Genomic DNA, 63,555 nt, shown 5'->3' with positions numbered 1-63,555 from the left:
AACCTCCTCACTTGGTTGCAAAACACCGTCAATATAGAAAGGATTCAAAGTGTTTGTTCAGTATCTGCTCACCCTAAGTGTTCTGCTGGGTCTGGGGACTCATTGACATGTGGTCTGGTCCTGGAACAAGAGGAAGAGGCAGCATATATACACATAGTCAGGGAGGGCTTTGGTGGACAAGGTTTAAATATGAGTCTTTCCAGTGATAAGACCACCAAATAAAGTGATGGTGGGCTGCTTGAAGTCTCCTGTCCACACAAAGCATAGATTCCTCTTGCCCTGTGGTGATGCACTCTTGTTTTCACTGAATGTTACAGATAAGAAAGCATATTCAATAGAGGGGTCCATAGGGGTTGGCGGGGGGGACTGTGAAACCAAGTCCCAGAGGAAGAACTGTCCTCACAGAACTGCCTAAGGCCGATCTGAGCTGCCTCTGCCTCATCTTTGAACTTAGGAGCTTGCCAAGTCTTGGGCACATGGTAAGCACCTCAAATACATGTTGATTGAGTGACTGAGTTTCTTAATGAGTTGCTTATTTCAGGAGGTATAAGAGCAGAGAATGGAGATTTTAACATTGACTAAAGCCTCTGATAGAGGATTAGGCCAGATAGTTTTTCAAGAACTGGTGATTTTATGGTTTTCTGGGATGGAGAGGTGAGGAGGGAACAGTGGGGTTGGGCAGCCTGGAAATTAGGTGGGTTTGGAGTCAGTGTTTCTCTGTGTTCTAGGTAATTTTGATCCTGTCAATCCAGAACCCCCTCATCCAGTTCAGCTCTCCAAATATCTGCGCTGCTACCGATGCCTCTTGGAGACCAAGGAGCTGGGATGCCTTCTGGGATCTGACATCTGCCTCGCCCCACCTGGCAGCAGCTGCATGACTCTCCTCATAAAGAACAGTGAGCTGCTTGCCATTGGCCCAGCCCATTCCCGAACTGCCTCTCTCAGCTGCACGCCATGTCTGCTTCCTACAAGCCCTAGAGGGTACTCTGGCATGGCCTCTCTTTCCTTACCTTCAGAGCCATTCTCTGTCTCCACTTCCACCCTCCTGTTCCCTCCGCCAGTGGGGACTGACTGGCTTCCACCTTTCTTACAGCACCCGGCCTTGTGAGGGACCCTTGTGATCACCAGATCCTCCTGCTTCTCCTCCGGCTGCCTTCTGTCTGTTCAGGGAGACCTCTAATGGTTCATGTTCACCAAAATTTGGCCATGAGCTCTTTTCCACTTCACTCTTCTCAGAGGATTTGTTCTGCTTCCTCCTGAATCTGACTTTTAGGACAAATTGTCATGTCAAATTTGCCCTCTGGACAGCTCCACTTTAGTTTCAACTTCCCGAAATTATATTCCCCATTTCTCATGCTTGCTCTTCCACACAATCCCTCACTTATCCCCACCCCCAGCTTTTTTAGTAGGCTCACTGCCCAACGTGAGGCTTGAACTCACAACTGCTAGATCAAGGAGTCACATGCTCTACTGACTGAGCAGCTGGGTGCACCTCCTTCACTCCTAACAAACACAAAACACATTCTGTTCCAGCACTGTTCTAAGCACTTACAACCCTCTGAGACAGGTTTTATTATTCTTATTCCCATTTTATGCATGAGGAAACAGAAGCACAGAAAGGTCAAAACTTTGCCCAAGTCTCCTGGAAGCTGAACCACAATTTGTGGTGATTCCAGAGATGGTGCTCTTAAAAATCACAGCACAAACTTGCCTTCACATTAAAATTCAAATCCTTTTATTATACTTTTTAAGCACAAATATGGTTCAGTATTGGAGTACTCAACCGCATCAAAGAGAAGTCTCCCTCCCACTCCTGACACAGTCCGCCCAGTTCTCATGCACAGACAACACAAAACCAATCTCCATGGTCTTTTTTTTTTTCTCCCAAAGATTTTTTTTCATTTTTACAACCCTGAGGTTAAGAGTCACATGCTCTACTGACTGAGCCAGCCAGATGTCCCAAATCTTTCTACTTTCTTGATTATCCTTTCTGTAATCTTTTGTGTACATCTCACCCTATGCAAATACACTGTTTACTCCTTTTTCACCCTTTTCTCTCCTCCATAAACAGTAGCATACTGCTGTAAACACTGTCCTTCACTTGTTTTATACATTTTCATTTATATTTTAAAATTTATTTAAATATTTATTTTTGAGAGAGGCAGACAGAGAGAGAGACAGAGGGAGGGAGGGAGAGAGAGAGAGAGAGAGCGAATCCAAAGCAGGCTCCAGGTTCTGAGCTGTCATCACAGAGCCTGATGCAGGGCTAAACCCACGAACCGTTGAGATCATGACCTGAGCTGAAGTTGGATGCCTAACTGACTGAGCCACCCAGGTGCCCCTAAACTTTTTTTTTAATGTTTATTTTTGAGAGGGGGGCGCAGAGAGAGAGGAAGACACAGCATCTGAAGCAGGCTCCAGGCTCTGAGCTGTCAACACAGAGCCCAATGCAGGGCTTGAACTCACAAACCATGAGATCATGACCTGAGCCTGAGTCAGATGCTTAGCTGAGTCACCCAGGTGCTCTGCATTTTGAATAGCTCTGTCCCACCAACTTTTCATGGAATCCATCGCTGGTGATTCCCTGGCATTCCCTGCCCCTGCCCAGTTCTAGGAATCTTGGCATTTGAGGGGTCCAGGGAAGGGTGTGGGGTTGGTGATGGTAAGTCCATGTGGAGGGAGGGGATGGAAGGGTCTGGGGCTGTGCCTGGGACCTGGGATGTCTGTATCACTGGTGGCTGCCATCCTTCCCCCAGGCAGTGGTTCTGACATCATGGTGAGTGACTGCCGCCGCAAGGAGCAGATGAGGGACTGTTCGTATACCCGCTCTTCTCCTGTGTTCGGCTTCTGGATATTTTCTCGATGCTGCTTCCGGGAGTTCTGCAATAATCCTCAGAACAGAGTGTTCTATATTCCTTAGGACTTCTGCGGAGACTTTTAGAATAAAACCCTGCCAGTTGCCATCCATCTTCCTGATTTCCACCTGGGTGGCAGAGCCAGAACAACTTCCAGTCCCTTTTACCAGCCCTCCCTGCCTTCCTCAAGTTACCAGACTCCAGCTCTATCTGCCTCTTAGTTGACACCCAGCATCCCTCTTTCCCACTCAGCCTCTCCCCCAGGCCCCTTCTCCAGAATTCTCTTGAGTTTTCCCTTCAAATCCTCAGTTTGACAGCTTTACTCCTCTCTCCTCCCTCTCGGCTCCTCCTTGGCCTTGCTTTGGGGCTTCTTCCACCATGGGCCTCTCTAGCCTCAAGTCCCCAGGTGTTCCTCCCAAATAAATCGGTGTACATACTGGATGGCTCATCTATCTCTGCTGGTAGTGGTGGAGGCTGAAGTAGGTTGAAGTCCCGCCTGATTGCCCCACCGCAGGACAGGTAAGGGGCTCCCAGCTCTATTGGGCTCTGTTCCTGCCTGACCTCCAGGTCTTGGATTCAGCTCCAGACAAAAAAAGGTGAAGAACTGTAAGCCATTCTGCGGTGAAAGCCAAAAGGGCACTGGGCACCCTTGGCAGTGCTGTGTGGGGACTGGAGGGAGGTCCACAGCGTGGGAGGCAGGGGCTGTCAGGACTGGGGCTGTGAGAGGCCTGGGCCCAGGCCCAGGGAGAGGGTGGGGGAGGCATCCTGTGTGGAAGAGCTGCTAGATCTAGCAGAGACCCTGTGGGAAGTTACTGCCGAATCTTGGGCTTGGGTTCCTCAGCCTCTGAGACCATCCTCTAGCTTGACTTGCCAGAGCTGTATAAAGCTAGACTTTTACACTTGAGTCTGAGGTGATGGAGTAAAGCGGGCCTAGACAAAGGGGGCATGCCGAAGGTTTGTACCAACTACTTCCTGACCTACCAATTAATATTGGTTTTTCCTGTCAGAGCACAGGCTATTAAAGGGGCCACAGATCTCTGTTACCATATGTGCAAAATGTTGTCTAAGAGTCTATGCTATATGATGCCACTTGTACCAAGCACACAGACAAAATTCCTCTAAGCATCTACAACTCAGGACAGTGGCTACCCCTGAGTTGGGAGAAGTGCGTGAGAGGGTGAATGAAGGTCACTTTGGGTGCGGATACAGGCTTTTATAGTGACTTGAGGACTGGTAACACAGGTGTGCGGTTCAGAAAAACCCGTGTTATGTATGTGTAAGCTTCAGTTTTGCCAGAGGCCTAAAAATAGGCCACAGGGGCGCCTGGCTGGCTCAGTTGGTAGAGCGTATGACTCTTGATCTCGGGGTAGTGAGTCAAGCCCCACATTGGGGATAGAGATTACTTTAAAAAGTAGTGGGGCACCTAGGTGGCTCAGTTGATGAAGCGTCTGACTCCTGGTCTGGCTTAGGTCATGATCTTATGGTGTGAGTTTGAGCCCTGCCATTGGGCTCTGTACTGGCAGTGTCAGGCCTGCTTGGGATTCTCCCTCTCAAAATAAATAAACCTTTCATTTATTTTTTTAAGTTTATGGTTTGAGAAGTGAGAGGAGAGAATGAGTGGGGGATGGGCAGAGAGAGACACAGAGAATCTCAAAGGGCTCCGTGCTGTTAGTAGAGACCAACATGGGGCTCAATCTCATGAACTGTGAGATCACGACCTGAGCTAAAACCAAGAGTCAGATGTTTAACCAACTGAGTCATCCATTAAAAAGAAAATGCTTATCCAAAATAAGCATTTTCTTTTTAAAAAGAAGTAATAATACATACATACATAAGTGCTACAATCTGTATGTACCTTGGTCCCATGTGTCTATTTTTGAGGTTTTAATTTTCACCTGTGCACACACTTACATGCATTCTCTCAATCCTAGGAGGCACTATCCCTCCTTGACAGGTGATCAAACTGAGGCAGAAACCAACTTATCCAAGTGGCAGAGGAGCTGGGATTGCCCCCCGGCCCCCGCCAACCACAAAGTGCACTGCTTTTCAGAAAAAGGTTTCAGAACCCCAGCACTGGGTTGTGAGATTCAGAAGGGTAGGCACCTGGTCGTACTCATTAACACCAAGCCCAGAGCAGTGTTTAACTGCATGTATGGAAAGTTGTATTATTGGTTTCTGTAGGCTAGTAGTTTTCCAAAAATAAAATACTAAAATGAAAGACCTAAACTGCAGCCTCAACCTGTATGATCTCTGAACATCCTTGACCCCTGAACCTAGCTCCAAAGAGAGGGGGTCCTGGGTGCCAGGATCCTAAAAAGAACAAGGCAAGAGCCCAGGTTCCTCAGCACCTGGGGTCTCTCAGATACAGGCCTGGGCCCTTTGGTTTGCTCCTGAGTTTTCATAGTTTAAAGGAGAGTTTTTCCTCCTCTGTTAGATAGAAAAGCCAATGGAACCAGAGTTTAATTCTCTCGGTTTTGTAGGGCAAAGTTTTTTGTTTTTGTTTTGTTCAAGATTTTATTTGTAAGTAACCTCTACACCCAATGTGGGATTCAAACTCACAACCCCAAGACTGAGTCACATGCTCTGCTGACTGTGCCAGTCAGGTGTCCCTGTGGGGTAAAACGTTTACCCCACATAATCCTCATGGCTGAACAGATCCCTAGCTAAGCAGAAGGTGGACGGATGCAAGCCCTTTGTGGGCAGGCCATGAGAAAGCCACAAAGGCCAAGTGGAGTCGGCCAGGCTGCAAACTGTTTGATCCCCATGCCCAATTAACTTGACCAGGTCTACACTTGCCCACACCTGAGCCTCACCCCATCAACAGTGTGACACAGACTTATCCCAGTCCATTTATTGTGGAAGTTGTGATGAACAAGAGGGAGATGGTGGTGCAGAGCGACCCTCGCCTTTCCTCTTCGCTGGCACCTATGAAAGTGGGTGTCAGGACTCAGTGATGTGAAGTGGGGCTGAGGAGGCCAGACACAGTGACAAAAGAAGTGGGAAACGAGGGCAGAAGTAGAGGTGGAGGCAGTGAGGCAATGACAACAGAGTGCCTAGTCAGGCAATCTGCACAGATGTCTACCCTTCATTCTTCTTGCTACAAATTCAGTCATCTGGGTCTTAAGACAGGCATGGGCTGCAATCTACAACCAGACCTGAATGGAGGTAGCAGGTGAGCAGACTGACAGGGGACGGGAAGATGAGGTGGATGATGGACTCAAAAGATGGGAAAGGCATGAGGAAACCAGTGCCTTCCCTAGGTCAACCTGGGCAGAAAGTGAACTTAGCATTTTCTAGGAGAAAGAGGAGCACTGGGTGCAGTGCCACAGCAGTTTCTGGGAAGGAAATTAAACCAAAGCCAGAAAGGTGCTAGAAGTACAGAGGAAGGCAGGCCTGAAAAATCAGAGACCAGACAATGTGGATGTTCTAGGAGGGCAGCACTAGGTGCTGGGGTAAGGGAGAGATGCCAGAAGAGTAAAATCCAAGAAGGATAAGGTGTCAGGGCCCAGCCCAGGGAAGAACAAGAAGTCCCGAGCTGTTAAGAGACAAGTATATGTGGCGCAGGTCAGCAATGGAAAAGCTCAGGTTCAGGGACAGAGTGGTCAGGGGGTCAAGGCCTTCAGGTTCCTTCCCAGCATGGAAGTTGGGCAGGGGCAGTGAGAGGTTCAGGGCCTTGTAGAACCACTGGATCTGGGACTCCGACAGGGGCAGGGCCAAGGCTCCAGTAGGGGGATCAGGCAGGGAGCTCTGGAGCTGGGGGCTGGACCACGAGTTGCAGTAATCGTACTGGCAGCACTGGGCCTGGTACCAGTACTCCGAGAAGTAGGTATTGCGTTTTTCCTGGCAGTGGTAAGAATTGTACTGTCCACATCCTCGGATGAAGAAACGAATCTTGGTATCTGGAGAAGAGGGAATAGCTAATAACCCCTGGTGCCTCCCATGGTCCCCAAACCTGGTATTCTTACCTAGACGCTCCCCATCCCTCACCCAGACCTAACTTCCATCCCAGACTCCTTCAGAAGGGGCCAGAAAAATTGGCTTAGCTGATGCCCCCAAGCCCCAGACTACTCCAACCCCAGATTCCTCTTTCCAGGATTTTCCTGTCTTCTTGCACCCCAGGCCCCAAGCAGCCCTCATCTATGAGGAGAGGAGACCAAGCCATGGACTATCCCACCAGCAGCCCCATCTTGGAACTTGACTCACCATAATAGATGGTGATCACCATGCATGGTGACGAGCTGCTGATGGTACACTTCTCTGAGCCTGAAATGCACCCTACAGAAGGGTCTTCCAAGAGGCAGAGGTGACAGGTCCGGACTTCAGGAACAGGAGCTGGGGAAGAAGACAGGAAGGATTGGAATGTTGGCTCATTCCAAGTTCTCTGCTTTGCAGGGAGCCTGTGAACTGAGGGCTACAACACCCTCCCCCCCTTCCTGGACTCAGTCACCCCTCCCTCCTTGTCCTTGGTCCCCACTTACCCTTTCCCACGGCGAAGCCCACCATGACCAGCGCACCTACAAGTACATGGGGCTTCATGATGGAAATCTGGGGAGAAGGGCAGTCCCTGAGGGGTATCCCGAAATCCCACCTTCCTGTGACCATGCTCCTTGTAGACTGATTTTGACAGTTTGAGCAAGAGCTGCTGTAGACGCAGAGCTATATTCCTTGGCTAAGGAAGGAAGTTATTAACTCGACTGGAGGAACGGTATGTCCTCACCCACAAGGTCGGGTTCCTAGATGTGGGAGCAGTGGCCTACACAAGAACACCTGGGCATTTATCCAGCTGTCTTTCTCTCTCATCCCTGAAAAGATTTATACCCACACCTCAAGGGTCTATGGACCAGCGTCTGTCTTTTGTACCATGTGCTGTCCTCCCAACACAGCAGAGCCAGTCCCTACTGAGCTGGGAAACACTTTGGCCAGGCACCCAGGGTCCCCATCCTTCTGAAATGAGCATGTCTCAGCTTCCCCAGCAGGGGGAGCACAGACACCACCCCGCAGCAACTCTGGACCTTGTCCCTCTCTCCACCCCATACAGTTATTTCAGGACCACTTTTCCTGTAAAATCAAAACCGAAATATTTTGTTGATTATACTCCTTACAGTATAAATATACAGCTGTAGGTAGCCAAAAAAGGACAAAGTATGTCTCCAGTCTTTGAAATCGGGATTTTCCCCTGGGTCTTTTCCATGTGACCTTGTGCATCTCCACATCCACTACTACAAATTCTGCTCGGCTGCTAAAAACATCACCCAAATCCACTGGGCACAAATCTGTGCTGGTTTTCAACTTGAAGAGAGTGGGCTGGGCCATGAGGGCCCCTGGGATCAAACACAGCACTACCCTCCCTTCCCCCAACCCCAAGCACCAGCAGACCAGCTCATGGCCTTTTCTTCCACTTTATTTCATATTCCCACCACAATAATGACTCCTTTAATTTAAACTAAAAACCATAGAGGGTTCCTGAAAGGGTGGCAGCAAAGGAATAGAGGTGTTAAAGGCAGAGGGACAGGTTGGGTGGGGAATCAGCGAATCGTCTTGACTGGGCTCTTGAAGTTGCTGGCGGCTTGGAGCTGCAGCTGGTAGGCCATTGGATGGATCTTGAAACCGTAGAGCCTGGGCCAGGGCACAGATCAGAGGCAGGAAGGTGAGCCCCACTCTGGCCCTGCCAGTGGCCTGCACTTCCCCCTCCCCAACCCAGCCTCTCCATGGGTCTGCTAAGTACTTGAGGACAGTGGTTCCCAAACATCTTCCCTTCAGAATACTGCAAAATATACCTTTAACAGCAGTCAAAAATCTTATTCTAGGATATATGTAAACACACACACACACAGAGGAATGTGACTGGGTGTTTCTGTGTGCGCATATCAGTACTGTTTCAACAGAACACCAAACTGTTTTTCCCAGTACACATGATGTTCCAGGAAGATAAACCACACTTTCTCCTGGCAAAAGGTTGAGCACCTGAGATGATGATAAAAATAGTTATCATTTAAATGGTACTTCCAGTGCCAAACGTTATTCAGAGCAACTCACTATTTAAATGTACTCTGTCAGGCAGGTACTGTTATCATCCCCATTTCATGGATAAGGGAACTGAGGCACAGGCAGTCAAATACCTTCCCCAAGGTCACTTGCTGTGGGAGAAGCAAACCTCAAGAAAGGGCCATGCCCTGTCCTCCCTTCTCTCTGGGGAACCCGAACCCTTCCTTTGACCCGTGGTGACTCTATCCCTGCTTCCCACCTGGGCACAAACTGGTTGGCGGGCCGTTTCGGCCGGTACTCAGGGTGCACCATGAAGAGCATGTGAGGGAAACCGGTGCCGAAGTAGGCGCCGTCCGTGTGATGGTGTCTCGATGACTTGGGTGTGTACACATCCATGCACTTGGGGCAGTAGAGCTTCACCATGGCCTCACCTGGGATGTCCGAAAGGCCTGGGAGACAGCCAGACTCAGCAGGCTGGGCAGCCCCAACCCTGCCCAACCTCCCTCCCACACTGAGGCCCCAATTCGCTGAACCCCAACTCCTTCCCAGAGGACCTGCCATTTGATGTGGCCTCCTTTCCCTTCTCTAACACTCACCGATGGGAAGCATTGGCTGGTTCTCACAGTACACACGGGGACAGTAGCCAAAGTCTCCTTGCTGGTACTTTTCCAACTGAGGTGAATAAAATGAAAGGGGTTGGTGGGTAGGTCTGAAGAGAAGAGACAACCCCCTTCTCAGCCCAAGTCACATCACTCTGTTCCCAACTCCTGCCTCTTTCTGAGACCCCTTCTAAGCAGGCCTAGACAGGCCCTCATACTCCCCCGCTTCCTTTCCTCCTGTTAGACAGGTTACAGACCAGAGTCATTGGCTGTTTGTTCCCTGAGGAAAAGGCAGACTGCAACAACTGCCTGTCCAAGGTCATGTCACCCTCCTTGAAAACACCTCAGTCAGCACAAACCCCAATTAGGATTTAATTCCCAGGCCCAGGTTGTAGGGTTCTTCCCCTCTTCTCAGCTATATTCCTTGATAAGGTTGAAATGTGTGACTCCTTGTTACAAGAACCTGTTTCTCTTATTGTCTCAGTGGAGTCAAATAGGAGCAGAGAGGCCTCACCATCTGGGCGATGCCACGGTTGGTGAGGATATAGCGGGCGTGGATCAATCCATAAAGCATCTCAGCTGCCTGCTCAATCAGGTCACTCTGGTTGGGGTTGTCTTCCAGCTCTTCATCTGAAACATGGCCCGGGCCAATTGCAAGCACTTGTCTTACAGCTTTCTTAGATGCCCCACCCACCGTCAGGGGCTGCTGGCTACTCAGTGTGCCCAGCACCCATCTTTAAGCCACCCATCACCTGAGCATTTGACCCAGAAACTTGAGCCTCTGACCCTTCCACCAATCCAAGGCAGCTCTGCCTTCTCTCCACACCTCTTCAGCCTCTGCTCTCTCCCTCCCAACTCTCTCCTCAAAACATAAATGCCAAGCTGTCAATGCAGAAGATGAAACTGAAAGGTGCAAGCCAAGAGAAAGAAGTAGGAAAGGAGGCCGGAGGTGAAACTAGCATTAGGAGAGAGAGCCAAGTTATAGGACCAGAGTGTGGGAATAGGGGTGTAAGTCACAAAAATGGGCAAGAGTCAGATGGGCGACCAAAATGAAACAGGGGACTTTGGATAAAGAGAGTCAGGGAACCAAAAGTAAATTTGGAAATTCGAGAAGCAGATAAACAGGAATATAAGCAAAAACAAAAACACAAAAAACAAAACCACAAACATATACACACTAAACAACCCTAAGGGTGCCTCACCAGGCTCCAGGTCCAAGATCATGTCTAGAGCTTGTCTATAGTGAGGCACCTGCTCATTGAGTCCAGTGAGATTGAATTTGTCCTGGATGTAGTCTTCATCCACCTGTCAGGATGTGAAAGTTAAGAACAAACCCATAGCAGAATCCTCAGCTCTGACCTGAGAACATTGCTCTAACTGGTGCCTTATTCTTAACAGAACTATTTCGGTTTTCCCTTGTTTCTCAACCCAAACTCAGAAGTACTTGAGTCTCTCTCCCTTGTACAGATACATATCCTTCCCATAAAAGCTTTGGCTTTTCTTTTCTAAAGATAAGCAGCTACAACAATCTTCTTAAAGAAACATTCCTTTCAAAATCCCTGTTCCTATTCCTGGCCCCATCTCTAGGAACCAATTCTGTCCTCTCCTTAGGGGCACCTAGATTTCTAACAAAAGTGGAGATCAAAAGTTTGAGTCCTGGGGACAGTTACGATCCTTTATATTATTAGCACACAACTTCACACGTTACAAAGCATTTCCCCATATGACATTTTAATTCTAACAGACACCAAAGGCAAGCACTCCCTGTACCATAATAATAACTTTAATAAAAACAATAAAAGTGTTAACTTGTCCCACATTATACTGTTGGAGGGTAACAGGCTTGGGACCTGGGCAGTCTTGCCACTTCACAAGTTAGTGAAGCCTGTAAGAGAAGTGTGTGCAAGCTAAATATGCGGGAAAATATACAGTCAAACTTTGTGTGGAGATGGCTGGGAGACTGAGAACTCACTTCACAGAAGAATTCATTGCCACGGAGCCCACAGAACCAGGAAATCCAGGACACTTCCTCTGAGCTGCTCATCTTCACCTCAGCTGGGAAAAAAGAGAGTGTTAAGTCCAAGCTCTCCCACCCTGCCTCTGGTATCCTCCCTCCTCCCACACTTAGCTCTCTAACCATGGAAGAATTTGGAGCAACCTTTTCTTAAAGGATCCCAGGCCCTGGAGCACTTCTCTCCCGCTCTTCTTATTCACATCTCGGCCCCTTTTCTCTGAGATCAGAGATTCTTTGGAGACCTATGGCTTTCAAGAAACCTACAGGTCTTGACCCACCAGTCCTACCCACATCCTATCGCTCCAGAAGACCAGCCCACTCTCCCCATCCTGTCAACTCCGGCAGGGCCCTCGGCTCGAGCTCCCTCCCCCGAAGGTCTCTGGATGTCCCTGGCGCCTTTCCCAAGGGTTCTGAAGTTATCCTTTACAAGCAAGAGCTGGGACCCTTTTTCTCTCATGGCCTGGGGGTGGCCGTGAAGTCTCTTTCACAGAAGTCCCCACAGGCCGCCTCTGCCCCTCAGGCCAGCCCTCCCTCTCCCGGTGCCGGACCGGGTCACTTCCTTTCCCACCCCCACATCAAGCCGCGGAGACCCCATGTGTCGCGCCTAAGGACAGGGGGACTCAGCGCGGCGACTACCTCAGACTCACCGGCTGGACGGGGACCGGGACCAGGGTGGGGGAGGGGAGTCGCCGCTTCCAAGAAACCGCGACGGCTACAGCGCAGGCCACGGACCCAACCGCGGCAGGCGAAGTGGGGCGGGGGGAGTGGAAATTGGGGAGGGTGGGGAGAGGGCAACGCGCAAGCGCCAAAGGTCGGGCACCGCAGCGAACGCCGGGAGATGGAGTCCCGGGTAAAAAGAAACTGGCTAAGCGAGGGAGAAGCGAACTACGAATCCCAGGATGACCCACGCACGACCCTGTGTCGTGAGGTCCCAGAACAGCCGCTGGGGACGGGGGGAGGGGGGAGAGGGAAGGGGCGCAGCGGGGTGCCACCGGAAGCGGAAGCTCAGTACTCGTTTTGAGTCGGCAGCTTGGGAAATACAGTTGTAGGATCCCGCGACTGAGGGGCCGAGAGGGGGCGGGGAAAGGAATGAGGCTGGCTGGCTGGTTTCCTGCAGCTACCCTCTGCAGCGAGGTTCTGTCCCAGGCGTCCGCCTCCTGCCCAGGGGACTGACTTCATCCCCGGCTAACCCACCGGGTCTTTATTGCCCGTCGAGCCCCTCGCCCGAGTCAGGCCCGCCACTGGGGACCCGGGGGGGGGGGGCCTGTATCACCCCGGGGTCTGGTCTCGGGCGGGAGGTGAGGCCGGGCTTCCCGCTGAGGGACGTCGGTAGGGTGGGCTCGGTAGGGTGGGCTGAGGTGAACGATGTGAGAACCGGGACGGCCCCGGACGCTAACCTGAGGTGTTGCTCATCCCCTTGCACTTCTCCATTTCTTCTTAGAGCTTGAGGGGCCTTCTGTTGTGGGCACTAAGTGTGACCTTCGAACCCTGGTCAGAATAATGGTGAGGAGCAGGGTGACGTTATTTCATTTAACAGCGTCTGGGCATTCCACAGGTTTCCTTCTGCCTCTTCAGAGCCTTAACTCAGAGAGTGGTTTCCTAGCTCCAAAAAGTGAGCTCGGAGTGGGGGGGGGGCACGTTCAGGGAGACGAAGGGCATTGTGGGGTGTTATGTGAAAGTAGGACCCAACCGACAGACCCCCTGTCCTCGTGCTACTTAGGCACGTGGCATTTTGAGCGTATACTCTGGAAAAGGCCCCAGGGTGGGGAAGCTGAACCTGGCGCTTTGCACAGGTTTGCATTCTCAAGTAATGTCTTGTGCTGTGTTGTTTTTCAAGTCACGCATGCGTGTTAGGGGTCATGTGGCTAATGTCGGCTCCTTTGCTTAAAGTAGTGCCATTTTGCCATACAGAGACTGCAAAGCTATTGAGACTGGAGCTTCTCCCCTAAACCATCTTCTTGCTTTCATAGAAGTGTCAAAGTCTGTTCTTGTTCAAGAGGATGATACCCCGACCCTATCAAGAAAGAGTTAAAGGGCCAGACTGATTGTTTTCTTAATGGTATGTCTTAACTGGTGGTCAAGTGGTTTTAGAGAGAAGCTGATTTTATTTATTGTCGGTGAGGATGGGGTTGGAGGCAGAACTCTCACTGAGTCTTATTTGTGAAATTAACCTTTAGTAAGGGGCATGGGCTGTTATTGTAGGGTTCCGTTTTTCCACATGATCTATGGTTCTTAGGCCCTGCTCTCCTAGATTTTGGGGTCACTTAGGGAATGAGAGGGATTTTTTGACCTTAAAGCTACTTTTCCTCGTCCCAGCAGGTCTCTGGAGGTGGCTCTGGTCAATGCAGAGCTAGCAAGAGATTGGCTGGCTTGTCTCAACCTCCCTTTGTCTAGTCTCATCATCTCAGTTTGCCCAAAAGCTATGTCCAGGCCCTCCCTCATCACCTTCACCCCAGCCACCAGTCCCAGTGACCTCTGGAAAGATGGACAACAGCAGTCACAGCCTGAAGAGCTGGAGCCCACCCTGGATGGGGCTGCAGCCCGGGCTTTCTATGAGGCCCTGATTGGGGATGAAAGCAATGCCCCTGAATCCCAGACATCTCACCCCGAACCTTCCAGTAAGAGAAAGAGGAAGAAGAGAAGAATAATGAGGGAAGCTGCTGCAGGAGCCTCAGGAGGACATGGACCAAGGAGATCCCTTGAGGCAGAGGACAAGATGACCCAGTGGATACTGAGGGCAGCCCAAGAGGGTGACCTGGCAGAACTAAGAAGGCTGTTGGAGCCCCGTGAGGCAGGGGGAGCTGGGGGCAATATCAATGCTCGCGATGCCTTCTGGTGGACCCCCCTAATGTGTGCTGCTCGAGCAGGCCAGGGGGCTGCTGTGCGCTATCTCCTGGGCCGTGGAGCTGCCTGGGTAGGGGTCTGTGAGCTGGGTGGCAAGGATGCTGCTCAGCTGGCCGAAGAAGCAGGCTTCCCTGAGGTGGCCCGCATGGTCAGAGAGAGCCATGGAGAGACAAGGAGTCCAGAAAACCGGTGAGGGGGAAGCCTTAGCTCATGCCTCTCTTTCAGCGTGTTCTGTCCTTCCTAGCCACTCCATACCAGGGGCTCCAGAACACAGCTGAAGGGTTCTCTCCCCGATCCCCCAGTGTAGGCTGCTAAGGCAGTGTAGTAGAGTGGTAGTGAATATGAGCTATCTGGGTCCAAATCCTGACTACTTACTTGGGCAAATAACATAGTTTTTATGTCCCTCATTTTCTTTATCTGAGAAATGGGGGCAATAAGAGCACTTTTGTGGTAGGGTTGTTAGGATTTAATGGGCCAATATATGTAAAGTAATAGACGATGCTTCCTATATAGAAAGTGCTATATAAATACTAACTGTAGTCATTTTTCTTATGCCTTGCCCAAGAGCTTGTGAAACCTGTTGCCATTTCTTCTCCCAGCTGTTCCCCTCTGGGTCCCTCATTGCTAAGTGGATTGGAAGGCAGCTTGTTTTTAACAGAAAGACTGGAAGGACTTCCCACCTTGCCAGCACCCACCCCCTTATTCCTCAACTCTTCCCCTGTCCTCAACTCTTTCTCTTTTTTTCTCTACAGGTCCCAGTCACCCTCCCCCCGGTACTGTGAGACCTGCAATGCGCACTTCCAAGACTCTAACCATTGTACATCAACTGCTCACCTGCTGTCACTGTCCCGTGATCTCAGGTCCCCCAGCCTGCCCCTTGGGGTGCCCACGACCAGCCCAGGCTTCAGGCTGCTGCTGAGGGGAGGCTGGGAGCCTGGAATGGGGCTGGGACCCCGGGGTGAGGGCCGCACCAACCCCATCCCTACTGTCCTCAAGAGGGACCAGGAAGGGTTAGGTTACAGATCAGTGCCCCAACCCCGAATCACACATTTCCTGGCTCGGGATACTCGGGCTGTGGCTGGGAGAGAGAGAACCCCTCAGGTGACCACACTGAGCCGGAGGGAGGAAAGAAAGCAGGAGGAGAAGGACAGGGCCTGGGAGCGGGATCTGAGGACATACATGAACCTTGAGTTCTAACCCTGGTAAGGTCTGATCATGGTCTGTTGCTAAGTCTGAACTCGGATGTAGGCACTTTGGCTTTTACTTCCTGGGGTCTGATCAAGTTCCTTGATCCTCAGGTTTTGGTCAGTGGGCTCTGCCTTTGGAAGTGGGGGGGATGAGCTTTGAAAAATAAATCAACTTTCTCCCACTTTTGTGTTTTATTTGTTTTTCTGGAAGATATTGTGGGAAAACTAGAGTCTAGGGGCCACATGCAAGTCCCAACTGAGCCAGGTGGCATAATAGGGTCACTTCCTTGCCAGTCTGGTTCATGTCCAGGTCCTAGCTCCTGCCTGGAATGGCCCATCCATTCTCTGAATCCCCTGAACCAGGAATTGCCCAAGCTCTATGCAAGTCTCACCTACACCAGGAAGGATCCCCTGACTACCCCAGCTAATTCAATCACTTTTTACTCAATTACTGATTTTAAACAAGTTTGTGTACTATGTGCTAAGGAGAGGAATAAGAGATACTCCCTTCTAATTGCTCACAGCTAGAGGAGGTGGCTGTGTGATCAATATAAAATACATGGTGTTAGGGGAAGCCTGGGAAGACTGACAGAGGTCACGACAGTAGGGTTTTGCAGAAAGAGACCAATGGGTCGGAGGACCTAGGAATGCCCAGCCTCTACGATGTTAGCTAACAGAGCCAGAACTCGCCTCCCAAATGTAACCACTAAATCAAGGTTCTTCATTTTAGTATCTGAAAACTCCCGAGGGCAAGCAGCACATTGCATTGGTCTACATTTGTCTTTCCCTCCCTCTCCCCTTCCTCCTCCTCGCTGCTCATACCAGGTGCCAGGGGGCACACGGAGAGCTCAGTTGTCAGATACAGGAAGGAAAATCTGCGTGGAACGGCAGGGAAAAGCTACACAAGTCCCAGAAAAGCAGCTTGCTTTTTCTGAAAACCTTTCCATGAAGTCCTGGACATGAGAAGGAGGGGTGGCGGTGGCGGTGGGTGTTTCAGGGAAGAACCAAACAGCGGAGGGCTAAAGGGAGCGAGCGAGTTTAGGGGAGCACCTGTGGGCGATGAAAATGGAGGCTTAGGTTTACACTCAGTCCCCGGCCCTGCCATATCTCCACTAGCACCCTGCGCTGTGGCGCGTACTAAAGGCGCGGGGGCGCGGGGGGCGGTGGATCTGCAGGGTCCGCCCCGCGAGCTGCGGGCTCCGCCCCCGTCTGTCCCTCCAGCCCCGGTGCAGCTGCTTCCGGGCTCTGCGGCTCCGGGAGGCTTGGTGAGGCCGCGGACCCGACGCTGGGCCCTGGAGGGGTCGCAGCGCACAGCGCCCGGACGCTTGAATCCACAGGCAGGGCCGCGCTTGGCCTCGCGACGAGGATCTCCCAGGACATTTCTGGCCTGACCTTGGCGGAGGCTGCGCCTTGGCTGAGTGCTCCGGGACCGGTCGGACCGCTTTGTAGAACTCATGGTTCTCTAAATCAAAGGACGAACGCTGCTGAGTGGAGTTTGCTGAACATCTCTTTCCTAACCCCCCCCACCCCCACCCCAGTAGGAGTCTGCCTATTCTTGAGCTCCCTTAGGTCAGCAATTCAGGACTCTCCAGATTGGGAACAGCTGAGAACCCAGGGCCACCTTCCTTCCTCCCTTCTTGGATGGAGCACCGCCTCCCCAGTTTCTGGGGCACCTTGGGGCGTGGCCTTGGTGAGTGAAACTTGGGGTGCTGCCTGCAGGAAAGGAAACCCTGGAAAGGCAGGGAGGGCACCGTGGGGGGTGACCCAGGCCTTGTCAGATCCTGAGATTCTTGTTCTGAATATTGTGTGTGTGGGTGGGTGTGGGTGGTGGGGGTGGTAGAGGTGGTGGTGATGAATGAATTTGGATATGCCTCCCTTTACCTCAGAACTGAAAAGAAAACAAGCTGCTTGCCACACTTGAAGCTGCACGACCGTTCAGGGAAGTGTGGAGACACTTCTGATTTCAGAGTAGGAATCACCAAAAAGATAACGTTCTTCTAAGATTGAACAGACCCTGGCTTTTGAGGAGACACTCAGCCCCTAAACCTGAGAATCTAAGCAGTGCCAGGAAGCAGTCCCAGAATTTGGGGGCTCATTACACATCTCAGCCATGTTCCTGCGACGGCTTGGTGGCTGGCTGCCTCGCCCCTGGGGCCGCAGGAAACCAACGAAATCTGACATGCCTGCCCCAGAACCCAGACAAGTGGACAGCTCCTCTGAGAATTCAGGGAGTGACTGGGATAGTGCCCCAGAAACCATGGGAGATGTGGGGCCTCCCAAGGCCAAGGACCCAGGGGCACGGAGGAGCTGTGGGGCTGCTCCAGAGCCAAGCAGGGAGTCCCAAGATGAGCAACTGGGGAGCAAAAGAATGGATTCCCTCAAGTTGGACAAGACTGTCTCTAACACTCAAGAGTCTGGTAGACTGGAGACTGGAGGGATCATTCCCAAACTTGGATGGGATCCTGTGGACTCAAGTGGCACCAGGAGACCTGGAGTGTCCTCTGAAGGGGGACTGAACCCCACTGGGCCTGAAGCCCCGGCGGAGAAGCCAGGGCGGCGTCAGAAGCTGCTGGGCTGGCTACGGGGGGATCCAGGTGGGGGAGCAGGGGCTCCCTTGCAATACCTGGGGGGCCCGGAGGAGTGTCTGCAGATCTCAACCAACTTGACTCTGCACCTGCTGGAGCTGCTGGCCTCAGCACTCCTGGGGCTGTGCTCACGGCCTCTGAGGGCAGCTTTGGATGCGTTGGGCCTGCGCGGACCACTGGGCCTCTGGCTACATGGGCTGCTGTCCTTCCTGGCTGCCCTGCATGGGCTCCATGCTGTGTTGAGCCTACTTACTGCTCACCCCCTGCACTTTGCCTGCCTCTTTGGTCTCCTACAGGCCCTAGTGCTGGCTGTCAGCCTCCGGAAGCCCAGTGGGGATGAGGAGGTCACTGACTTGGAGGGCGAGAAGTTGGAGAGGGAGGGTGAGGATTGGAGGGGAGACCCAGGAAAGGGGCTGTGACTGAGGGATAGGGTGTGATCCTAGTGCCCCCACCCTAAGTGGGGTGGGAGCAAAGGTGAAGATAGTGTGGCCTTTAGGAGGAGAGTGGGGGCCATGACCCAGATTGTAAGCACAGGGACCTCAGGGATGGGGAAGAAACCCCAGAGTATGAGGACATAGGGCCCCCCCTTCACACACACGGGAGAATAGAGCTGTTTAGGGTATATGTTTATGGACAATGGGGATATCGCCCTTGACTTCACCAGCTGTTGTTACTTTTTGCTTTTACATTTCCCCCACTTTTGTTTTTTGTTTTTCCAGCTCTACTTTTTAAAAGAAAAAAAAAAGTGTGGTGGTGAAAAATAAAGACGAAAGGGTCCTCTTTACCTTTCAAAACTACCCAGGGGTGGAGGAGACCAGAGGTGGGACAGACAGACCTCTGATTAGGGTTAGTGGGTGGTTGGAGACCCAAGGGATCCCCTTAGGTCCTGGGATCTGAGCCATCTAGAGGAGAATGGGACTGTTCTATGGGTGGATTAGAGGGTGTGGATAGGAGCCCCAGGGGACAGGGAGCCTGCAGGGAGGGTCTGGGTGTTCCCAGGAGCCAGGGGAAGTGGGAATGGGGCAGGCAGTATGGGAAGGAGGGCCAGTTCAGAGGGGCTGGCAGCCCAGAGAGGCAGTATGGGGAAGCACGGGAGCTTGCAGTCCCCACTCTGGGTTAGGGGTTTGCACACTCAGCAATAAATCACTGTGTCACACGAAATCTTAAATATATCACTACAGAGTGAGACATACCACCACTCAGTGTCCTTCCTGACGCCGTCAGTTGGGGGTTTAGGTGGCAGAAGACCCAGGGGGAGTATAGAAATGGAAGTAGTGGGACTGATGTCTAGAGACAAACCCAAAATGAGATGAGGATTGAAAAACCATCTTTATTACTCTCGAAACGGAGTTGGGAGTCTCCAGCTTCTCCTCCCTGCAACACAATGGCAGCTCCTATCATATCCATCTGGGGCACAGATGAAGCCACAGGTCAGTTACTGTATAACTCGCAGGCCTCTGGTGGGAGGAGGGAGAAAAGAGTATGGAAAGAAGGGAAATCCAGGAAGAAAGGCAGCATTGATGGTAGTGGGGCAGAAGATAATGCATTCCCGCCTTTCCTTGCATCTAAGAAGGAGTCTCTGTGGCCTTTTCTCCTACATCTCTGCCCCTTTTATACACCACAAACTCTGAAACCTCTCTTTTGAGTAGCCCAGAGCCCATCCTGGCTCCCTTGGGTGACATCACAGCCCTTGGCCACATCCTTCTGATGTCATCACAGCCTGTGACACAAACGGAGGTGTCAACACAGCCATTCTAGTGATGTCAGCCTTTGGCCATGCCCTCTGGTGATATCACTTGAGTCCCTATCATCTGGCATAGAAGACTTGGTGAGTCCTAGTCCTCTTCTGTGGGACTTTACCCCCTCACCTTGATTCCTGGGAGTCAGTAAGAAGGCCTTGGAGTCCAGACAGGAGGTCAGGGACTGGAATTCCTCCACACACTTCTCAGGAGGGTGTGGTGAGCGATCTGGAAGAGCAAGGAACCAGGCCTATCAAAGTCCCTGCTTCTTAGCACCACCCTGTGAGGACCTCATGGAAGCACCCAGCCCTTCCTGGGATGATATCATAGGGCCCAGAGTGAGAGGCTCTCCTGCCTTCCGAGTGTTTCCTCCAACCCTTCCTGCCTGGTGTCTCTACTCACTATAGAGGAGGAAGCGCTGATAGCCTTGGCCTGACTCTTTCAGCATGATTCCACCTGGGCATGAGCTGGAGAAGAGCTTGGTCTTCATGTCTGGGCGCCCTGTTGCGAGCGGGGAGGTGGGGAGAGTGTCAAGGCAGAGATGCAAAACCAAGCAAGCCCAGGGGGTGTGGGGAGCGTGAGGGGTGAAGAGAGCTAACCTTCAGTTCTGAGATCTGTGCTCTCCTCGGTCAGGTGGTAGATCCATTTCCGGGGCACACACAGCCCATTTTTCCTGCAAAAGTGGTGGCAAGGAGGAAGGGCTGAATGGAACCCTAACCACACAATACCAACCTCTATTTATCTTATTTTTTTTTGAAGCTCAATCCCCTTAGATTTCAAGCTACCAAGGTATGGTTAGGCTCATCCCTCTTCAGAAGGAAACTAATAGAACTGTTGACTCCATGGGCCAAGAATAGCAGATATCCCAAAGAGCCCAGTTCTTTGTGGATGGGTGCTCATATTTTGAACAGAGACTGCACCCACTGGTGCCTCTGCCTCCTCACCACTCACGTGCGGATGGTAGCACGAAGCTGGAGCTGGTTGGGGGCAGAGCCTGTAGCCATGTTGAAAACAATGTTGTCCACAGGGTCAAAAGTCGCCAGTTCCTCCTTGGTGGGAGCTGCCCCTGCGATAAAGTACCACCGGCCCAGGTGTGGCTCTGGAAACTGCAGAGAATGAGGGGAGATCAGAAGAGCGTAGGTCCCCACCACAGGATCCATTCAACCTCTTCATCATCACTCTTAAAACAGCAAGACTTAGGAGTGGAGTGGTAGCTGTTTTCTTCCAACTATGGTTGGGTTCTGACAGGGAGTCACTAAGCGACCTTTCGTTTGTCTCCCCTCAATCACCTTGAGTAACCACCCACCCCCAATTCTACCATATCTCCACATTGATGGCCGCAGTACTAACATATTTTTTTACTTGTTCTTGCATTCATTGTCACAAACACACACGTCCTTTCTCCCTTTCCCAGTGTGACTCCTGGTCATTCAAGGCCACCCACTCAAATCCTTCAGAGCCCCCACCATAAACACCCCCCCCCCATTCTCAGTCCATACCTCTTTCCCATCCACTCCCTGAGTTGTCAGTTGACTGAACTCAGGGCATTGGTAGATGGAATTGAGAATACCATAGAGGTAGAGTAGAGTTGCCCATATTTGGTAGAACATCTTCAGGCAGGAGGAAGCTGGTGTTCTTCGTGAAGTGGCTGGTACCTTAACCGCTCTCTCCCCCTGCTAGTTACTCAGTCTGCTCTGCTTCCAGCCCCCTTGCCTCGACCCTTGACCCTTTCACCTGCTAATGAGTAACTTCAGCCTTGTTTTCCAACCCCAGCCTAGATTACTTACCATGTTTGGGCCTTCCTCCCCCTCTTCTAGATGCCATACACTCTGGCATGTCCAAGAGTCTCTCAGGAATTAGGAGAGCTGAGCCCTGTAAGTAGAAGCCTGTGGCTTTCAAAGCTATACCTGAGCTAGGTTTCTGCTGTGTTGTGCAGCACTGAAGAGAGGTAGACTGATTCATTCATTCACTTAGCAAAACTGTCTTGAGTCCCAGCTGTTTGCCAGCAAAGCCCTAGTGACATAAAAATGAATGACATAGTCTCTGGCCTTGAAGCAGTAAAAGGAAAACTAGCTATGTAAATGAAACAAATCATGGTGGCACAATCTGGTAAGTTCTTTAGAACAGGTATGAACCAGGTGCTAGGGCCTGGCGATGGAAGGCTTTCCCTCTGAAGTTTATAATTGGGGAAACAATATGTACACCCCTGAGAAAGTTCGCTGACATGAGTTTATTCACTCAACATTTATTACAAGTAAGAGGCTACATCATTTGATGGTTAGAGGATAGATACTGGTGTTAGGCAGAGAGGGTGCAAACCCTAACTCCACTATTTGTTAGATCTTGAACAGTTTTATGAATCTGTTTTTCATTTGTAGAATGAGCAAATCATCACTCTCATAGGATTAAAAGAGATAATGCATGTAAAGCCCTTAGCAAAGACCTGCACATGGTTAAGTACAAAGTAAATATTAGTTATAACTAATGTTTGTAGAAGCACTTATTTACTGTTTCTGGTAGGTTTTAGATTCTCAAATAATAGTAAGGAGAGAATTATCTAGAGGATAGTGGGTGGAGCAGTTAATGCAATGAAAGATGGGGCTTCCTTAACAGATTATGTATAACCCACAGACTGCCAAAAATTTTGTTCTGAGAGGTGAGATTGCTATGGGCTTGCGATTTAATTAAAATAACAAAATTTGGGTGATGGGTATATGAGAGCTCATTATTATTATTTAGGGATGTTTGCCACTCTTTATCATAAAAAGCAAGTACATATAAAACACAACAATTTAGTGGTAGATGTGTTCGACCCGGGGTCTGGTAGGCCTGGACTTGTCAGTTCTGCCACTTCTTTCGCCTAGGTGTAATGCATGTAATAACTATCCCAGGTGTTGAAAGGATTTTAAGTAGGACAGTACACAAAACCCTTAGCAAAGTGGCTGATACAAACCAAGAGCTCTCTAAACAGGTGTTTATTAGAACTCTAAACTGAAACGGTCCTGGGGCCTGGGTAGAAACTACGAATCCCAGAAAGGTTGTGGACACCGGAAGCAGGGACGCCGGCAGCAACCGGGCTGGCTGGAGAAGTTACAGCGCCAGGGGGCCAAGGCCCTGGCCCAAGCGGATAGGTAGAGGGCTTAAGCGGCCAACACCGTCCCGCCTGTCCGCGGACCCGGGTCCCGGGGAAGCCCTTTGGTGGCCCCTTCAATACCCCAGGGTCTGATTCTTGTGTTTCGGTCCATTAGGAGTCCATTTCCTCCTATTTCCCAAACGTTGAGGCGCCGTTTTTGACGGAAGTCCTGAAAGGCAGTAAATTCTAGTTTAGCCAGAACAGGGCGCGCCCCCTCGGCCGTCCACCGCCGGCGAGAAACATGGCGCTCACAGCCCGCCAATCGCCCACCGAGCAGAACCGAGGTCAGCCCCAACGACGGAACGGCACGCCTAGGGAGCTCGCGAACCACCTCCAACGGCCTAAGGAAATGATGACTTCCGGAAGCGCCGAAGGAGTAGAGCCGCGAGGGCCAGAGTGACAGGATAGAATTTTAGGAGGCCAGGACAGTGCCGCCTCACGTTCTCTGTCAGCCACGACTTTAACATAGATTAGTGAGGCACAATCCCCAGTCCCCAAACTCCAAGATGCATACAACTGTCCAAAGCCTCTCAAAGCGTAGAGGCTCATGTGGTAATTTTTTTCAGGCATTTATAGTAGCCACCTCAACCTCCCACAGCTCTAGCGCGTGCACCGAAGAAGTGAACAGCATCAGCGGGGGTGGGCGGTGTCTAAGAGTGTACGCATGCGTAGTACGACGCACGCAGGCGCAGTAGGGCCCCCGGGCGACGGTGGCCGCGGCTCCTCAGGGTGCTCGGCTCCCTTCCATCCAGGCCGGCCCCGGTCCGTCTCGCCCCAAGAAACTCACTGTTTGGGGCCGCGAACTTCCTCATCGTGCCCCACAAAAGTAAAGCTTGGGGACCTGGGGGGAGCCGGAAGTACCGCCTTGCGATCCCCAAATACTATCGGGGAAACGGAAGTGGCCATCGGTGGCAAGTTGGGGGAGACCGGAAGTGACGGTACCTTGGGGAAGTCGGGGGCGGAGCCCGGGGTGGTGGTGGTGGTGTGTGTGGGTGTGTGTGTGTTTGGTGTGTGTTGGTTGCGCCGCTCTGCTGGAGTGTCGAGGGAAGGCGGAAGAGGGGGGGCAGTCAGCTAGCCAGTCTGGCTCCCCGTGAGTGTCGGTCATCTCCGGTCTGTCGTGACTTAGGCGGGTTCGATGGGCGTGGCGCGCGTGCGCGCAACCACTGTCTCCGCAAGTCTGGCGCGACCCCCCACCCCCGCTCTCGCTTGCCCCCCAGGGTTTGCCAAACTTTGGGGCCTTTGTCATATCGCGATTGATGATGACATTGGTCTCTTCCTTTCTTTCCTGGTTCCTAGCCTGAGTGGCCCTCCTTTATTGTGATTGGCACTGTGGAGCCCCTCCCATCTCCCGATTTTCCAGCTCCCTGTGCCGTCGATCTCCTGCCCTTTGTGTTTCTCTCCCCGTGCCCCGGAATCAGAAGGGGGATGGAGGCGGGTGTGAGTGTGTGTGCTTGTGTGGGAGAAACTCTTTAGGTATTAGGGCGGAGACTCAGGCCGGGAGGCTTCCGGGTATATAAAATCTGCTTCGGGCGACAGCAGGCCTCCCTCCCTCCATTCTTCCTTAGAGAGCTGTCGACCATGGAGCCCAGTGATACTACCAATACCACTACCAGTATGGAGGAGCCTGACAGCCTGGAGGTGCTGGTGAAGACCTTGGACTCTCAGACTCGGACCTTTATTGTGGGGGCCCAGGTGAGACCCCAGCTCTTCTGGAAACCCCCATTAACTCTTATTATAGTCCCCCATTCTAAAGCCTGGGTTTTGTTTTTGGTTTTTTTTGGTCCTCAAATCATCTTCAGTCGGTTCCTTTGTTCATGTTCCATACAGGACGTTTTCTGGTGTTTCTTGTTGAGTGAGAAGGTATGGATGAGGCAGATTTCATTCTGCCCTTTTCCACCTTGATGGAACAACGTGCAGAGGGAAATATGGAGGGAGGGGGAAATTTATGCCATCATCATGAGTGAACCCCAGCCCGAAGGGACAGACATAGCTCTTGCCTTTGGGAGGGGACACAGAATGGATATCCAAAACACAAGTCTTAAAAGCAAAAATTGGTTAAGTCTGTAGTGTGTTTTTAAAGGCTAGAAATCAGACTTCATAGCGCAGGTAGAGCCCTAATCGTCTATTGAATGGATTTACTAGTATTTGTGGCATGATTTAAATCTTGATTTTAACACCACAGACACAGCTGTTTATGCCATTGATTCCTCTAATATTTGGAGACAAAATCATAAGGTCTGTAGTTTTTAAAACATGTACAAGAAGGCCACGTAGGCTTTTGTGATTAAATGTATGTAAACATTCTGGTACTTCCCAAGCATACGTTGTGCAGTTAGGAAAGTGTTTGCCCTTTTCTCTCTACTTAGTTGAGTGTTTTGCCTTGATTTTCTATCCCATTTTCCTTGTCATTGCGTTTATTTTGGAGATTGCAGAGTTGTATCATTTTGTGTTTGGGGGAGGGGTCACTGGTATCTTTAGACACACATTCTTTTGGGAGCCAAGGAGAGACATGAATGTCCGATTGCTTATCTGTTTCCAGCCATGTGATTTTCTTTTGCGTATGTAACCTGAACTTTGTTAATGTTTATTGTCCGTTTTAACAGGTGTTAACATGTCTTAGTTTTGGGCCTTGCAAAATAATTACCTCACAATCGAGGCAAATGGGTAGTGATTTTATGATTGGGTGATTTTTACCCGTCACTCCCAAAAATCAGTTGTCCCTCTTCTGATAGTTCTTTATTTCTTCTACCTTGTAGATGAACGTAAAGGAGTTTAAGGAGCACATTGCTGCGTCTGTCAGCATTCCCTCTGAGAAACAACGGCTCATCTATCAGGGACGAGTTCTACAGGATGATAAGAAGCTCCAGGAATACAGTAAGAATTCGGGGGAGGCAGTTTCGAGGTTGCGGCAGCTGTCTAGAAGGATGAGCTGAGGCCTTGAACTTACTTGATCGTATAATGCTTTTGTGTGTATCTTTTTTTTTTTTTTGGCAGATGTTGGGGGAAAGGTTATTCACCTGGTGGAACGGGCTCCTCCTCAGACTCAGCTCCCTTCTGGAGCATCTTCTGGGATAGGGTCTGCCTCAGCCACCCATGGTGGAGGACCCCCGCCTGGTACTCGGGGGCCTGGAGCCTCTGTTCATGACCGGAATGCCAACAGCTATGTCATGGTTGGAACCTTCAATCTTCCTGTAAGCCTGTGTTCCACATAGGACGGCTCTTGTGGGGAAGGGTGGTTTGGTTGTGGTAATAGCAGAGAGCTTATAAGACAAGTGTCTTGGTCTTTAGATTAAGTTTTGAGGGCCCTTAGGTCAGATATGGCCTTAGTCTTGTGAAAAAAGGGTGGGGCTTTCAGAGAATGAGTTGGAGGTGTGGGGGCCTTAGTATTTGGCTTCTCCCAGAGCAACTTCCCTTACCCTTTTCTCAGAGTGACGGCTCTGCTGTGGATGTTCACATCAACATGGAACAGGCCCCGATTCAGGTATCACGGGCCTGGGAGGGTCAGGGAAGGGGATCTGGGAGAAGGAGGCCATGAGGTCGGGGGGTAGACCTGGCCGAGGAGATGGCTGGGACCTGGTTCAGTGGGTGGTAGAGTTCATGGCTTCATCTCAGATGTACTCTGATTTTTCCCTCTTACTGTAGAGCGAGCCCCGAGTAAGGCTGGTGATGGCTCAGCACATGATCAGAGATATACAGACCTTACTTTCCCGGATGGAGGTCAGTGGACCAGGCTGGCTAGAGTCTGTCTGTCTCTCTTCATTCTCCCGTAGTCCTCTTTCCTTTGCCTGGCGATGAAGCATGACTGGCCGTTCAGCTGGATTGTTCCTGCCTAATCTGGTCTCTTCTTTGCAATCTTAAGTCTTTGGGGCAGGAAAAAGTATCTTTGTCAGGCTCTCTTGCCCCTGCCAATTCTCCGGGTGCCTGGCATCTGGGAAGTTTGTTTCGAACTTGTCAGATAACTCTCATGGCATCTTTTTTCCATTACAGAAGCAATCTGTGCTTTTTTCGTTTTTAAATTGCTGTAGCTAATGCTGAGATGTTCTGTTTCCATTAGTTTGTGTGTGACTGTAGCCTGTGACCTTTCTTTCTCTTCTTGTGGGGGTTTAGGATATTTTAATTCTTGTATTTTATTAGTAATTCATAAGTACAACAGCTGTATGTTATGTGACTTGTTTTAAGTTTTATGTTGGTGGCTGGGGAATCAAAGAGGCCGATGCAAAGCCCTGCCATCAAGGAGCCCAGTTAGAGCTCCTTCTCCACTCATTCTCCTTTGTCCTGAGTAGTTCTCTGCAGCAGTCTCATCCTGCCTTTGGTATCCCAATTCCGTTCCCTTTAGTGTCGAGGAGGACCCCAAGCACAGCACAGTCAGCCGCCCCCCCAGACGCCAGCCGTGGCCTCGGAGCCTGTAGCCTTGAGTTCTCAAACATCAGAACCAGTCGAAAATGAAGCGCCTCCTCGAGAGCCCATGGAGGCCGAAGAAGTGGAGGAGCGTGCCCCAGCCCAGAGCCCGGAGCTCACCCCTTCCGGCCCAGCTCCAGTGGGCCCAACACCTGCCCCAGAGACCAGTGCACCCAAGTGAGAAACAGAGGGACCCTTTGGGAGGGGGGTTGGGGATCGCAGATGAAGTGTGAGAGCCAGGAAGGTTATGAAGGGAGAAGACGGCTGCTTGACAGTCTTACTGGTAGGGCTAGTGCAAAGGGGCAGGGAGAGGCTCTGGACCAGCTGATGAGGATGGAGGTGGCAGCTGAGCCGGAAGTACTGCTGTCCCTGGGACAAGGAAGTCCAGATGGTGTTTTTTGAGCCTGATCAAGATTCTCTCCGGAGTTGTCACAGGTCGCACCTCTTTCTTCACAGTTAGTTTCTCACCATCACAGGTATAGGATCGTGTGGTGGGGAAGGCAGAAGCAATATATTTTCTCCTTTTCGTCTTCCTGTGGGCACATAAATGCTCTGCTAGTCCCAGAGGGGATTGGGCCAGGGGTGTGGGAGGCTGTGGAAAGACAGGGCAGGTGTAGTCTATATGGGGGTCTGAGGGGAGCCTTGGCTCACTGCTTCTCGGGGTTGCCCACAGCCATCCTTCCCCTGCGGAGTATGTTGAAGTGCTCCAGGAGCTACAGAGGCTTGAGAGCCGCCTCCAGCCCTTCCTGCAGCGCTACTATGAGGTTCTGGGCGCTGCCGCCACCACGGACTACAACAACAATGTGAGCCCCGCCTACCCCCTCACCCCCATTTGTCCTGAATGGAGCAGGCCGAAATACAGCTAAGCCTTTCCCCCAGAAAAAGACCTTGTCTGCAACAGAATGATCTCTCTGTTGACTTGTAAGTGATGTTTTCCTTCCTTACAGGGAAGGTCATCGTCTTTGTGATACTTACTTACCTTTTCAACCCTTGAGCTACTTAGGAAGCTTATGCAGAGTAAGGGAACTTAGCAGGTGATGCCATACTCATTTGCCATAGGGTTTGTTGTAATACGGAATTTTCTGTGTACAGGAAGTAGAATTTATTCATAAAGGTTGGATCTACTTGGGAGCTTCCAAGGCCGTGCCTGGAGGTGTAGAGAGCCTGGTGTCATTCAAAGATCTTACTGGTTTTGTTATCGAGGTTTGTCCCAGCCTAACATTTTTGGCCTTTCTGTGCTTGGCCCTGGGGTATAGCAAGAGGGCCGTGAGGAGGACCAGCGCTTGATCAACTTGGTGGGGGAGAGCCTGCGGCTACTGGGCAACACTTTTGTGGCACTATCTGACCTGCGCTGCAATCTGGCCTGTGCGCCCCCTCGACACCTGCATGTGGTCCGGCCCATGTCTCACTATACCACCCCCATGGTGCTCCAGCAGGCAGCCATTCCCATCCAGGTGGGTCAGAGGAGCCTGGCATGAGGGAGCATGCACAGCTATTGGTGGAATGACCCAGGGTAGCTATCGAGTTTGAGGGTAGTGAGAAGGGGTAGGGACTTCGGAAATACATGGTGATGGAGAATTGGGGAGACTTTGAAGTATACCATGGGGTGCTGTGGGTTAGGTTCTTGTTTTACTCATTCCGTCTTGTTCATCTGTTTCTTACAGATCAATGTGGGAACCACTGTGACCATGACGGGGAATGGAACTCGGCCCCCCCCGACTTCTAATGTGGAGGCACCTCCCCCTGGTCCTGGGCAGGCCTCATCCCTGGCTCCCACTTCTACCACTGTTGAGTCCTCAGCCGAGGGGGTTCCCCCACCAGGGCCGGCTCCTCCCCCGACCACCAGCCACCCGAGGGTCATCCGGATTTCCCACCAGAGCGTGGAACCCGTGGTTATGATGCACATGAACATCCAAGGTAAGTTAGGATTGGTTGTTGGTAGAGAAAAGCAACATGATTTGAGGGGGGGGTAGGTACCGAGGTGTGAGAGAGGGAGGGTGGGGAAGGGAAAAGCCAAGGCTGAATGAGGTAGCAGAGGAACCAGACTAGAAGCTTTTAGTTGGCATGCGTGGGGAGGGGCAGGAGTGACTGCTTATCCTTGCAGATTTGCGTGGTGAAGGGAGTGCTACCTTCCTGTCTAGATGGAGGGAGAGGCAGCTTATTTGTGAGGGGAGTACAGCCTGAAGGATGCCAGTCTCAGGAGGATACAGTTAGGTCTTGGCCCTGCCTGTCTCAGGGCCACTCTCTCTGTCTCCCTGCCCAGATTCTGGCACACAGCCTGGTGGAGTTCCGAGTGCTCCCACTGGCCCCCTAGGACCCCCTGGTCATGGCCAGACCCTGGGTAAGAGTGAGGGCATCAGAGCAGGCTGAGCTCTGGTAGAGAAGGGGTAGGGCCGAGTGGGTGGGCTGAAGGGGGACCAGGTTCAAGGTTACATCAGACCCGCCCCCCAGGCTCCACCCTCATCCAGCTGCCCTCCCTGCCCCCTGAGTTCATGCACGCCGTCGCCCACCAGATCACTCATCAGGCCATGGTGGCAGCAGTTGCCTCCGCGGCCGCAGGTAATGACCTGGAAGGGGAAGTTTGGGAGGTGGGGCACGGTCCACGGTGGTGGGTGCTGTTGGCTGGCGGGCAAGGGCCCACCCTTCAGCCCTCTCCGGTCTCTCCCCTCTGCCACCCACAGGACAGCAGGTGCCAGGTTTCCCGACAGCTCCGACTCGGGTGGTGATTGCCCGGCCCACCCCTCCGCAGGCTCGGCCTTCCCATCCTGGGGGGCCCCCAATCTCGGGTACTCTAGTGAGTAAGGGTGGGGGAGTTCTGGTGGGGAAGTTGGGGGAGAGAATCCTGTGGTGGGGAATGAAAAAGGCAGGACTGAAAGTCCCCCCACTCTTCCTTCAGCAGGGCACCGGACTGGGCACGAATGCCTCTTTGGCCCAGATGGTGAGCGGCCTTGTGGGGCAGCTTCTTATGCAGCCTGTTCTCGTGGGTGAGTCGTCGTTCTTCCCTGCCTCCAGATGTGGCCATTCCCATGGGCCTGAAGGCTGATGCTCCTTAACCTCCTTGCTGGTGCTTTCCAGTTCTCTCCATTGGTCCTTCGTTCTTGCTTTCCTGCTGGGAAGACCAGAATGGAAATGCTGTGGGGTCTCGTTTCTCTCGTTTCAGTTTCTTTTCTTTTGGTCTTTGTAGCTCAGGGGACCCCAGGAATGGCTCCACCTCCAGCCCCTGCCACAGCTTCAGCCAGTGCAGGCACCACCAATACAGCAACCACAGCTGGTCCTGCCCCTGGGGGGCCTGCCCAGCCTCTACCCCCTCAACCCTCAGCGGCTGATCTTCAGTTCTCTCAGCTCCTGGGGAACCTGCTGGGTCCTGCAGGGCCAGGGACCGGAGGGCCTGGCATGGCTTCTCCTACCATCACCGTAGCGATGCCTGGTGTCCCTGCCTTTCTCCAGGGCATGACCGACTTTCTGCAAGTGAGTGCCTAGCTTGCTTATACCTCACCCTTCCTTTCCTGCGGCTCGGCCAGGCGCTGGTGCCTTGTTGTTGTGGTATTCCTGCTGGGCTATGGCCTCTGATGACATGTTGGTGGGAGGGAGGCTTGGGAATTCGTGGACTCTGATTCCCACCCGCCCCCACCCTGATTTGGAGATGAAGAAAATGAAGCTGTGGAAGTAAAGTAATTGGTGTTGCTGCTTTGTAACCTAACCCATCGAGAGGGAGAGAAGGTTGGTGCTCTGCTCCATTCTGCCGTTGCAGAACTGCGCGCGCACTTTGTATTTCAGGGAGTAAAGATCAGAGTGCAGCTCTCCGTCCTCCATGGCCCTCTTGGTTTGTGCCTTTCTGGTGTCATTTTACATTCTTATCTCCGCACTCATCTTGTTTTCTGTTTGTTCTTTCTCTTTGCCAGGCGACACAGACGGCCCCTCCGCCCCCTCCGCCGCCCCCACCCCCGCCCCCGGCCCCAGAGCAGCAGACCATGCCCCCACCAGGGTCCCCTTCTGGTGGTGCAGGGAGCCCTGGAGGCCTGGGTCTTGAGAGCCTTTCACCGGAGTTTTTTACCTCCGTGGTGCAGGGCGTGCTGAACTCCCTCCTGGGCTCCCTGGGGGCTCGGGCTGGCAGCAGTGAGAGTATCGCTGCTTTCATACAGCGCCTCAGTGGATCCAGCAACATCTTTGAGCCTGGGGCTGATGGGGCCCTCGGTAAGCAAGTTGGGGGATCCTTGGTCTTCTCCAGGGAGGGACAGGTCAATGGCCTCTGCTGAGGGGTATTGCTGAGGTGGGATGAGGCCAATGGGCTTGTGGTGGGTGGGCAGGCCAGGTGGTAGAGGCCACTGCTGACCTCTGTCCTTGTCCCTAGGATTCTTTGGGGCCCTACTCTCTCTTCTGTGCCAGAACTTTTCCATGGTGGATGTGGTGATGCTTCTTCATGGGCATTTCCAGCCACTGCAGCGGCTCCAGCCCCAACTGCGATCCTTTTTCCACCAGCACTACCTGGGTGGCCAAGAGCCCACGCCTGTCAACATACGGGTAAATAAAGGTCTTGGACCCTAGCGCTCCCCTTTTCATTACCTTCATTTCTTTATACCTGATTCAATTTATCTATCATCTAAAGCTACAATTGCTCCAGCCCAAGCCCTGGACTTACTGGAGGTAGAGGGGAGGGCAGTGTCTTGAGGGCTGGGGCTTGGATCTAAACTTGAGCTGTTTCCCCCATAGACGGCAACCCACACGTTGATCACAGGGCTGGAAGAATATGTGCGGGAGAGTTTTGTGAGTACCCCTTCCACGTTCTCTTTTCTCCCGGGTCCGGTCAGGATAGGTGCTGTTCTTACTGCCTCCTTGGTTCCTGGCCTCCCAGGGTTCCTGATTTGGGGGTCTTTGTGGGTCTTGTTTCTCAGTCTTTGGTGCAGGTTCAGCCAGGTGTGGACATCATCCGGACAAACCTGGAATTTCTCCAAGAGCAGTTCAATAGCATCGCTGCTCATGTGCTGCACTGCACAGGTCAGGGGCGGGCAGGGCCGGGGGGCCGAGGAGTAGTGGTGGGGGTGTTAGATGTGCAGGGCTGCTGGGTGCCAGCATCCTCTCCTTGTGTCTTGCCCACAGACAGTGGATTTGGGGCCCGCCTGCTGGAGTTGTGTAACCAGGGCCTGTTTGAATGCCTGGCCCTCAACCTGCACTGCTTGGGGGGACAGCAGATGGAGCTTGCTGCAGTCATCAATGGCCGAATTGTAAGCACCACCCCACCCCAGATCTCCAGCCTTCTGTTTCCTTAGGTTTCCATTCTCTCTGGTATCCTGTGGTTTTCATTTTTCTTCACCCAACTGCCATCCTTTTTTATTTGACACTTCTCAAAAGCTGGTTGAAGATTGTGTGTTTTAAGACTGCGTTCTGCCCTCAGCGTCGCATGTCTCGTGGGGTGAACCCATCCTTGGTGAGCTGGCTGACTACTATGATGGGACTGAGGCTTCAGGTGGTTCTGGAGCACATGCCCGTTGGCCCCGATGCCATCCTCAGATACGTTCGCAGGGTTGGTGATCCCCCCCAGGTAAGGGACCCAGATGGGCTCTGGGATCAGGGGACTTGAAGGAACTGGAGAAGGTCTGAGAAGACTTTCTGTTTTGTCCTTCTCTGTCCAATTTCATAGCCACTTCCTGAGGAGCCAATGGAAGTTCAGGGATCAGAGAGAACTTCCCCTGAGCCTCAGGTACCAGGGGGAGTTGAGAGGTCAGGTGATGTGGAGTGGGGGACTGGGGGCAGAAGGGCTGGAGCTGGGCGCGCTGAAGCCTGTGTCCTTTCGCTGTCTGGCTCCCAGCGGGAGAATGCTTCCCCAGCCCCTGGAACAACAGCAGAAGAGGCCATGTCCCGAGGTCCACCTCCTGCTCCTGAGAGTGGCGGCTCCCATGATGAACAGGATGGAGCTTCAGCTGAGACAGAACCTTGGGCGGCTGCAGTCCCCCCAGTAAGTGTTGGGAGGTGGGCTGGCAAGCCAAGGCAGCTGAGGTTGTGCCAATTACTCCTCCCCTTTTCATCCCCAGGAGTGGGTTCCGATTATCCAGCAGGACATTCAGAGCCAGCGGAAGGTAAAGCCGCAGCCCCCCCTGAGCGACGCCTACCTCAGTGGTATGCCTGCCAAGAGACGCAAGGTTGGTCTACTTCTTCCCTGAGGATCTCTCTGTATCCAACTTCCCTGGTCGTGCTTAGAATCCAACTATTTAGAGCTGGGAGGAATTCTTCCTAGTTTAGTCCCATCATTTAATGGGTAAGGAAATGTTCCCAGGGATTGACTTGCTGACAGTCGCTGCAGCACACCTTCACGTTAGCGTTTGCCAGCAGTCCTGTCCTCCCTCAGCTGCCTGGTGACTAGGCCTGTGGGCTTCCTCTTGTGGACTAGTCAGCTCAGAGTGCTGACTGGCCTGACTCATCCTGCCCCTCTTGTTTTGAAGAATAAGTGCAGCACAGTCAAATGCTGTGTTTTGGCCAGAGCCAAATAAAATTAGGAAAGCATCTCTGCTGTCAAAGCCTGTGGACTATTCCCCTTCTCTCCACTAGCATAGGAATTCAGTGGTTGACTCCTGGAAAGGGTGAGCTGGGTGGTGGCACTGGATCTGACGTTGATCCTCTTTTCCCTCCCGACCCCCTGTCCCCCAGACGATGCAGGGTGAGGGCCCCCAGCTGCTTCTCTCAGAGGCCGTGAGCCGGGCAGCTAAGGCAGCCGGAGCTCGGCCCCTGACGAGCCCTGAGAGCCTGAGCCGGGACCTGGAGGCACCAGAGGTTCAGGAGAGCTACAGGCAGCAGGTGCCCCCACCTTGAAGCAGAATAGGGATGGTTTAGTGGGAGGGGTTGGGCTAGGGCCCCTCTTTTCTGATCCTTTCAGAGATGAACTGGTCAGTTTGGGGCTACCACTTGACCTTTTTAAAGAGTTTCTCTAGTGGTGTCTGGGAAGGCTGAGCGAAGCCATATTGGGCTATTGACAGTGTGGCTGGTGGGGAAGTGTTAGTTCCTAAGGGATGGCCTTGCGTGCTTGCTGGGGTCCTAGGGGCCTGGCTGCTGCCCCTCTCCAACCTGCTTGCTTTCTCTCTCTAGCTCCGGGCTGATATACAAAAGCGACTGCAGGAAGACCCCAACTACAGCCCCCAGCGCTTCCCTAATGCCCACCGGGCCTTTGCTGATGATCCCTAGCTCTTATGGCCCTCCCTCATCAGGGGACCATAGCCCCCCATCTTCCTTCACAGTATTTAAGAAATAAAAGTCAGATTTTCCTGGCTCTTTGGTCTCTAAATTGTCTTCCTTAAGTAGCCTAAGTATTTCAAGGGCGCTTGGGTGGCTCAGTTGATTGGGCGTCCGATTCCGGCTCTGATCATGATCTCAGGATTTAGGAGTTTGAGCCCTGTCTGGCTCTCTGCTGTCAGCCCAGAGCCTGCTTCAGAAACTTCCCCAGCCCACCCCCCTCCCCTCCCCACATTCCCTCTAAAAAATTAAAAGTACATGGTCTTCCCTGAACTTGCTTAAAATCAAGAATTCCTAGGAACCTAGCAACATAATACCACTTTTAACCTTTCCGTGGGAGATGTGGATTACCATGGTTTACTGCGTATGTAGCACAACACTAAAATGTAGGAGCCTGTTGACAGGGACAGCCGTTTTCAGGGAACATTTTCACGCAGAAGCATTTTTTTCTTATCTTTTTTAAATTGAGAGTGTCTGTGGGAGTGGGGGATGGACAGAGGGGTAGAGAGAATCCCAAGCAGGTTCCTGACTATCCTTGCCAGAGCCCCCAATTTGAGGCTTGATCTCAAACCATGAGATCATGACCTGTAACCACCTGAGTCACCCAGGCACCCCAAAACCATTTTACATGTGAATAAAAAGAACAGAGTTCAGAGAGGACAAAACTTATTCTAGTCTAGGATAGGGCTGTCAATTATCCAGTAAAAAGCCTCTTAATTTCCAAGCAGTTGCAGACCTAGTCTTCGAATTACTAGCAGTTTGACAGTGGTGGAACTCCTCTACCTGGTTCACGGAGCCTACTGTTCAATCCTGAACAGAGTCCATGTCTTTAACGGCAAGTCCATGTCTTTCTCTCAAGTTTGTAGCCAGGACCGAAAGAACACAAGGCTGCAAATTCTCTGCTACTCTCCTTGAGATGCAGTTGTAGTCCCCTCCCTGTTTGCTGGCTTCCAATAGGATGTGGCAGGATAGACCTGCTAAGGCCAGTTCCTACACTTTACAGCATCCACCCTGGATCTCTTACAACACTAGCTCAGGGACATAATTGGCCTGATGACTCGAAGATCTTGCTGGAAAAGCCATAGAGACACTGGTTGACAGTCCAGTGGGATTCTACCTTCCAGATGTGCTACCACCAAAGCCCCAGATACCTGAGGGTAGCCCTATGGGACCAGCCCAGCCATCAAGTGCAGACTGGTAACCAACCAACAGACCTCACTCACTGGCACAAGAAACAAATCACCCAGTGGAAGCCAGCTCTAATTCCCAGTCCGTAAGACTTCAATATATAATAAAATGGTCAAATTTTGAGATAGCTCGTTAAAACAGATCACTGGGGTAAGTAAATTCCCTGACTAAAACCACCTTACAGATCACTGGGCACTGTACTGTGGTACAAGGAGGTTGCAAACAACCAACCCATCCCCAAAATCAGTTCAGAAAAAATTTTTAATTCTTTTATTATTCTTTTTTAACAAACGGCCCCAGGGATAGGGGACCAGGGGAGGGGGGTGGAGGGGAAGCAAGGCACCAGCCCCACAACCCCTCCCCACCCACCCCTTTCCCGCTTATATATTTATAATCTATATACAAGCCCCGGGGGGAGGGGGGCAAGGGGAACTCCCTCAGTGGGGCGGGGGCAACCCAGGCTCCTTGTCCCCTTGGGACCCAGGCTCCTCTGTCCGTCGGGAAGGCCCCTCTCGAGAAGGTGGCCCTGTCCGCTCCCAAGGCTTCGGCATCCAGCGCAGGGCATCCGGTGGGGAGGCCTGGGGGATAGGTATGTAGGTCATACTGGGAAGTCAGGGATAGAAAAGACAGGAATTCAGATGGTAACTCTTGGGACTCAGACTTGGGGCCACTGGGGTCTCCCCTTCACCTGCTGGTAGAGGTCGATGCGCTGGGTGCGGAAGACTCCACTGTAGGTAGAAGGTGGGGCCTTGAGACGGGAATTGAGGCCAGAGAAAGACCTAAAGGAGGAAGAGTGTTTAAGGCAAGTCTGACACCTGTTCCCTGGCCCCTTAGTAAGAAAGCCCTTAAATTAAGGGTGAGCAGTCCCCACTCCCTCTTCTTGCCTTCCAGCTGGGGGAGTATGTGATGACCCAGGTCCCCCAAGGTTGCTGCTCAGTTTCCGATAATCCTGGAAGGGCTTTAGTTCCACTGGGTGCAGCTGAAGGAAAAAAATTCATGAGCCTCCTGCCTCCTAACCCAATTCACCTGGAGATTATGAATCCCTACCCCTAGCTCTTGGGAGTTCCCTCACGCTTCAGTTACTGTACCTTACCTCTGCTCGCCCCAAGCTAGGGGGGAAGGGTCTGGCAGGTGAAGGCAGCACCCGAGTAGCAGGAGCAGGTGAGGGCCGCACAGCCAGGCTAGGGGGCTGCAGAGCAGGGCCCACAGGTAACAGAGAAAGGGGTGGTGGGGCAGGAGGTGGCGCTGGTGGCAGGGAGCCAAAGTTCACCACAGGCAGCTGCGAGTCCACCATGGGTAGAAGCATCTGTAGTTAAATAATATCGGGAGAAAGTATTGAGGGCAAGGAGGGATGTCATAAAACCAGAAACAGTCAGACAAAAAAGCTAGAGATGGGGTAGAGAAACAATGAAGGGCAAATGACATGACAAAAGGTACCTGCTGGGCAGGGGCCCCTGAGGGGAGGAAGCCACTTTGGCCACCAGGTTGTAGAGTAGAATAAAAATCTGAGGGGGACGGCAGATCCTGGCGCACCTGTTGGGAACAATAGGGAGAAATGCCAACTCCCAAAAGCATTCTCCCCCATCCCTAACTCTAGCCCAGCACCTGCCCACCTCTCACCTGAAGCAAAGGTGGGTCAGGCAAAGGGCTGGGGCAGAAAGCTGGAGAGTAGAGGAAGGAAGGTGGAGGGTAGAGGATTCCCCCAGCTGGCAGCTTCCCCAGCTCTGTTGCTTGCAATGCAGAGAAATCCAAAAACTGGCCCTTGACAGCTACCCCAGAAAGCAGTGCTGAGGGGGGTGCTGGGCCGGGAGGAAGGTACAGGGGCTGTGACCTGGGGTTGGGAAACAAGTCAGGAAATCAGAATCATTTGTTCCTAGTTAAGTCTGCTAGCATTTCATACCCAAGAAACACGTCTTCCCCTTCCCTCCCACTGAAACAGCTGTGTCCTTCTGAGATCAACAGGCATCAAGTCTCACCTGTAAGAGTGAAGTGAGGGTGTCCCAGGGCGGAAGCCTCCGTTGTTGGGATGTAACTGAGAGTCTATGGCTCCCCCTGAGACCTGAGGGAGAGCAAGGCTGAAATAGCTCGTTTTTCTGATCACGAAAAAATTTCCCACCCCACCTACTACACTAAAAGGAAAAAAAATAACAAAATGGCATTTTACGACTACACAAATCAGAAAGACAGACTATGAGGGACAGCAAGCAGAAAGGGATCATGGGACAGGAAACAGGACCTACCTGAGAACTGGGAGGCCCAGGGCTGCCATAGAAGACCTCAGGGTACAAATGCTGGCCTGAGGAGGTGGGCTCTGGGCCACAATGCCCAGAGCCCAGGTTCTTGGATTGTGGCTCAGCCGAGGAAGAAGCACTGGGGAGTAACTCCCAGTCTCGGGATATAGGGATGGACTGTGAGGAAAAAACCTGGTCAGGAGCAATGTCTCGGTTTCCTGGATGTCCAGGTCATACCCAGCCATTTTCTCCAGAAACCGAAGGCCTTTCCACCAAACTCTCATTCTCCCACTCACCTCAGTGACTGATGCTAACTCCTTCTCTGCTTTTAAACTGTCTCCTACCACTAGGCGCAAGTCCGAGTCCTGTGGTAGTGATGCAAGGGAAATTGTCCCATGACTCAACACATACACGTACCCTCCACCTCCCACCTCCAGTCCTTCCCCTCTCCCCTGAGCCCAAGATACTCTGATTCTGCCCACGCAGACCTGGTCACTGGTGCCAAACTGGACTGGGGGCCCAGATCGATGGGATGGCCGGAGGGAGCCGGGGTCTGAGCCTCTGTCCGAACGCTGCAACCGTTCTGTGCCAATGGGGCCAGGGGGAAGAGGCTGCTCCCGGGGCAGCTCCTGCTTAGGGAAGTAAAGAAGTCAAGTCAGGTCTCCCAAATGAAAGAATCCCTCGAACACAGAAACACAGAGGTGACAAATGTAGGGCAAAAGTCAGCAGCCCAGAAACTTTCCCATTCTTTTGGCCTTTTACCTTTCTGTCCCCATCAAGGGAAGTAGCAGGTGGCCGTCTTATAGGAGGTTCAGAGGGTTCAGAGCCAGGTGAACCCTCACCAGAAACAGCATTCAGGGGGGAGGGGCCTCCAGGCCGCTTGGGAGGGCCCTCTGCTGCCCCCTTGAGTCCTCCATCAGGGGAACTTCGCTGGCTGCAGGGACCTGATGACACCTGAGAATCCCCACTCAGGTCCACCCCACTGTCAGACTGACTCATCTGAGAGGAGTAGAGAAGTCAGTTAAGTCAAGGTAAGTCAACTCATCAGTCAACACCTGACTGATGTTTACGAACACACAAACTGAAGAAAAGGGAAAAATTATGTGAGCAAATAGCCCTGGACAACCCAGACCAGGTGGGGGAATCACTACCAGTGCTCAACAGAATCCCAGCTCAGTCACTCCCTTCCCATCACTTACCTCTGTTCCAGCCACATCCTCAAAAGGACTCAGGGGTTCCATCCAGGGCTCCATGGAGCTAGGCCGGTAACTCTTACGGCTAGTGGCTGGGTAGACAGAACACCAGATAGCAGAGATGAAAAGCAATGCAGAGGCCACCTTGCCCTCTTGGTCCTCAGACATAGCCCTTTCCAACTCATGGCTCAGTTTTACTCACCAGTATGTAAACGGTTCCAGATGTGAGGGGTCAGGGCCTCTGTCCCTGGCTCTCTGCACTCTCCCTGAGGACTTGGGCCCTCAGGCTTGGGGCCCAAGAATCCAGAACTATGAGAAGGTGGCAAAGATTCCTAAAGACGAGAAATGCCAGAAGCAAAACATAAATGAGGTGGGAACTGGGTAGTGGAAGTGGCTGGGCCACAGTGAGGTGTGGGGCAAAAAGGGACACAAGAAGTGACTAATATGAAAAATTTGGGGGTAAGGACACAGTGTTAAGAACAGGGAAAAGTGGAGAAAACAAATGAGTGAGAACCATCAGGAGTAAGAACAGGGAAGCACAATCTCAAGCTCCATTCCTCACCTCCTGCAGCAGCTCCGGTTTTCTGGGAGGCCGTTCCCGCCGTTTTGGGGGGAAGGGATTAACCCCGGCAGAGTCCCGGGGAGTTTCCCCCACCCCCCTCACCATCAGCCCTGGCTCCTCGAAGTGGGGGTCTGGAGAAACAGGGAAATCGTCAGCATTTGCCTTGATCTACATCTGATCCTAGTTTTTCTTGTTAGCCCCCTCCCAAGCCTTCCGCCTTTGTTCAGTGCAGATTTTCAAGCATCAACGTCCCCCAGGCAGACTCTGCCCCCTTTAGCAGATGACCTTTTCTGGGGACAAAGACATTCCCACCCTTAGCACCTCCAGCTTACCTGAACCAATGCTGTTGTTGGCCCTCTGAGGGTCATATCGAGTTGGGGGCCGAGGGGAGGGGCCTTGAGGGGTTTGGGGAGGCCCAGGCTTGGGCCTTGGGTGCCCGCCTGGTGCAGCTGCACTCCCTTGGCGGCTGCTGAGTTGGGCCAGAGCCTGTTGGATGCCAGCAGGGTTGCTGTGGATAACTTGGTCCAGGCGGAAGACAGCAGAGCTGCTAGGGGGCGGGGGAGGCAGAGGAAGCCCTGGGGGCCGCTCCTCAGGTCGGCTGATGAGAACAAAGCATCAACTCTAATATTCATGGGATTGTTAACTCTTTCCCTACCAGTCAAGTCTTCCAACCTCCCCCACCTCCCTGTTAAAATCCAGGCGTTTCTGAGCATGTCTAATGAATTGTGTGTATGGCATGAATCTATAAAATGGAGTGCAAATAACAGAGAATACACACACGCTCCTGACCCAATCAACTGCTTTCCATCCAATTATTTTCCCTACACGTGGGTGTTCCAGAGCCCAGCAGCACGTGCCCTTAGATCTCAGTCTATGGCGCCCAACTTCCTTTTCCCTCAGATTCTCTCTCCTCCCCCACTGCTAGACTTAGGAATAAACTTGACAGCTTATTCCTACCCACCTTCGGTTCTTGGGAGAGGGCCAGCTCCTCTTGTCCCCTCGCCCTGGGCCGGTCCTCCCTCCAGGTCCCCCACCACCTCCTCCACTGCTGCTGCCACCACTGCCAGCCTTGCTGCCGGGGCCTGGGCGCCGGTTCTGCCTTTCCATGCCTGGTCGCTGACTTGAGAAGCTCCGCTTGCTCAAATCCTTGGCTCTCTGGCTTAAATCTCCACGGGATATGGTTGAAATGCCCGGTCCAGTTCCACCTCCACTGCCCCCAGGAGTTCCCACAGCTTTGGGAGCCAGCAGTGCAGGTGGGGGAGCCTCCTTGTCCCCCCGGCGCTCACTGGCAAAGTCGCTGCTCTCTGACGCAGTCTCCCACTCCTCATTGGCTTGATCAGAGTTCTGGTTTGACAGATCCGGAGACTTGGCGGCTGCCCGGCGCGGGGGTGGGGGCACGGACACTGTAGTGAGAGTCTCCTCTGCTCCAGAGGCAGAGGCTGGAAGGGCTAAAGAGGGCTTGCCCTCAGTCCCTCTGGCAGCATTCTCCCGTTCCTGTTTCAGCCTCCGGAACCGAGGGGGTTTGTCCTGCTGCTGAGCCCTCCCGTGCCTCCTCCGTCGGGGCCGCTCCCCATCTTCCACACCCATGCCCATGTTGCTGCCTCCACTGCTGCCTCCCCGGGCCACGGGGGACAGAGGCCCTGTGATCAGCTTCTCTTTCAAAGGCTCCTTGCTGGGTGGCAAAGGAGCTGTTGGAGGCTTCTTGGGACCGAGGGACTTGGTTGGAGGGCTCCAGCCTGGACAAATGGGTTGAGGGGGCCGACCCCCTCCTCGACCCCGGCGGGATGGCACTCCTCTCGGAGTGAAGACGCGCCCCCCTCGGGCAGTGGAAAATCGGGCTGGGGCTGGTGAAGTGGGGGCTCCTGACGGTGGAGGAGCAAGAGGAACCTGGGTGAGCACTCCTTCCTTGGGCGGAGGGGCCTCCTTGTCTGAGGGGGCCAGGTCGCTCTCATGGGTCTCACTGCCTGTTTCTGAGCCCCGCTGCCGGCGCCGTTTGGGGATTTCTTCATACTCTGAACCCTCGCTTCGTGTCTCACTGGCAGTGCGGCCTCGGGGAGCAGGGGGATGGCTGGGTCCGCCTGCACCACCTCCACGCCCATCATCTCCTCGGAACTCTCGGTAACTGCGGAACTCTCGGCTTCGGGCTCCCCGCCCCCGGCCCCCATAGGTGCCCCGAAAACCCCTCCCTCTGGCAAAATACTCGCCGCGGCCCCGGCCCCGGCAAGAGGTAGAACCCACTCTTTCATAGGAGTAGTCCCTCCGAAGCCTTGGGGCAGGGGAAAGATTCCCACTGGGTGGGGTCTCCTTGGGGACCCCTATCTTCCCCTTTGCCATCTTGAGGAGGTCTGGCTTCAGAACCTTGGGACTTTCATCGCTCTGTTCGAGGGGTTTGGGAGGCAGCTCTTCGGCTTTCGTAGGTGGCAAGGGTTTCTTTATAGGCCCAGCACGGCGGGGAAGGGCCCCTGGTTCCTCTGGAGGGATACCACGACGACTACTGCCTGGGCGAGGGCCCCAGCGGGTCTCAGTGCGGCTTTCTCTGCGAGGTGGAGGGGGGCCTTGGCCTCCAACACCACGGGTAGGCTTTCGACTGGCTTCTGGACCCGTCAGTTGTGGAGTCTCCTCCCTGGGGGTTTCCTTCTTCGGTGGGGGAGCTTGTATTTTGGTGGTTTCGTCATTGCCTGGGGGCCAAGGGAGTGGACGGGGCCCTGTGGGAGCTGGTTCATCCAGAGGGAAGCGAGGGATTGGGGGCCCAGTGGCTCCATTCTCAGGAAAGCCTGGATAACTGGCCAAATAGGGTGGTGGAGGAGGTACAGGAGGGGTCTCGCTCCTAAAAAGGGAAAAAGAAAAAATTGGAAATTAGAATGAAAAAAACTGTAAGAAAGAGAACACTTTATTACCACCCCGACGGTCCTCTCACATTTACTCCTGTCACTGCACCAATCCAAAGGACCTTTTCTCCTAGCCCAAATTCTTTCAGTGATGACAATCCACTCACTTCACTCACTACTCAGACTTACCTCATCCCCTTGTCATCCTCATCAGCCGCCTGGCGCAGAGGGGAGGTAAGTGGGCGGGGATCAGTGGGTGTGGTGGTGAAGACATCTCCTACCCAGGCCAACTTTGGATCCACTGGTGGGGTGCCCCGATCACGCAACAGGGGAGGTGCATGGCGCTCGAATGGCTCTGAGCTTGAACCCCCACTGTCTGAGCGCTCCCGGGGAACTAAGCCTAAGAAAATAAGAGATGAGAAAGCTAACCCTCTGACAGGCCCTCCAGCTCAAAAAGCATCTCCCCAGTCTACTTCTGTCAATCATATTAATGTCAACTTCTCAGTCTTTTATCCCTGTCAAGCCTGGGCCTGATGCACACTCCTGAAAGAGTTATCCTATCCACTCAGCTTCCCGAAAATGAATCAATAAATACCCCAAATAAGTCCTGGCCGATGAAAGACCACTGTTTCTTTCCCAAAGCCATTCCTGAAACAAAGAGCCATCTCAACAATACTAACCACATATTTGCCCCACCCTCCTTCACTGGTGGCCCTTCATCTCCACAGCAAGATGCTGTTACCCACTTCCTGGGACTAAAGTATCCCATACCCACTTCCATGCAAGGGCCCTTACCAGTGGGATGCACACCAGGAGGGTAGAAGTCCAGTGGGGGCCGGCCCTGGAGGAGCCGGGGGTCCACATAAGGAGGAATCATCATCCAGCGGGGATCAAAGTTCATTGGGGGCATGGGTGGGGGCCGGCCCAGAGCACCTGGGTACAGGGCCTTGGGGGGTGGGGGCGGAGCCTGTGGAGCTGGCACAGCCCCCATGGTCACAGGCTGGGGTGGTGAAGGTGGTACCGGGGCAGGTGGGGCGGAACCCTGTTGATGCTGCTGCCACTGCTGCTGTTGCTGTTGCTTCAAAAGTTGCTCCTGGGAAAGCATAGAAGAGGGGAAAAGAGAGACCTCAAACCCCCCCGCCCCACCCACAACAGAAAAAGAGAAACATGCAATGAAGCAAAGTTAATACACGAATGTGATAAACATGAACTAAACAGAAACCAGGGAAACACAACAAACAAGAGATAGTAGAGGGACCTGGAAGGCAACTTATGAACAGGATAAACACTGAAGCCAGGGAGAAACAGCTTTTGATTGGGAAATAACTTGATCTCACCTGCTGCTGTCGCTGGAAACGAGGTGGCAATGACTTCTGATATTTAGGGTAACCCAAGCCCTGGCTGGGGGGCTGCCGGCTGGGACCAACCCCATCACCCCTGGGCTCCACCTTCGGGGCAGGGGTTGTGGCAGGAGAAGGAACCTCTTCTGGTTGTTCAGAACCCTCTTTTGAGGACAGCTGGGGTTCCACTGCATTGATAAAGGAAGATAATCATCAGTGGCCTGGTACACCAACAGGTATGTCACGAACACCCTCCCCCGCCCCCCCCGCACCTCAGCTCTCATCTCCAACACCCTTTCTAAAGATAAGCGCTTACTTTCAACAACAACAGTGGCAATAAATTCCCAATAAAACGCCAAACAACCCTTTCTTCCATCTTGCTCCAGGCTGAGTTTATACAAAGTGGTCTTAGATCATTATATACCCAGAAATTCAAATATCGACAAGAGCAGAGACCTTTTTTCCTCTGCCATGGACAATCCAATAAACAAACTTCATTTCCTCCCATCTGTACTACCTGCACCCTCAGCCCAAACACAGAGAGCTGTGACACCTGGTAGTACCCTATCCCCATCTCCATACCTGGGCTGGCTTCGAAGCTGCCACTGCTGGTGCTACTGGTACTGCCACCACCACTCACCAGGGTGGGAGCTGGGGCCACACCTGCAGTGGGGGAGGACTGGGCAGGAGGGGCCTGTGCCTGCTCTTCCGGTTCTTTTTCTGGTGTTGAGGCTGGTGCTGGTGGAGGAACTGAAGGCGCAGAGAGTTCTTTGGGGACTGCAGGTGGTGGAGCTGGGGTAGGAGGGGCAGCAGGTGGAGCAGGAGGCTCGGCTTTGAGCCGCTTGTCGGGTGCCCCAAACTTCTCGTCAAGTCGTTTGAGCTTTTCGGCACAGGCTGCCCGGCGTTCTTCCTGCATGCGGCGCTCTTCCTCTTCTCGGCGTCGCCGGGCCCGCTCCACAGCCAAGGAGATCTCAGAAGAAGATTGTTTTCGCCGCTGCCGCCAGGCCTCATCCTCGTCTTCGGGTGCTGGAGGCTTGCAGGGAGGGCCCCCCCGATCCTGTCAATGGGCAGACCCGGCAGGGCCAGACGTGTCAGTTGTCAGGTTTCTGATCTTTTGCACAGACTGATCAACTGTCTGTAGCAGCGGGTGCAGGCACCGGCCTTGGGTTGGTGGCCTCTCTGGGTAGGGGCAAATTAGTCCTAGTCTTGTTTCCTCTCTTTCAGAGACCCAAACACCCAGGCCTCCTTGTTCTTCCTCACTAGTATCCCAGTTTCTTTTTAACCCAGACTCCCTTAACACCAAAGATGTTCCAGACCTTTTCAGAGATACTCACCCGCTCTACACTTCCTGTAGCCTGGTCCTGGCCCTCCCTCCCTCCCGTTACCCCTATTACTACTGCTTCAACTTCTCAGCCAACACTCATCTCCCACAACTGACCCTTCTTGACCCCTCATTGTAGACACTCACTGGGTAGTCCCCAGGGGGGCCCCAGTTCCCGGCGGGGCCCCGGTGAGGTGGGGGTGGGGGAGGCTTTGGGGCAGGAGGCCCCGGCTCTGTCTCTGGAGGCCGAGAGGTCTCTGCCCAGGCCGTCTTGGGAGGGGGCGGTTCGCTGCCGGGGGAGTTGCCCTTTTTGCCATCTGCTTCAGGGGGCCGTTCCTCACCAGCAGCTGACTGGGACTCCTTGCTGTGAGCAGACCAACAGTGGAATTAAAATCAGCTGTAAACCAGCTCGTTTAAGAGTATATTACTGCAAGAGAAACTGAGCCCCTGAACTCACTGGCCCTCAGCTCCCTCCTCATCGGACTCTCGCCCGTCTTCCTCATCGCTGAACTTGAGCTTTTCAGTGTAGTCAACCTCTTCATGGGCCCCTGAGGGAAAAAGTGAAAAGCAATAACCCAAGTGTTCTGCTCTCCAATCTCAGGTAACTTTTGGGGGTCTGCAACCATGTAGCAGGATGCACTATTGGAAATGCCAACCACCCTCTGCATGAAGTCAGCCACTGTGAGTCTTGGCATTCCCACATCTCCCAGTTCTTTACCAGGACTTGGCTTTCCCCAATGTGTCTGCCCTACACTTTGGTGTCTCCTTTCCTCCCACACAACCTCCTATTTATTCAGGAGATTTTGCTTTTTAACACCAAAACATTTCATCCTTCATATCCACTAACCTGCCCAACCATCATCATTCTCCTGGTCCAACTGGTCAAACTCTTTGAGATTATCCTCTTTAAGAATCGAAGGCCGACCCACAGGCTCTACAAGGCGCATCGGCGGCCCTGAACCCCGAGGGCCCGACACACGTGGAAAACGGCTGTGTATGAAAAGGCAAATGGAAAAGAGAGTGTACAAGATGACATGTTATAGAACCACATACAAGGGGTGCCTGGGTGGTTCAGTTGGTTAGGCATCCAACTCTTGATTTTACTCAAGATCTCATGGCTTGTGAGTTTGAGCCCCACATCAGGCTCTGCACTGACAGTGTGGAGCCTGCTTGAGATTCTCTGTCTCCCTCTCTCTGGGCCCCTTGCCCACTTGCTCCCTCTCTCTCTAAACAAATATATAAACTCTAGAAACAAACAAACAACACCACATAGAAGACTCTAGGTCTTGAAAATCATCTCCCTTCCTAGTAGGCTTCCCGTCCCCAGCCACAAACCCAGAGCTGGATTACTCACCTGGGCCCATCAGGAGTAGGGTATCGGTAAGGCCCCTGGGGTCCATAGGGCGGAGGGAATGGGAGATATGGGGGATACATCTGCAAAATGGCCCAACAGCAGCTGCTTAGAGGGATAAAGAACCACCAACTCCCTAAACCTATTGTCCTCCCCTGTCATAGGCCCCTGCTTTCTGTCTCCTCAAAAAAGTAAGTGCTAACTGCTAACTCTCTAGCTTCAAGCACAACCACTCCAAAACTAGATGTGCAAACTCACAAAGGGCGGCATCATTCCGCGGTAGGGAGGGAACTGGGGTGGGCCCGAAGGCTGTAGCGCCCCCCGGGGATCATGGCTGTGATGAAGTTTGGAGTCTGGGCCCTCCAGCTCATCAGGGCCACGCCCACCTCCATCCCTCCAAGTTGTAGAATCTGTATTTTGGAAAAGGCAAAGAAGGGACAGAGCTTTAAAATGGAGAAGGTGAATAAGTCAACACTTAGCTCTGAGATAGAATAAGGTATTGCTCTGGGCAAAAAATAACCAACCACTCACCTACCCACTCAACACACAAATGGCAACCACTCACTTTGGGGGCGGAGGCTTGGTCCGGGCCCAGACGACTGTTCGGTAGACTCCCTTTCCTTGGCAGCCTTGTCCTGGTCGCCAGCCGCCTGAAGGGTCGGAAATTCCTCTCGAGAGAATCGTGACAGTAGGCTTGATGCCCTTCCACCTGTTGGGGTAGGAGTGCAGAGTAGCAGACAGAAGTGTACTTACTGAGAATGTACCATGAAATTAGAAGGCTCTGATAGATACCAGGTCATCAAGTTCTGGTTTTAAAACTCAACCCCTATTACTGCATACTCATTGCCCATGAAACAAGGTCAGTTCTGGAACACCACTTCACCCTCAAGTAAGGCAGATGAATTTGCTTACGTGGCCCATGAAATTGAATATGGGCCCCAAAAGTTAGCCAGAGGACTGAGAACATTTTGCCAAAAGTATAGTGCAGAGCTGCTACCTACCACAGTGCACAGAGCAAGCTCCCCAAGCAGCCCTGCACTCACCATCTCCATGTGCTCCATGGGTGACGCTGGCTTGTGCCCAGGACTTTACCCCGCTTGGAACCGAAGGAGTGTTCTGGGGAAGCAGAAAAATAAATCGTGATGTGGGTGGTGGAGCTACAAACCATTCTTCCCTCCAGTCCTTCAATAACATCTAGTTCTTCACATACCTCGGGGACTGCTGGGGGTCGTTTCTGTTGGTTGGAGGCAGGCGTCTGTGAAGCCGGCAGTGGCTGCGATTCCGGCGGCTGAGCGATTGAGGCATCGGAACTAAAAGGATGGTAAGACAGAAAGGTTATCCAGGATCTGAGATGCCCTCCCCTATTTCTCCAATTCATGGAGGATAAGTGAACCCAGGCCCACTTGCTACTGTTCACAAATATTTATATGATAAAATACTATAATCTCGTCACCCTGTGTAGGCCGTTTGTTGATGCCTTCCTGCCATCTGAAAAAAAGCTAAAAGTGTCATTCCTTAGTCCTCTAACAGGAGCCCAGGAATAGCCAAGAAAGGGGCTTCCCTCTGTCTCTGGATCTTATGTGGCTGTGCTAGACCAAGGTCCAATTCATCATGAAGTTCAAAGTTAAAATACTCATCACTCTAGAACCCCCAGGCCTCTGTCTACCTCTTGGGGTCGGACTGCTCCTGTTTGCTTGCCCATCCTGTTCCGTCTTTCGGCACTAGTGAGACGTTGGGATCATTGCCTTTGTTCTCGGCTTTCAGGCTTGGAAGGTTGGCTGGGGGTGGCATACGCCGGGCAATGGCAACTTTCCCGAGACTCTGCAGGCCATGGCGAGGGGCAACTGGAGAAAAGATGAGAGGGTAAAAAATGCCCCACATGGGTGATCTGACAGCTTTCTCCCCTAAGCCCCATTTATACACACTCAATGTTTTATTACCAAAGTTTTTTTTAGAAACCACTGCTTTCTTTGCCTTCAGCAATCTATGAAATCCCACTGGAAAAACTAAGATGCATTACACTTGATGCTTCTCTGTTGGATGGTTGGTCTTGAGCCTGCAGGGAGCAAGCTGGCCCCAGACTTCTCCAAATCCACGTTTCTTTTCCTCCAATTCTTACGTGTCCAAAGACAGGGAACTACAGACACGCCTTTGTAGGAGGGTAACTGGTGTTCATTCAATAACCAATATTCCCTATGGGACCCAAAGTAAAACTGGAAAGTCTCTAGATGTTCTAGATGGTCTTTTGATATTTGCGCTATAACCATTTCCCTTTAAAGAGCTTTAAAATGTATGCCCCATTTATGCCCAGCCTCTAGGAATTAGGAACATCTTTGAGGACCCTCACCAGCGGGTTTCTGGATCTCTAAGGACTTGCCCTTATACGTATCAAACAGGTTGAGCGAGGAATACTTCTTTCCATCCTTCCCCTTGGCAGTCGGCCCCGAGCGATCGGACATTGCGCTGGAAGCTCATTGAGTACGTTGGGTCCTGCAGGCACCTCCCCCAAAACGTGCCGGAGCCTGTGAACCAGACACAAAATGTTTCAGTCTCTGCTGCCTTTACGGACTCCTAAAGAAACCTAGATGCTCCTTTTTGTTCTCATTAGGAATCCAGATATGTGGCCCTCTGGGGTCTTGCCTCCAGCCTATTCAAAATCCCTAGTCCTTTTAAGCAACTCCCACAGAGCCCAAATGCCATGGTGCCTCTTTCCCCCAGACACCTCTTGCCAAGGAAATCCAAATAAAAAATCTAGTCTCCTCCTAGTAGTAAACACACTCTTCTTTTTATGCCAAGCTATAAAGGGTAGCAGCTACTTCATTAACTCTCATCTCCGTCCACAGAAATCATTCCAGAGATGTACAATAAAACATGGCAAGTCCCAGCCTCAGACTAATTCAGAAAAAGGCATAAAGCTCCATCCTGCAAGTAACAGAACTTCAGATCCCTCACTTATTAGACATCAACTCCCTAACTGCACCCCAGGTTCCTTTCCCAGAAGCCTCACTTCCATGTGAGGTTTGCAGGAAGGTATGCTGGGAGTTTTAAAGATTTTACGAGCTTGCTCAGCCAGACTGGGGGCTGGTGCCAGATAATTCCTCATGGAACAACTGGGGCTCTACATACTCCCAAGCTACAGAAGAACCCCAAGTATTTGGAACATTCAACCCCATTATTTCCTACACTTCTCCCATTCCAGCTCCTGGGAAAAAAACCTTGTCTCCAGATGATATTAACCTTGCTGGGCTCTGGCTTACCCTATGCAGATGTGACAAAACCAAACCTTATGGAGCTACCTCAAGCACACTCTGTAATCATGGGGTCAAAAACCAGAACCAACTTCATTTTCCTACCCTCAGTAAGAATGTCCATCAGCAGTCATTTCTTTCCCCAGTATCCCTTCCTCCCCAAGCAGGCCAAACTCTGCATCATCAGTCGGTTCCCGAGTGACCAGGCCATTCATTTATAGGAAGGAATGGCGTATGGGGAAAGAGATGGAAGGTGGTGGGAAATCCAAGCAAACACAGGGTAAAAACTGGGTAAAATTAGGATGAAAATCAGGGAGAACTTTAAGACCGGTAAGATGAGGGAAGTGGGACTGCTCTGTAGGTGTTTAAAGACTCAATGTATAAAAAAATAAATATGTGAAAGAAAAGGGCATAGAATAGTGGAATAACACTAATAAAGGATCAACACGAAAGCAGGTGAAAAATAATATACTTAGGCAGAAATGGTAAAGACACAGCGCAAAATAAAATGGCAATGTCAAAACACCCAAGAAAAGGGGGGCGAGGTTGAGGTACAGAAGGGAAAAGACATAGGGAAAAACTAAGACGCAAAGGAAGAGTGAGGAACATAAAAACCAAGGATGTAGGATAAAAACAGGACTCCAGGGTGGGAGTGACTCGACGCGAATGGGGGGTCAAGAATGGGGAACCCAAGCACTGGCTGATGGTGGGGGGGACCAATATGGAGGAAAGGAGACTCTCTGAGGATCGTCGGGCGCGGCCCACCCCAGAGTGGTGGCAGCAAAGGGGACCCCAGATTGGGGTGAAGAGGCCAAGAGCGCAACGGATGGTGGGGAGTTACAGGCCCATGAAAGGGGGTCACCCCAAGAAACCAGGACGGTGGGTGATTAGGCGCAGGGCATACACTCTGTGTGAGGGGTTGGAGGTGCGGGTACCAAGGTGGGGGTATCAGAGGGGGAGGGGCAGGCAGGCCCCAGCAGCAGGAGGACAAAATGGCGGCGGCTAATGGCAGCTTCTCCTCCCCCCGGCCCGCCACTGCCGCCGCCGCCGCCGTCGCCACCACCGCTCCCGCGCCGGAAAAGGGCGTTAGCACTCGGCTCCCCAGACTCACCTGGCCGGGTGCGCGGGGGTCCGGGACCGGGGCCTAGGGGTTCCCCGAGATGGGATGGAGGTGGGGCGGGGGCGGATGGCGGCGGATGGCGCCGGGTTCGGCTCCTCCCGTCTCCCTCGCTCACTCCGCGGCTGGGCTCCGACTAACGGCCCATCCGGGCAACCGCCGCCCCCGGGAGCACCCCCCACCTCCCGCCTCCCTCAGCACACGACACGCCCCCTAATTTGCATAAAGGGCGGGGCACTTTCCACCCTATCCCTCTTTACTTCGAGGGCCGTCCCTATTTAAAAAAAAAAGTAGGGCGTGCGGAGCAGGCACAGGTTATTTGCATAAAGAGGAGGGACTTACAGGCGCTAGGAAGTCGGTTGGCTAAAGAGACGCACCCCCGGCGTCGGCCGTTAAGTCGCGTTAGAGGGCGGCAATGAAGCGTCCGTCTGCAGGACAGTTGGGGCGCAGAATTTGCACGATGAGTAGGGGCGGGGGCGGGGGGAGAGGAGAGGCGGAGCGTGCGTCCTGCGTTCGTGGAAAGATGGGAGTGGAGAGACGTAGGGATGCGGACAGTGTAAGGAAACGATGCGAGACTGAATAGTGCTTTCAGTGGAGGAGACCGAGCGAGCGCACGGGGCGAAGGGATTAGTTGCCGGAGGGTGGAACCTGGTGACTAGAGAAGAGTCACCGACTCACGCGTCTATTCGTAAGAGGCGAAAGCTCTAGAGGGGTGGGGCCTTCTAGTTATTAAATCATGCAAATGAGGTGGTTAGATAGGCCAATCCTGAGGTCCAGGGGAGTGTATCGTAGGCATCCAGCACTGTAGGCATTCTTTGAATAGTTCTGTTTATTTGCATAATACATGCAAATCATTTGAACAAAGATAGGGTGGGAATGACCTCTTCATTTAACATATCAGCAACCAATGACTAAGACATTAAATTTTATAACAAGTTTCATGAATGTATTTGCAATATCTGATTATTGGCAGTTTGTATTCTCTTCACAATGGGTTTCATTCACGAAATGCGGTACTAATTTCCCTCTTTGTCTTCTATTACTGTGCTCCAGTCGGACCTACTTCCCGTTCAGCAAATCCTTCGACAACTGTTTTGAAGGCGCCGGAGACATCCACAATACATTCTGGAAGTAGAGAAATAAAATCAGATCCTGCCTGGGGAGGTTCAGAAATGCTTTCAGAAAAACGTGACTCTTACGTTAGAATGTGAAGAACTAGTTAGGATTTAGACAAGTTTGAGGAGAGGGTGCACAGTTAAGGCCCAGTGAACTGATGAGCAGAGACATGGTTTTAGGCATCTGTGCCTAGGCTGATGTGACTAAATTAAAGACTGCCTCTCCATTATGGAAAATGAGAGCAGAAAAATTAGCAAGAATCAGGTAAAAATTTTATCCTGAGGCTCATTAAGATAGTTGAGATTATTCAATTCTTAAACATTCAAATGATTATCTTGTTCCCTCTCCCAGGTCCTCTACCACAGCAAAATTTCTTGGAAGAGTTATCCATATTTACAGTCACAAATTTCCTTCCTGCCATTCATTCTTTTTCTTTCTTTTTGAGAGAGAGAGAGGGAAAGGGAGAGTGCGCAAGTGGGCAAAGGGCAGAGGGGCAGAGAGAGAGAAGCAGGGCTTACCCTAAGTGGGGTTCATGTTCACCTGAAATGGGATTCGAGCTCATGAATCGTGAGATCATGACCTGAACAGAAGTCAGATGCTTAACAGACTAAGCCACCCAGGGCCCCTCCTGTCATTCATTCTTAAACTGACTCCAGTCAAGCCTTCACCCCAACCGGGTGTGTCAAAAACATCAATCTCCTGATTGAAATAGCATTTTTGTGGTGATGACTCCCAAATGCATATCTTCATTGCAGACCTCCTCCCAAACTCCAGACTTGATACTATGTATTTTATATTTTCTCTTGGGTATCTAATCACTTCTTTCTGTTTTTTTTTTATAAGTGTTTTATTTTTTTATTTTTGAGAGAGAGAGAGAGAGACTGACCAAGCATGGGGGAGGGGCAGAGAGAATCCAAAGCAGGCTCCAGGTTCTGAGCTGTCAGCACAGAGTGCGATGTGGGGCTCAAGCTCACAAGCCGTGAGATCATGAGCTGAGCTGACATCAGAAACTTGACTGACTGAGCCACCCAGGTGCCTCTCTTATAGATCATTTTGAAGTCGGTAGATCCAACACTGAACATTTGATCTCTATAATCTCAAAACCTGTCTCTCCACAGCCTTCATCATGTCAGCTGATGGCAATTTAAAAATTACAGTTAAGCCAAAAACCCTGGAATCCTCTATGACTTCCCTCTTTATTTCACTCCCCACTTTCAGGCAGACAGGAACTCCTGTCTTGAGAAAATACCCAGAATCCAACCTCTTCAGATACACTGCTTCTGCTTTGATCTGAGCCACTCTCATCTTTGATCTGGGATACAGCATCAGCCTTCTAACTTGCCATCTTTAGTCTACCCCTGCCCCTACAGTCTGTCCTCTACACTGCCACCAGGGTGGGCCTTTCTTAAAAAGGAGGCCTCAAAGAACTCCCTTACTCAAAGTCCTGTAATGACTCTGTTTCTCTCAAAGTCTTTAGAGTGGCCCACAAGACCCTAAATGACTTGGCCCCAGATTTTATTATTCTCCCTACTTCTCCAAGGCATGTCTCATGTTGGGGCCCTAGTTCTTCTCTTTCCTCGGCCAAGGTGATTCTTCCCCCACATATCTCACTCCTTTACCTCCATGAGGTCTTTGTTCAGTGTAAGTCATCTTCTCAGTGAGGCCTACCCTGATCACCCATTCAACATTTTCATCTTCCCTGACCATCCTGGTACCTCAATCCCCTTTAACCTGATCTACTTTTTTTTCTAACATCATATAAATTTTAAATTATGTTGATTGTTTATTGTCTGTCCTCCTCCCACACCACTTTCCACAATAGAATGTAAACTACACAGGGCAAGGATCTTTGGTTGACTTTATATCCCAAGCACCTAGAATAGGAAATGGCATATAGTTGATACTCAATAAATGATTTTTAAAGTCTTTTTACCAAAGTGTGAGTGTGTGTGTGTGTGTGTGTGTGTGTGTGTTATTTTTGATGAATTTTCACAAACAAAATGAGCAGAACATATAGCCAAAAACAGAACCTTAACTAGGACCTTGGAAGCCACCAGAAGGCCCCTTCTAGTCACTGCCCTCCCCAAGGCTAACCACTATCCTGATTTATAACATATATTAATTTTCCTATGACATATATTAGTTTTACCCGTTTTTGTACTATATACAAATGGAATTGTACAGCAAGGGTTCTTTTGCATCTGTCTTCCTTTGCTCAACATTATGTTAATAAAGTTCCTCCACATTGTTGCATGTAGTTGTACATGTGTTTGTTCATTCTCATTCCTGCATAATAATAGTCCAAGGTATGAATATAACCCAATTTATCCTGGGTGAATGAATTATTTAAGCTCTAGATTCTTTGTATCCTCCCTAGCGTCACCAGGGTTGTTGCAAAGATTAAGAGAATTAATGGAAAGCATTTAGGCTAGTATCTCATTATATAGTAGGTGCTCAATAAAACTTAGCTATTGATTTCATTATGTTCAGATATTTTATTAAACCTGAAATGACATCTTCCTCATCTGAAGTCCTGTACAGTTAGTGTAGCGCTCTTTAGAAGGCTAATCTGGCTTCACCATTGGGAAGAGCCAACGATCTGTTCTCAATACATGAAACAAGCTGGGCTAATGGGATTACCTCTTCCCAGAAAGTCAGGAAATCAGAAGCCAGTGGCCAAGTAACTGGGGGTTGCTAGAGTTAACTCATCAGGACCCATTGGAGGAAAGGTCCAGTAATAGCCTCAATGAAGACTTGGGGACTCTGAGGTTCCTGCCTTTCCTGGGCCTGGCTTTTTAACCCTTTCTGCCACCCAGGGATTCAGTATCCCCAGTATCTGTTCTCAATATCCTCCTAATAGAAGCCCCCTTCCCCTTCATTAAACGTCGTTTCTGCAGCTTGTTCCCCAAAAAGGACTTCAATGACTCACTTCATGTTTAAATTATTAGGCTTTATATTTACTCCATTCAATAACATTAGTTTTTTCATCCACCCATCTATCCATCCATCCATTCACATTTTAAACCTTATTGAGAGCTTATGATGTGTCAAGCACTGCAAGGTAGATCATATAATCCCCATTTTCATATGAAAGATTCAGAGAGCAGGGGCACCTGGATGGCTCAATTGGCTAAGTGTCCAACTTCAGCTCAGGTCACAATCTCATGGTTCGTGAGTTCAAGCCCTGCATCAGGCTCTGTGCTGCAGTGCTTGGTGTTCTCTGCCCCTCCCCTGCTTGCATTCCCACTCTCTCTCTCTCTCTCTCTCTCTCTCTCTCTCTCTCAAAAATAAGAAACCTTAAAAAAAGAAAAACAAATTTTAAGGGCACCTGGGTGGCTCAATCATTAAGCATCTGACTTTGGCTCTGGTCATGATCTCACAATTTGTGAGTTCAAGTCCCATATCAGGTGAGCTTGAGCCCCACTTTGAGTGAACCCTGCTTCTCTCTCTCTCTCTCACTCTCCCCCTCGTGGGATTCTCTGTCTCTGCCCCTTGCTCACCTGCACTCTCTCTCTCTCTCTCTCTCTCTCTCTCTCTTTCAAAAAAAAATGCTCAAAGAGCCTTAGTGATTTCTTAAGGTCACAAAGACTAGTGATGGATGGGACGCCTGAGTGCTCAGTTGGTTAAGCATCTGACTTGGGCTCAGGTCATGATCTCAAGGTTTGTGAGTTTGAGCCCAGCATCAGGTTCTGTGCTGACAGCTCAGAGCCTGGAGCCTGCTTCAGATTCTGTGTCTCCTTCTCACTGCCCCTCCCCTGCTTATGCACACGTGTGCTCTCTCTCTCTCTCAAAAATAAATAACGTTTTAAAAAATTACAAAGACTAGTGATGGAAAATATCAGATTCAAGATAATCCGTGCTTGGGGTGACTGCTGGCTCAGTCAATAGGGAACACAACTCTTGATTTTGGGGTTGTGAGTTGGAGTCCTATATTGGATGTAGAGATTTCTTAAAAAGAAATAAAATTAAAAAAAAAAAAGATAATCCTTGCTCTTCCCTGTGGACCTGAGTGATATTTTTTCATCTGCACATGTCTCTCTGTTCCATCTAAATTCCTTGAGATAAAAAAATTCCTTGAGGGGCATCTGGGTGGCTCAGTCGGTTAAGCCTCCGACTTCGGCTCAGGTCAGATCTCATGTTTGTGGGTTCCAGCCCCGTGTCAGGCTCTGTGCTGACAGCTAGCTCAGAGCCTGGAGCCTGCTTCCGGTTCTGTGTCTCCTTCTCTCTCTGCCCCTCCCCCTCTCATGCTCTCTCTCTGTATCAAAAATAAATTTAAAAAAAAAACATTAAAAAAATTTTTTTTTAAATTCCTTGAGATCAGGACTATCATGTATCTGGAATCTCCCTTGGAGTACAAAACCGTCTGCTGTAGTTGACACATTACAAAATTATGGATGGAGGGGCTCAGGTCATGATCTCACGGTTCGTGAGTTTGAGCCCTGCGTGAGGCTCTGTGCGAACAGCTTTAGATTCTGTCTTCCCATCACTCTCTGCCCCCCCCCAAATAAATAAATCAAACAAAATCATGGACGGATTGCTCATATATTCACAAGGATCATAATCTTCGCTGACCTTTCCTCAAAGATGCTTTACTTCTTCCTAAACCCAGGATAAAATCCCCCCAAATGGAGACCGAGCTGATTGAATCTGGATAAGGAAGATAGCTTATTTAATTTAGTGTAACGGTGGCTCACAATTCTATGTTCTTTTTCCATGCTGGTGTCAATCCCACCACATCTCCCCTACCATAAATCAGGGCAATTCAGAGATATCTCTCTTGGCTGGGGGACCTGCTGGCTTCTCCTGTTCTCTTGCTTTCTCCTCGTACATCAGGATCCTGGTTGAGATGGGAAGAGACAGAGGAATCAGATGACAGCCTTCTTAAGAGAATAAAGTTCAGGCTACTGTGAAAGTCTGGAAGAGGTTGGGGATTGTTACGGTACAAGATGGGAGAGCTGGGGGCTGTGGAGACTAGAACAATGGGTAGGGATAGGAACTTGGAAGGATCCCTCAAAGAAGGGAAGATATGAATGGAGAGTAATGTGTAGGTGAGCCTGGGGATGGGGGTAGGGGTAAGGAGAAAACAGGTAAGTATAGGAGTGGTTGGAACTGGACCCTCACATTTTTAGGATTGCAGATCTCTTTCCCAACATCATCCTGAGAAAGTCAGAGTAGCTGAAAGTCTCCCCAGAGCCGCTGGAAACCTCCCTGATTAGTTTCTTCAGCTCCAGGTGGGTTTTGGGGACCCCAAGTTTTTCCAGCATTCGCTTCAGGGACATGATATCTAGAGGCAGAGGATCGGGGTAAGAAGAGAGGAGCCTCTCTCTCTCTCTCTCTCTCTTTCTGTCCTCACCTTCACATTCCCGTAATCAGCCGTCCTGCTCTGGTAGCTGGGCCCTCTCCCAAACCACCAGGAACTGAACACTGCAGGAGACACCGCCCTCTTCCTCAGTCTGCACACTTCCCCAGATCACCCTTTTCTCACCGATATCTCCGTTTCCATTCAGGTCAAACTCCATGTATTTCTCTGGGTGAGGGGAGAAAGCAGATAGGGTCAGCGCTGGCTGGAGGGCCCAGGGCAGGGACAGGGGCAGGGCAAGTTGAGAAAGGGGTTGCTGACCAAGCGCTAGGTGGGGAAGATGTGAAAGGAGGAGGTGGGGCAGGCTGAGGAAGTTCGGTGCATGGAGGGGCCCCGTTAAAGTGTAGGGAAACAGACAGGGTGCTGAGTGGGGCAGCCCAAGGAAAAGCACGGCAGCCGGGGGGACATAGGGGCAGCCTCCCTTCTTCCCCCCACAAATGTAGATTTTGTGTCTCTACTGTCCCTTCTCTGTCCTTGGGGAAATCCTGCCCTCCTCACTCCCCCGCCGCTGCAGTTTCCCCCTCACTTTTGAAGGCTTCCAGTTTGGAGAGCAGATCCTCATCACTGCTATATTTGGGATCATCCAGGAATTGCTGTTGGGGGGGAGGGGAAAGCAAGAGGAAGGATAGGTCCCCTGGTCCAGGGTCCCCTTCCCGCAGGCCCTGCCCCCCCTTAGATTCTCCTTTTACCTTGTTGATTTCCTCAAGTCTGTCTTCCTGCTGGGCCTTCAGCAACCCGAAGGCTTTTCCTCCTGAGGGGGCACAAAGGTTAATGCTTCCTTACCCCCCATTCCTCTTCTCACCCCCCACACCCGCCCAGGGCCATCACACTTCTGCCTTCCTAGACCTGCTCACCACCCCCTAGCTGCCTCTCCCCCCAGGTCTGTGCATCTCTTTGCTCTCATTTTAGGCTCTGCCAATTCTACCTTCCCTACCCTGTAAATCTCTGGTGTGGCTCATAGCTCAGCAGATGCTGGTGGGGAGGCCAGTGGACTGGTGGTTACAGATCAAGCTGGTGCCCTCTCTGTCTCCTCTCCCATCAGCCTCCTCCAAGGCCTCCCTCCCAGACTTCCCCTTTCCCCTTATTCGCTTCTCCTCTAGCCCCAGGCTTCACTTCCCCATCAGCTTCTGCTGACAAGAACACCCCAGAAGGAAGGGGGGGAAGTGGGTGGCTGCAGGATGGAGATGAGAAAATAACATTCTCCCAAACTCCTCTTAAGGAGAGCCCAGTGTGTGCATGAAAGAAAGAAGCCTTGGGGCGCCTGGGTGGCTCAGTAGGTTAACTGTCGGACTTTGGCTCAGGTCATGGTCTCACGGGTTCGTGAGTCTGAACCCTGCATCGGGCTCTGTGCCAACAGCTTGGAGCCTGTAGCCTGCTTCAGATTCTGTATCTCTCTCTCTTTTTCTCTCTCTGCCCACCCACGCTCACATCTACCCATGCTCACACTCTGTCTCTTTCTCAAAAATAAATAAACATTAAAAAAAGAAGAAGAAAGGAAAGAAGCCACTGGAAGTATGGTGGGGGAGGGGGGGTATTTATTCTCAGGAACAAATGCTCTTTGAACAGGTCCAGAGGGTCAGGTAACCCCTCAAGGTTTGTATTTTCTCATATTTCATGAGTTTCAGTATGCAGGTTTGGATAGACAGCTGAGGAAGGGCTGACTGAATTTTTCTAGGCTATGAATGGGAGAAAAATCTGAAGTCCACTGGCACATCTGGGAGGAATGCAAGATGTGCAGGGTCAGAAAGGGAGAGAAACTTCATTCCCCAGTCTGGCAGTTCCACAGAGGCACTTGGAAATATGGAAATGTCTAACAAATGAGTTTTTTTTAATGTTTATTATTTATTTTTGAGAAAGAGAAAGAGCTTGAGTGGGGGAGTGTCAGAGAGAAAGGGAGACACAGAATCCGAAGCAGGCTCCAGGCTCCCAAGCTGTCAGCACAGAGCCCCATGCAGAGCTTGAATCCATAGACCATGAGATCATGACCTGAGCTGAAATCGGACACTTAAACGACTGAGCCACCCAGGTGCCCCCAAATGAGTTTTATTTGTTCGCGTTAGGATGTGCACTGTAACCCACTCATCTTGTCTCCTTTGAAATATTTAGTGAAATCTACAGAGCTCAGGAATTTGAAATTTTAAGTGGATTCTTTGGAGAAACTGAAAGTGGTGCTGAGAGAGACAGCATTTATAGACACAAGAGCCAGGAGGTGAAACCAACATTAGGGATGGTGTGTGGTGGGGGAGGGGGTGCCAGTCACCATGGGTTCAACAGAGCGGATAAGTATGTCTTCCCTACATATATACTCTTTTCTTTTTTTTTTTTTTTTCTGTATGGGTAATTGCTTGTAGGGGAGAGGAGGATAGCCCATTCCCCTCACTGAGACATTTGTTCAAACTGGCCACCCAGAGCTCCACCCACCCTGCCCCAGCATTGATGGGGACACCTTTTCTGGTTCTCTCCCCTCCACCTCATCTTCCCTTCTGTAGCTAAGAGTATTTACTTCTCACCGCCCTCTCCCTGACCCATGCAGGTCGGAGGAGATGGCAGATGCTGAGGTGAACTCTGCCTTTTTTACTTCCCTTTATGGCACCTGCCTCTATCCCTTCAGAGATAGCTGCAACCCTGCACTCAGGTCTCAGCACCCTAGTGGGGGGGAATTCATTTTTTTATTCATTCATATATTCAACAAATATTTGTCAAGTACTTACTATATGCCAGCTCAGTGAACCAAACAAATGTCAGTTCTTGTCCTCATGGACAGCGTGACTGCAGAGGACAGACAATAAAAATAAATATATAGGGGTGCTTGGGCGGCTCAGTCAGTTAAGCATCCGACTGCAGCTCAGGTCATGATCACTGCGGTTTGTGAGTTTGAGCCTACTTCAGATTCTGTGTCTCCCTGTCTCTCTCTCTCTCTGCCCCTTTCCTGCTTGTGGTCTGTCTCTGTCTCTTAAAAAGAAACATTAAAAAAGTTGTTAAATATATATTAGGGGCATCTGGCTGGCTCAGTCAGTGGAGAATATGACTCTTGATCTCAGGGTTGTGAGTTTGAGCCCCATGTTGGGTACAGAGATTACTTAAAAATAAAAAACTAAAAAAAAAGATAATCATATTAAAGGTGGCAGGCACCTATGCAGAAAAACAAAGTAGGGAAGGGGGTAGGAAGTGCTGTAGTGAACTGCAGTATTAAATAGGATAATCAGGAAGGCTTCTCTGAGAATATGATATTTGAGCAAAGATTTTGAGGAGCTATGGAAATAAGCCACTTGGATATATGGGAGAGGAGCATTTCAGGCAGAGGGCACAGCAAGTGCAAAGGTTCTGAGGTGAGAATATGTCTAGCTATCTGGAGTATCCATGAAGCTGCAGGATGGCCAGTGTAGGGGTGTGTGAAGAAATAGGCAGGAGATGAGGCCAGATTGTGTAGGGCTTTATAGGCCATTGGGAAGACTCTGGCCTGTATTTACGGTGAGACAGCTTTCTAGACTGTTCTTTCCATCAAGGATAGTTTGGCAAACTATCATAGTGGTTATAGAGCTTAGATGCTCAGAGAAATGTCCTCAGATAAAGTGTCCCTGCTCTGACATGAGACAAAAGTGAAGAGTAAGAGTCTCTCGAAGGGCAAAAGGGTAGAGAACAAAACCCAGCCAGAACACATGTGGGGAAAACCCGTGAAGAATAGACATACAAGAAGACATCACCCACCCAAACTCAGGGGCCCAGTCTTCTCCACTACAGAGAAGGCTAGCTCATCGTAGTTGAGGGTGAAGGAGAGGTGGGGCATCTGGACAAGGGTGGAAAATAGCTGCAGGGGTGCATTGCGGGGGGACGGCTGCAAGGAATCCATGAGAACACGAAGATAGGGGAAGTAGAGAGCGCTCTGACAGGCTGCAAAATCGAGAACTGAGCTGAGATATGCAGAATCACCTTAAGATAGTGGCTCTCTATGAGTGGCCCATCCACCAACATTATGTAGAAGCAAGTTAGAAATGCCCGTTGTTGGGCCTCAGCCCAGACCTACTGAATCGGAAACAGTGAGGGTGGACAGCTTTTCACTAGTGCTTCAGGGGATTCCATACACGATCAAGTGTGAGAGCCGCTTCCCTGAAGCTTGGGCAAGAGGTGCCCAAGCTTGCAAGGCTTGCTGAACCCAGGCTGAAGGTGTCAACTTAGCTTAAGCATGGTTTAGAGGTCAGCCTGGAGGAAGAAAAACGGAGGAGTCACCGAGCCCAGAGTGGGTAGTGTCCAGCCAAGCAGTCAGGGAGACAGATGATGCTGGGCTGGCTCAAGAAATGACCCACTAGAGCCCCATGAGATTAGAATCGCTCATGAAACTGGCAGCGTGTTGCTAAGGGCCCTTGTTATGATCCCATGCTCTCCTGGGGAACTGCTGTTTAGAAAGGCCCCACGGAGTGTGCTTACTGGAGAAAAATACACTGGCCAGAAAACGTGTGTGTGTGTGTGTGTGTGTGTGTGTGTCCTGAAAGTCTTCTGTTTTCCCCTCCCCTCTCCTCTCTCACGCTGCTCTCTGCCCCAGGACACGAACCTGTACAGACCACACCAAGGGCACCTCTGGCTTCTGGCTGTTTTTGGCTGATGGAGAGCCTGGCAGGAATACAGCAGGAGGAGGACTTTAAGTTAAGGGTGTTCCTTCCTCTGGCTCCCTTCCCACAAGGTCACCTCAGGTGGGCCGAAACCTCCCCCTACAGGCAATGCTTCTCTCCAGGAGACCCGCACTACATGGCTATATCTTCCCCTAGGTTTCAGTAACCCAAAAAATAGATTTCAAGTGGTCTGTGAAACTAGAAAGGAAAAAATGTATATCCTTTTCTCATATTCAACATTGCATGTGTTGCCTTGTCAAAAACCACATCACAGTTTAAAGTTCTTTGTAAGTTTATTTATTTATTTATTTTAAGTTTATTTATGTAATCTCTACACCCAATATGTGGCTCACACTCATGACTCTGACATCAAAAGCCCCATATTCTATCTACTGAGCCAGCCAGGCACCCCCACAGTTTAAAGTTCTTATTCAAGGCACGCCTGGGTGGTTCAGTTGGTTAAGGGTCCAACTCTTGATTTTGGCTCAGGTCATGATCTCATGGTTTGTGAGTTTGAGCCTGGCATTGCTTGGGATTCTTGCTCTCCCTCTCTCTGTCCCTCCCCTGCTCATACTCTGTCTCTGTTTCAAAATAAGTAAATAGAGCTCTTAAAAATGTTTAAAAAATAAAATTCTTATTCAAACCAAGCAACAATATAATTTTCGCGGATATGTCTTTATTTATTAAAATCTAACTTCAACTAGCCTGTACTTAAAAAAATTCTTTTTGGGGTGCCTGGGTGGCTCAGTCGGTTGAGCATCTGACTTCAGCTCAGGTCATGACCTCGTGGTTCGTGAGTTCGAGCCCCACATTGGGCTCCCTCCTGACAGCTCAGAGCCTGGAGATTGGATTCTGTGTTTTCTTCTCTTTCTGACTCTCCCTTGTTCATGCTCTGTCTCTCTCTCTCTCTCTCTCTCAAAAATAAACATTAAAACATTTTTTAATAAATAAAAATAAATGTCTTATTTTTAGGGATGCATTGGTGGTTCAGTCAGTTGAGCTTCTAACTCCTGATTTTGGCCCAAGTCCTGATCCCAAACTTGTGGGATCTAACCCTGCATAGGGCTCTGCACCAAGTGTGGACTTTGCTTAAGATTCTCTCCCTCTCTCTCCCTCTCTCTCTCTCTCTCTCTCTCTCTCTCTCTCTCCCAGTTTGTGCTCACTCACCCTCTCTCTAAAAATAATAAGAGGAGCCTCGGTTGGTTAAGCATCTAACTTCGGCTGGGATTCATGATCTCACAGCTCATGATTCGAGCCCTGCATCTGGCTCTGTGCTGACAGTCCAGAGCCTGAAGCCTGCTTCAGATTCTGTGTCTCCCTCTCTCTCTGCCATTCCTCTGCTCACACTCTGTCTCTCTCTCTGTCTCTCTCAAAAAATAAATAAACATTAAAAAACATTTAAAAAGAGAACTTTTGTTAAAAATAAAAAAATAAAGATAAAAAATGCCTTGTTTAACGTGGCAATAAAGAACTACATGATTTATCCTATTGCAGCTTTTTAGAAAATATTCATTTTGAGAGAGAAAGAATGTGA

The 63,555-nt window shown here is 51.2% G+C and overlaps 9 protein-coding genes and 1 non-coding gene across 35 annotated transcripts in view; 4 read left to right on the top strand and 6 right to left on the bottom strand.

Annotated features, from left to right (window-relative positions):
• Nucleotides 1–3,291, top strand: part of LY6G5C (lymphocyte antigen 6 family member G5C) — a 3,754-nt gene extending 463 nt beyond the window's left edge. Inside the window, exons 2-3 of the mRNA XM_029944068.1 lie at nucleotides 729–896; nucleotides 2,757–3,291. Of these exons, the coding sequence (XP_029799928.1) occupies nucleotides 729–896; nucleotides 2,757–2,920 (332 nt within the window). The 3' untranslated portion in view covers nucleotides 2,921–3,291. The remainder of the gene's footprint in view (nucleotides 1–728; nucleotides 897–2,756) is intronic.
• Nucleotides 3,292–5,691: 2,400 nt separating this feature from the next.
• LY6G5B (lymphocyte antigen 6 family member G5B) lies at nucleotides 5,692–8,137 on the bottom strand. Its single transcript, XM_029944329.1, has 3 exons — nucleotides 7,334–8,137; nucleotides 7,059–7,187; nucleotides 5,692–6,754 (listed from the first exon to the last, which is right to left on the bottom strand). Exons 1-3 carry the CDS (start codon nucleotides 7,455–7,457, stop codon nucleotides 6,354–6,356), a joined length of 654 nt encoding a protein of 217 aa, XP_029800189.1. The 5' UTR covers nucleotides 7,458–8,137; the 3' UTR covers nucleotides 5,692–6,353.
• Nucleotides 8,138–8,238: 101 nt separating this feature from the next.
• Nucleotides 8,239–13,060, bottom strand: CSNK2B (casein kinase 2 beta). Of its 2 annotated transcripts, none has more exons than XM_029944327.1 (7): nucleotides 12,851–13,060; nucleotides 11,412–11,494; nucleotides 10,642–10,744; nucleotides 9,954–10,069; nucleotides 9,437–9,512; nucleotides 9,100–9,289; nucleotides 8,239–8,471 (listed from the first exon to the last, which is right to left on the bottom strand). In XM_029944327.1, the coding sequence occupies exons 1-7, from the start codon at nucleotides 12,882–12,884 to the stop codon at nucleotides 8,381–8,383; spliced, it is 693 nt and encodes a 230-aa protein (XP_029800187.1). In that variant the 5' UTR covers nucleotides 12,885–13,060; the 3' UTR covers nucleotides 8,239–8,380. The 2 variants fall into 2 exon arrangements, with proteins under 2 accessions (XP_029800187.1, XP_029800188.1); XM_029944328.1 differs by lacking the exon at nucleotides 12,851–13,060 and adding an exon at nucleotides 12,101–12,228.
• GPANK1 (G-patch domain and ankyrin repeats 1) lies at nucleotides 12,450–15,666 on the top strand. Of its 6 annotated transcripts, none has more exons than XM_029944322.1 (5): nucleotides 12,450–12,498; nucleotides 12,895–12,956; nucleotides 13,424–13,512; nucleotides 13,773–14,486; nucleotides 15,050–15,666. In XM_029944322.1, exons 4-5 carry the CDS (start codon nucleotides 13,876–13,878, stop codon nucleotides 15,492–15,494), a joined length of 1,056 nt encoding a protein of 351 aa, XP_029800182.1. In that variant the 5' UTR covers nucleotides 12,450–12,498; nucleotides 12,895–12,956; nucleotides 13,424–13,512; nucleotides 13,773–13,875; the 3' UTR covers nucleotides 15,495–15,666. The 6 variants fall into 6 exon arrangements, with proteins under 6 accessions (XP_029800182.1, XP_029800181.1, XP_029800185.1 ...); XM_029944321.1 differs by having other exon boundaries at nucleotides 12,495–12,587; XM_029944325.1 differs by having other exon boundaries at nucleotides 12,495–12,587; nucleotides 13,770–14,486.
• Nucleotides 15,667–16,704: 1,038 nt separating this feature from the next.
• C7H6orf47 (chromosome 7 C6orf47 homolog) lies at nucleotides 16,705–19,262 on the top strand. The gene is made up of 2 exons (XM_029943462.1): nucleotides 16,705–17,174; nucleotides 17,371–19,262. The coding sequence occupies exon 2, from the start codon at nucleotides 17,595–17,597 to the stop codon at nucleotides 18,486–18,488; it is 894 nt and encodes a 297-aa protein (XP_029799322.1). The 5' UTR covers nucleotides 16,705–17,174; nucleotides 17,371–17,594; the 3' UTR covers nucleotides 18,489–19,262.
• Nucleotides 19,263–19,379: 117 nt separating this feature from the next.
• Nucleotides 19,380–23,265, bottom strand: APOM (apolipoprotein M). 3 transcript variants are annotated; one of them, XM_029943465.1, is made up of 7 exons: nucleotides 23,023–23,265; nucleotides 21,716–21,821; nucleotides 20,760–20,914; nucleotides 20,408–20,481; nucleotides 20,211–20,309; nucleotides 19,938–20,036; nucleotides 19,380–19,526 (listed from the first exon to the last, which is right to left on the bottom strand). In XM_029943465.1, exons 3-7 carry the CDS (start codon nucleotides 20,810–20,812, stop codon nucleotides 19,501–19,503), a joined length of 351 nt encoding a protein of 116 aa, XP_029799325.1. In that variant the 5' UTR covers nucleotides 20,813–20,914; nucleotides 21,716–21,821; nucleotides 23,023–23,265; the 3' UTR covers nucleotides 19,380–19,500. The 3 variants fall into 3 exon arrangements, with proteins under 3 accessions (XP_029799325.1, XP_029799324.1, XP_029799323.1); XM_029943464.1 differs by lacking the exons at nucleotides 21,716–21,821; nucleotides 23,023–23,265 and adding an exon at nucleotides 21,596–21,680; XM_029943463.1 differs by lacking the exons at nucleotides 21,716–21,821; nucleotides 23,023–23,265 and adding an exon at nucleotides 21,308–21,530.
• A 361-nt stretch (nucleotides 23,266–23,626) lies between these two features.
• BAG6 (BCL2 associated athanogene 6) lies at nucleotides 23,627–34,599 on the top strand. 15 transcript variants are annotated; one of them, XM_029943450.1, is made up of 26 exons: nucleotides 23,627–23,879; nucleotides 24,507–24,633; nucleotides 25,698–25,815; nucleotides 25,936–26,132; nucleotides 26,369–26,422; nucleotides 26,584–26,658; nucleotides 27,278–27,516; nucleotides 28,013–28,142; nucleotides 28,596–28,793; nucleotides 29,004–29,256; nucleotides 29,603–29,680; nucleotides 29,791–29,898; nucleotides 30,021–30,133; nucleotides 30,236–30,323; nucleotides 30,524–30,807; nucleotides 31,242–31,533; nucleotides 31,691–31,860; nucleotides 32,050–32,103; nucleotides 32,232–32,334; nucleotides 32,437–32,561; nucleotides 32,732–32,878; nucleotides 32,978–33,037; nucleotides 33,146–33,292; nucleotides 33,369–33,476; nucleotides 33,982–34,128; nucleotides 34,417–34,599. In XM_029943450.1, the coding sequence occupies exons 2-26, from the start codon at nucleotides 24,520–24,522 to the stop codon at nucleotides 34,510–34,512; spliced, it is 3,498 nt and encodes a 1,165-aa protein (XP_029799310.1). In that variant the 5' UTR covers nucleotides 23,627–23,879; nucleotides 24,507–24,519; the 3' UTR covers nucleotides 34,513–34,599. The 15 variants fall into 15 exon arrangements, with proteins under 15 accessions (XP_029799310.1, XP_029799309.1, XP_029799306.1 ...); XM_029943449.1 differs by having other exon boundaries at nucleotides 29,576–29,680; nucleotides 30,239–30,323; XM_029943446.1 differs by having other exon boundaries at nucleotides 29,576–29,680.
• A 1,392-nt stretch (nucleotides 34,600–35,991) lies between these two features.
• PRRC2A (proline rich coiled-coil 2A) lies at nucleotides 35,992–51,109 on the bottom strand. 2 transcript variants are annotated; one of them, XM_029943862.1, is made up of 31 exons: nucleotides 50,934–51,109; nucleotides 48,922–49,096; nucleotides 48,241–48,418; nucleotides 47,785–47,884; nucleotides 47,618–47,690; nucleotides 47,140–47,283; nucleotides 46,833–46,984; nucleotides 46,578–46,657; nucleotides 46,071–46,213; nucleotides 45,681–45,771; nucleotides 45,371–45,587; nucleotides 44,485–44,959; nucleotides 43,900–44,090; nucleotides 43,358–43,655; nucleotides 42,752–42,962; nucleotides 40,696–42,561; nucleotides 40,067–40,332; nucleotides 39,735–39,865; nucleotides 39,375–39,504; nucleotides 39,179–39,264; nucleotides 38,742–38,978; nucleotides 38,468–38,611; nucleotides 38,276–38,344; nucleotides 37,989–38,156; nucleotides 37,725–37,807; nucleotides 37,369–37,579; nucleotides 37,186–37,281; nucleotides 36,842–37,054; nucleotides 36,633–36,727; nucleotides 36,437–36,527; nucleotides 35,992–36,326 (listed from the first exon to the last, which is right to left on the bottom strand). In XM_029943862.1, the coding sequence occupies exons 2-31, from the start codon at nucleotides 49,031–49,033 to the stop codon at nucleotides 36,186–36,188; spliced, it is 6,492 nt and encodes a 2,163-aa protein (XP_029799722.1). In that variant the 5' UTR covers nucleotides 49,034–49,096; nucleotides 50,934–51,109; the 3' UTR covers nucleotides 35,992–36,185. The 2 variants fall into 2 exon arrangements, with proteins under 2 accessions (XP_029799722.1, XP_029799723.1); XM_029943863.1 differs by having other exon boundaries at nucleotides 38,468–38,608.
• Nucleotides 48,606–48,736, bottom strand: LOC115297331. Its single transcript, XR_003911417.1, has one exon. It is a non-coding gene; the product is annotated as a small nucleolar RNA SNORA38 (small nucleolar RNA).
• Nucleotides 51,110–51,750: 641 nt separating the features above from the next.
• AIF1 (allograft inflammatory factor 1) lies at nucleotides 51,751–58,507 on the bottom strand. Of its 3 annotated transcripts, none has more exons than XR_003911126.1 (7): nucleotides 58,349–58,505; nucleotides 58,104–58,165; nucleotides 57,941–58,007; nucleotides 57,541–57,582; nucleotides 57,177–57,339; nucleotides 56,750–56,892; nucleotides 51,751–52,064 (listed from the first exon to the last, which is right to left on the bottom strand). XR_003911126.1 is itself a non-coding variant. In XM_029945381.1 (7 exons), exons 1-6 carry the CDS (start codon nucleotides 58,371–58,373, stop codon nucleotides 56,808–56,810), a joined length of 444 nt encoding a protein of 147 aa, XP_029801241.1. In that variant the 5' UTR covers nucleotides 58,374–58,506; the 3' UTR covers nucleotides 51,751–52,064; nucleotides 56,802–56,807. The 3 variants fall into 3 exon arrangements, 1 of the variants encoding a protein (XP_029801241.1); XM_029945381.1 differs by having other exon boundaries at nucleotides 56,802–56,892; nucleotides 58,349–58,506; XR_003911127.1 differs by lacking the exon at nucleotides 57,541–57,582 and having other exon boundaries at nucleotides 58,349–58,507.
• Between the last annotated feature and the right edge of the window lie 5,048 nt (nucleotides 58,508–63,555).

This window comes from Suricata suricatta, chromosome 7 (assembly GCF_006229205.1).
Source record: "Suricata suricatta isolate VVHF042 chromosome 7, meerkat_22Aug2017_6uvM2_HiC, whole genome shotgun sequence".
NCBI classification, from domain to species: domain Eukaryota; kingdom Metazoa; phylum Chordata; class Mammalia; order Carnivora; family Herpestidae; genus Suricata; species Suricata suricatta.
Note: the sequence above shows the minus strand (reverse complement) of the source record. Positions and strands in the feature narration are given on the sequence as shown.

Coding starts and splice junctions, on each gene's coding strand:
- GPANK1 (XM_029944322.1), top strand. CDS start 13,876: ATGTCCAGGCCCTCCCTCATCACCTTCACCCCAGCCACCAGTCCCAGT. Junction 14,487..15,049: donor ACAAGGAGTCCAGAAAACCG/GTGAGGGGGAAG, acceptor TTTTCTCTACAG/GTCCCAGTCACCCTCCCCCC.
- LY6G5B (XM_029944329.1), bottom strand. CDS start 7,457: ATGGTCACAGGAAGGTGGGATTTCGGGATACCCCTCAGGGACTGCCCT. Junction 7,188..7,333: donor GGGCTTCGCCGTGGGAAAGG/GTAAGTGGGGAC, acceptor CTTCTTCCCCAG/CTCCTGTTCCTGAAGTCCGG. Junction 6,755..7,058: donor GGTGATCACCATCTATTATG/GTGAGTCAAGTT, acceptor CCTCTTCTCCAG/ATACCAAGATTCGTTTCTTC.
- BAG6 (XM_029943446.1), top strand. CDS start 24,520: ATGGAGCCCAGTGATACTACCAATACCACTACCAGTATGGAGGAGCCT. Junction 28,143..28,595: donor CCACGGACTACAACAACAAT/GTGAGCCCCGCC, acceptor CCTGGGGTATAG/CAAGAGGGCCGTGAGGAGGA. Junction 33,477..33,981: donor TGCCTGCCAAGAGACGCAAG/GTTGGTCTACTT, acceptor CCTGTCCCCCAG/ACGATGCAGGGTGAGGGCCC.
- PRRC2A (XM_029943862.1), bottom strand. CDS start 49,033: ATGTCCGATCGCTCGGGGCCGACTGCCAAGGGGAAGGATGGAAAGAAG. Junction 45,588..45,680: donor GAGGAGGGAGCTGAGGGCCA/GTGAGTTCAGGG, acceptor GTCTGCTCACAG/CAAGGAGTCCCAGTCAGCTG. Junction 38,345..38,467: donor AGTTTGGCACCAGTGACCAG/GTCTGCGTGGGC, acceptor TCACTACCACAG/GACTCGGACTTGCGCCTAGT.
- CSNK2B (XM_029944327.1), bottom strand. CDS start 12,884: ATGGAGAAGTGCAAGGGGATGAGCAACACCTCAG. Junction 9,513..9,953: donor ACCGTGGCATCGCCCAGATG/GTGAGGCCTCTC, acceptor TATTCACCTCAG/TTGGAAAAGTACCAGCAAGG. Junction 8,472..9,099: donor GCCAACCAGTTTGTGCCCAG/GTGGGAAGCAGG, acceptor GCCCTGGCCCAG/GCTCTACGGTTTCAAGATCC.
- C7H6orf47 (XM_029943462.1), top strand. CDS start 17,595: ATGTTCCTGCGACGGCTTGGTGGCTGGCTGCCTCGCCCCTGGGGCCGC.
- AIF1 (XM_029945381.1), bottom strand. CDS start 58,373: ATGAGCCACACCAGAGATTTACAGG. Junction 58,166..58,348: donor CCACACCAGAGATTTACAGG/GTAGGGAAGGTA, acceptor GTGCCCCCTCAG/GAGGAAAAGCCTTCGGGTTG. Junction 57,340..57,540: donor GAATGGAAACGGAGATATCG/GTGAGAAAAGGG, acceptor CTCTGCCTCTAG/ATATCATGTCCCTGAAGCGA.
- APOM (XM_029943463.1), bottom strand. CDS start 21,418: ATGTTCTACCAAATATGGGCAACTCTACTCTACCTCTATGGTATTCTC. Junction 20,482..20,759: donor CTTCGTGCTACCATCCGCAC/GTGAGTGGTGAG, acceptor CCACTTTTGCAG/GAAAAATGGGCTGTGTGTGC. Junction 20,037..20,210: donor TCAGCGCTTCCTCCTCTATA/GTGAGTAGAGAC, acceptor TTGCTCTTCCAG/ATCGCTCACCACACCCTCCT.